General features: G+C 42.8%; 1 protein-coding gene across 2 annotated transcripts; it reads left to right on the plus strand.

The window, feature by feature from the left end:
• Positions 1 to 18661: 18661 nt before the first annotated feature.
• EGLN3 (egl-9 family hypoxia inducible factor 3) lies at positions 18662 to 46443 on the plus strand. Of its 2 annotated transcripts, none has more exons than XM_065871869.1 (5): positions 18662 to 19287; positions 40813 to 40932; positions 42520 to 42656; positions 44430 to 44503; positions 45375 to 46443. In XM_065871869.1, exons 1-5 carry the CDS (start codon positions 18931 to 18933, stop codon positions 45404 to 45406), a joined length of 720 nt encoding a protein of 239 aa, XP_065727941.1. In that variant the 5' UTR covers positions 18662 to 18930; the 3' UTR covers positions 45407 to 46443. The 2 variants fall into 2 exon arrangements, with proteins under 2 accessions (XP_065727941.1, XP_065727942.1); XM_065871870.1 differs by having other exon boundaries at positions 18931 to 19005; positions 45375 to 45406.
• The last annotated feature ends 25646 nt before the right edge of the window (positions 46444 to 72089 follow it).

Below are 72089 nucleotides of genomic sequence, written 5' to 3' on the forward strand. Positions count from 1 at the left end.
TTGCATGGAACATACTCACCCTAAATTTTAGTCATTGTTTATCTAAAATTCCAATTTAACTGGGCATTCTGTATTTTGTCTCACAGTCCTAGGCGGGGCCTTAAGAGAAAAGTGAAGCTCTGGAATCGTCATTGAGAGGATGAGCGAGCTGACCAAAGATTAGTACAAGGAGGGCTTAATTGAGATTAGAAATCAGAAACCTCCTGGTGGTGGTTGAGGTGTTTCTCTAACGGAGCTCCGACGCTCGGGTACATTGGTATTCATACAGCCTATGATTACAAAAACGAGATATAAAGTATATGATAAAAGATGGAATTCAGCTAGCTTTCTCTTCCTTTTATGCCCACTATTTGTGCTTTCAGTAAAACCAAGGCAGCAGAAATTTTAAAAAGAAAGATGTGCTGATTATAGATTGGCATCCAAATCACAGAATATATTAACATAAGAATATTTTATTCTATGCTTCCCAAACATGCCATAATATATTCACCCAAAGAAATAAATCCCAAGCTGCACAAGCAAATTATAAACAAATGATAGAAGATGAAGCTTCCTCTCAAAAGAGGCTAAAGAACAGATAATTTAGAAAGAACAGATTTTATTGGAACGTCAATAGTTTTCATGACACAGATACTTAAACTACTCGTTTTCAACATACCCATATAAAGAAAATTATAAAAGGATTTTTTTTTTTAAAGAAAGGATAATTTGACAGATGGAGTCTTTTTATGGGATCAGTAGAAGTGATAAAATTGAATAAATTACCAAGATTTTATCTCCGTTTCTGTAATTCTCCCTAAAGATTTAGAGATGGCAGATTGAATCAACTGGGAAATAAATTTGCATGTTTATAACATGTCTAAAATAGGAATTAAAGACAAGAACTTCTATCTTGTTTTCAAGAGTGGTTTGTCTTGAGGAAACCTGCTTGTATGAGATCACACATTTCCTAACCAAGTATCAAGGCTCATAGAAAGGACCTGCACCGCCAAGGTTACACAAACCCGGGTTCAGTGAACAATTTACCGTCTATTATTATAATCAGTGTCAAAGGACAAATAATAATAGTGGAGAACTAAAAAATATTGGGGCAACTCAAAACATGAACTAAATTCTAGGTAATTTTATATGTGAGATGATTGTCTTATGACCAGGCTAGACTAGATTTTATAATGTAAACTGAGCAAATCATTAAAAATTTAGGATGCTTTATGCTTGTGTATCTAATTGTTCTGCAGTGTGTTTAAAGCAGGACAACCCCCATCTCCAACTAAATCCATGGTGGGTAAAAAAAAGGATTTTAGGGTTTATTTTCCTATTGGGTGTTTTTCCTCTGTGTAGGATCCCAATTCCAAATTTGCCTGGTTGCTCTGTGTGGATGAGAGATGTGTTGAGAGAATGTGTCCCCAGGGAAATAAGAAATTGGAAAGAAATCAGTGCCTCTAAACTAAGCACACTGATGTCTTCCTTTGAGGAAACATTAAGATGTCATTTGGATGAAACATGGCTCTAGAACAAACATGTTGCTGACCTGGCTCTAGAGAGAAGCTGAGAACACGGTAGTAGGTGCGTTTTTCTTTTCCTTCTGCCAAGAGCAGAGCATATCTGCCAGCCCAGTTCACCTGGCTGAGGGTACATCCTACCCTCACCTGGAGACCTCCTGGTCTCTTCTTGGGCTGCCCAGCCAATGTCTTGCTGTAGCAGGGGACACTCACTTCTTTATTGATGGCGTGGAAGGAGTGAGGCCTTGGAATCATACTGGGTATAAATCCCTATGCCATCACTCACCAACCATGTGACTTTGGGGAAGTCACTTTTCTGAGCCTCAGTTTCCACAGCTGTAAAACAAGGATGGTAATTTGCAGAGCTGCCATGAAATTAAATGAAGCAAAGTATGTACAGGCCTTAGACGTTTCTGGCCTTCCTAGCGAAGGCACTGGCTCAGTATAAACGCCTCTAAGCCCTCTTCCCCCCAAGTCCCCCACTGGGTTGCTTCAGTTCTGGTGCCAGGTTCTGAGAACAGCCTAATTCACCCTCCTTTTCTTTTTTTCCTTCTCATCTCAGTGTCACCTCCTACCCTGGCCCCTCTCCAAATCCGGTGTCACGTGACATTGTCTGCCTCAAGCTTTGGGGATGTTCCTAGGCTAGGAATCTCAGGGGTGTCTTCTCTCTTTCCTTGTCCCTCTACACCTACTCCCCGACATTCTGACTTAGTGATCCCATCCATATTTGTGGCTTTACCTCATCTATAGGGAAGGCTTTCAAATCCATTTCATGCTCTGACTCCTCAGGCCAGGCTCTGCCCTCCCTGTTCCTAGATCTCAAGCATAGCACAGGGAGATCAGCTCGGTGCTTTGTGACCACCTAGAGGGGTGGGATGGGGAGGGTGGGAGGGAGGGAGTTGCAAGAGGGAAGAGATATGGGAACATATGTATAGCTGATTCACTTTGTTATAAAGCAGAAACTAACACACCATTGTAAAGCAATTATGTTCCAATAAAGATGTTAAAAAAAAAAAGAGGAAACTCTACCATCTGCACTTAGCCATTTTGCAGACGCAGCCTGTGAAGGCATGTTAACATCACCTGTTTATTGAGCACCTAGTGGGTCCATGTCTCTGCACCCGGATACAACACAGGAGGGAAAAGATGTGGTTCTTGTCCTCAGAGACTCCTGGGTCAAAGAGGGTTCCACTGCCAAGTACGTGCACAGCATAGCTATAAACAGGTACCACTGGAAATAGAAAGTGATTTCCATGTAAACAGTATGTCAGTGTGGCTTTTAATGCTATCAGTGGAGCCAAGAATAAACCATTGGCAGTACTATCACATGGGAGAAGATAATGGAAAGAAAGAAAGGAGGAAGGAAGGAAAAGAAGAAAGAGAAAGAAAAGAAAGGAAGGAAAGGAGAAAGAAAGGAAGGAAGGAGGGGAGGGAGGGAGGGAAAGAAAAGGAAAGGAAAGGAAGGATTTAAGAACAGAAAAGGAGAGAAGCCGTGAGAAAAGTGAAAAGCAGGGGTCTGTACAGTGAATGTCTCCTAGTCGAACTCCCATATAATGCTGAGTTTCCTCTACAGTGTTTGCACCCAGGTGTGTTACACTTCTGCCTGAAAAATTCCAGGGACAGGAAACTCGCCCATAAATACTCTTGGAGCCCATTCCACGGTGGACAGTGATAATTATTAGAATGTTCATCTAATAATGTAGAACCTAACATTGCCTCCCTATCACTGTTTTCATTGGTTTTGGTTCCCCTCTTGTTCCTAAAGCCAAGCCACACTTCCTTCCCTGGGCTTCACAGCCTTCACCATCTGGGCCCCGTCTAGTTCTCCCACTTCATCGTGTGCCGTTTCCTCCTTCGGCGCTATGTTTGCTGGGGCTCCTTTCATTTCTGGCTCCTTTCATTTCTAACACACCAAGCGCGTTCCTGCCTGAGAGCCTTCTGACCAGAGCTCTGTCTCCTGCTCTCTGCATGAAATTTAGGCTTCAGCTCAAGTGCCACCTCTCTAGAGGAGCCTTCCCTACCAGCATAGCTAAAATAGCCCCCTCTGGGAGGCTAAATTTGATGACATTTAAAAAAAAAAACCCCAAACCCTGATGACACAGCACCTATAAGCTAAGTCAAAAGCCAATAAAAAAGTCTGGGAAAATATTTGCATATTAGGTATTACATGGCTAATTTGTTATTACATGGCCTTTAAAACAGAAAGACTTTCTACAGTTCAGTAAGATAAACACCAGTTGGGCTATTGGTCTAATATGAAAAAAATGGGCAAAGGATATGAACAGTTCACGAAACAACCGACATATGCTGCTCAAACATTTATAGAAGTACTCAAACTCACCTATGGTAAAAAAAACGAAAAGAGAGAGAGATACTTTTTTTATCTATCAGATTGGCAAAGATAATATTGTATCAGCAAGGTTATGGCAACAGTAACCCTCATATCCTGCTGGTAAGAGTGTAAACTGGAACAATTTTTATAGAGGGTGATTTGATAATATTTAAGTTACAAATGCACAAACCCTTTCATCCAGTGATTTTTACTCCTAGAAATTTGCCCTACAGTTATGCTCCCGAGTGTGGAAATTGATATGGGTACAAAGGTACTCATGGTAGCGTTGCATGTAATAGCAAGAGGCTGGAAACAATACGTGGATCAATCAACTGGGGAATGGATAAGTAAATTACAGTGCATTCATACAGTAAAATAGTACGCAGTTATTAACAAGAATACGGCAGATGGGTGGCACTAAGGTGCATTGAGTGTATTTTGTATTGGCTTGCGGGCATTTTTTATTTGCTTTTTTTTTTTTTTTTTTTTTTTTTTTGTGATACGCGGGCCCTCTCACTGCTGTGGCCTCTCCCGTTGCGAAGCACAGGCTTCGGACGCGCAGGCTCAGCGGCCATGGCTCACGCGTCCAGCCGCTCCGCGGCATGTGGGATCTTCCCGGACTGGGGCACAAACCCGCGTCCCCTCCATCGGCAGGCGGACTCTCAACCACTGCGCCACCAGGGAAGCCCTTGTTTTGTTTATTTTAAAGAGAGCCCCTAAAATTGTATCAGCTTCAGGCCCTACGAAACCGGGATATTCCCCTGCAACACAGTGGGGAAGCAGATACATTCCTGTCAATGACAGAGGTTTGCTCCACAGTGCTGGGAGGGGGAGGAGGATATGGTGGGATATAGGGGTGGGTGGGGATGGATCAGAGTGTGAAAAAGTTCCACAGGTGTCTACTGTATATAAAATAGATAAACAACAAGGCTCTACTGGATAGCACAGGGAACAATATTCAATATCTTATAATAACATACAATGCAAAGAATCTGAAAAAGAATATATATATATATATATCTGAATCACTTTGCCGTACACCTAAAACTAACACAACGTTGTAAATCAACTATACTTCAATGAAAAAAGAAGTTTCCCAGGTGATTCTGATATGCTCCACCCCTTTGACATTTACTACTACTCTGTGTTCAACCGCAAGTCCCCAGTGTTGTACAGCCCTTCCCATGTCCTAACTTCTCCTTTTAATTTTTTAAAATTTAAAAAAAATATTTATTTTTTGGCTGAGCCATGCAGTATGCAGCGTCTTAGTTCCCTGACCAGAGCTCGAACCCGTGCCCCATTTATTTATAATAAATAAATATTATTTATTATATTGGGTCATCACTGCTTGCGGGCTTTCTCTAGTTGCGGCGAGCGGGGGCTACTCTTTGTTGCAGTGCGCGGGCTTCTCATTGCAGTGACTTCTCAGGCTTCTCGTTGCAGTGACTTCTCTTGTTGCGGAGCACGGGCTCTAGGCGCATGGGCTTCAGTAGTTGTGGCACACGGGCTCAGTAGTTGTAGCTCACGGGCTCTAGAGCACAGGTTCAGTAGTTGTGGCGCACGGGCTTAGTTGCCCGCGGCATGTGGGATCTTCGCGGACCAGGGCTCGAACCTGTGTCCCCTGCGTGGGCAGGCGGATTCTTAACCACTGTGCCACCAGAGAAACCCAGAAGCGCGGCGTCTTGACCACTGAACCGCCAGGGAAGTCCCCCTAACTTCTCCTTAAGGCTTCAGGGCCACTCGCACTGTCAGATGAAGACTGACCTATGCAGCTAACGTTCAGGTGGCCTCCATCCATCTCATCGACCTCCCTGCCTTCGTCAGCCTAGTTCCCTCGGCCCTTGAGGTGACCCTAGGATGCTGGGACCAGCCATCCTAACTCCAGAGTGGCTTCCTTTCCCGGGCTCTTCTGACCTCTGATTTGAAACACAGCTACTATTCACCTCGTGTTTAACGATAAGATGGCAATATATCACCCGAAATTCCCAGATCATCCTCGAAGTCTGTCAGTTCTGGAGGCAAGACGCCTCTAAAGAGTTCTCATCTTCTAAAAATCACATGGCTATCCACTTTCTGTTTGTCTCCTTTTTGCCAGTTGTCAGAGAAACACGTGCTGCTGCTTGGGAAGTTTGGAGAAATTTTGAGGAAGGTAGAGTAAACCAGGCTGGCAGGAAAGACTCCAGTTACATAAATCAAGCAGTGAAGTATATACATGGATATGTGTAGTTGTATATACATATATATGTGTGGTTATATATAGATAACTACAGTTTTTTTTTAAAGTGAAGGAGGCAGAGAACTCTGAAAAATAGAGGGCAGACTCAGAAATAGCTCCACTCTGTTTAGTAGGACATGATCCCTTTCACTTTCCTAAATGTCCTCCTCCCCTCCCCTCCCCCTCTCTTCCTCCCTCCCCCCCTCCTTCCATCCATCCTTCTAATGACTAAAAACAGCTAAAAACATTCTGTAAAGCTTTTTCATTATTAATATGATTATGAGGTGTATCTCAGCCTCTGTCTTCACCTGATTTGCCTTGAGCCTTATAAAATGAAGGCACTCTGGGCAGTCCCCACATGGAAGATTCTAATTCAAATCTACAATGATTTGAGGAAAGCAATTTTTTTTTTTTTTTTAAAGTGAATTGAACCTTGAATACAGTTGTATTGAGAGTGAACAAAAGAGATAGGGAAGAAGCCATCCACTCTCCATCAATCAAGGAAGTTTTGTCAGAAACTCCACCCTCCATCACCCTCCACTTCCCTTCCTGGTAGGAGCCAACACCCAGAAGAAAGCAGATGTAGCCCTGCGGCTGACTCAGAACTCTCAAGTTAGAGAAGAGAAGACGGGCCCTGCTGCACGCATCACACGGGAGAGACGCAGGTCTGCTTTGGGTGAAGCCTCAGGCTCTTGAGCAAGGAAGCCAGGAAGGTGTATCAGCAAAGCTCCCGAAGATTCTGGGCCTGTGATGAGGACCACAGAGGGGACCCGGCCCCAGAACTCTGACTTTAGCCTCCTAGGGAGCTCACCAGCTTGTCACCTGGAGAAACTGGCGAAAGACAGCAGCCTCCACAGTGCGTTCCTTATGGCCTGGACAGCTGGCAGAGGCCCTGGGGCACTTTCCTGATGTCTGGGAACAAAATGGGACACCAGTGTTCCAGAGGTTCCTGCAAAGACCTGCAACTGGGCAGAAGTACATCAAAGGCCTCTCAAGACGATCGATTGGACAGGAAGTCTCAAAAGGCATCTTTTTTTTTACTGAAAAGTGGTGGACACTCTGCTGAAGGATGAGAGTCCTTTCAAGAGAAAAATAGGCTCATGTTGTTGTATTTGCTGAAGGGTTGGCCCTTTAGGAGACGTGATGCTTACCTCTCCCTCTCAAGTCCGAGCCCCAGTGTCTCCCCACAACGATCTCCAAAGCCTCTACCTGCTCTCTCCTGTGCCCACCCTCCCCTCACATTCTCCACACAGCTGCCAAAGCCATCTTTTTATTTTGGCTGTACTGCGAGGCTTGTGGGATCTCAGTTCCCCGACCAGGGATTGAACCCTGGCCACAGCAGTGAAAGCCCAGAATCCTCAAATGAAAAGGAAAATGAAACCATGCTCCCTCCACAGCTGAAAATTCTCTAACAGCACTTGATATCATTTTATGAACATAAATGAATAAACAAAGCCCAGGGATCAGCAAAGATGTTCTGGAATGGACCACAAAGTAAGTATTTCAGGCTTTGTCCATTATGGTGTCTGCTGTGCTGTTGTCCCCCAAAAGATGGGCTGTGCTAGAGTGAAGCAAGCCAGTTATCCAGTGAAACAAAGTTAAAGGAGATGGTCACTCTCAAGGCTGTGAAAGCAGCCACAGAAACACATAAAGAACTGGCGTGGGACTTCCCTGGTGGCGCAGTGGTGGGGGGTCCACCTGCCGATTCAGGGGACACGGGTTCGTGCCCCGGTCCAGGAGGATCCCATGTGCCGTGGAGCGGCTGGGCCCATGAGCCATGGCTGCTGGGCCTGCGCGTCCGGAGCCTGTGTCCGCAACGGGAGAGGCCACAACAGTGAGAGGCCCGCATACAGCAAAAAAAAAAAAAAAAAGAACTGGCATGGCCATGTTCCATGAAAACCATATTTGGCCCCCAGGCTGCATGCACCAAGTTCTCAGGTCAGAGTCTGCATTTGTTCATCCTCTTCCTGGAATCCTCTTTCTCAGATTTTTGCATAGATGGCTCCAAGTGCTAGCTGACTCAGTAAACAGATTAAATGTATATTTGGAAAATCAGCGAAGAAAGAGCTCTAAAAATGAGAAAATATTTTGGAATGAATTTGATTTTAGATATTTCCCCCAAAGTATTCAAGTAGTTCTTATAGGGGTGAGGGAAGCAGAACTTCATTGACATTCTTTGCACTTACTTTAAGCCTTGATTGGCTTTTTATATTTTTAGTTGCCTGGGGGGGGGGGGCGGGGGCTGGGAAGGAGGGAGGCCACCCTAATCTTGTTGTGTTTAAAGCCTCTAAAGTCTCAGTGTGCCCCTGCTGCCTCCTTTTGGTCACTGTGGCCTCAGGTCAAGTGTTGCCTTCTCAGGGAAGGTTTCTCCAACCAGTGACTTGCTGGTGCCCCTTCACCACCTATTGCGTTCTGCTGTTGTGTTTTCTCACAGCACATAATCACTCTCTGCAATTATTGTGCTTTTTTTCCTTTAATTAATTAATTTTATTTTATTTATTTATTATTTTTGCCTGCGTTGGGTCTTTGCTGCTGTGCACGGGCTTTTCTCTGATTGTGGCGAGCGGGGGCTACTCCTTGCTGCAGTGTGCGGGCTTCTCACTATGATGGCTTCTCTTCTTGTGGAGCACGGGCTCTAGGAGCACGGGTTCAGTAGTTGTGGCTTGTGGGCTCTAGAGCGCAGGCTCAGTAGTTGTGGCACATGGGCTTGGGTGCTCCGCAGCATGTGGGATCTTCCCGGACTAGGGCTCGAACCCGTGTCCCCTGCACTGGCAGGCGGATTCCCAACCACTGCGCCACCAGGGAAGCCCCTATCGTGCTTTTTTATGTGCTTCCTTGTTGACTGTCTGTTTCCCTTTCGCATGTGGGCCTCAGAAGCCCAGGAATCCTGTCTGCCTTGTTTACTCTGCATCCTACACCTAGTACAGTGTCTGGCACGTGGAAGGCATGCAAGAAAATATTTGTTGACTGACTCAGTGACTGAATGAAAGAGCTCAAAGCGTTTTACGTATGAGGTCTGATCCTAGTTGAAATTCTCTGCTTGTCCATCACAGAACCTTAAAAGTGACTTGGAACCCAGCTTGGATAACCGAATCAGCTTTAGCTAATGGACTTAAATCAATTTAGGCAAAAGCCAATCTGTCAACAGAAGAATTTGGACCAAATGAGATTTGGTAGAACATTTTGCTACTATATCATGGGAAGGTTTTTCAGTTCTTTATCTTTTATCCATTTGGTCTGTTTTTCCAAAATGTTTGCTTTTTACTTTCTACTTCTTAGATTTTAATGAACTTTTGGCTTATTCTTTAAGGAAACATAATTTAAACATCCAACAATAAAAATTTTATTGAGAAAACCAGATTTCCTTGAGTTCTGTGCATGAATGCATATATAACAGTTAAATATGGAGTGTATGGTGAACATCTGACTTGTGTCAGGCATTGTTTTGGGCACTAGGATTGCTGTGGTGAACCCATTCTGCCTTCAGACTCCTGGGAGGAATAGATGTAAAACAGATTCAAACCAAAAAAAAGTCAAGTTTTGATAGGCACTAAAAAGGAAATAAACAGGGAGCTGAGATGGGCGATGCCTCCTCTTGTTCGGGTGATAAGAAAGGCCTTATGGAAGAAGTAACATGGAGGAAATGATGAGAAGCTGCCTTTATGGAGGGTAGGGAAAAGTGTATTGCAAGGTGAAAATACCACATTATCCAGCGTTACTAAGGTAGGAAAGAGAGCTTGGCTTATTTCAAGAACAACAAAAAAAAGGGGTGTGACTGGATCACGGTGGGTAAAGAAGATGAGGCACAATGAACTCGTCACTGGGGCTTCCTGAGCCACGGTAATGAGTTTGGATTTTAAGTGCAGGGGTTTCACAAAGCAGAGTGATGCCAGCTTATTTAAGTCTAAGGAAGATTGCTCTGGCTTCCATGTAGAGAACAGATTGATGTGGGGCAAGTGTAAAAGTGGGGAGCCCCGAGAGAAGGCTGTTGCAGTAATCCACTCGGGAGATGATGGCAGTCTGGAATGGTTGTGGCAGTGAGACTGGGAAGGAGGAGAAGTTGGAGGTACAACTTGGCAGTCGAATTGAAAGGCGTTGTTGGTGAGTCCAACGTAGGAACTGAGAGTAGGCATATCAGTCAGTGTCCAGCTGGGAGAACAGAAATCATTCCAGGTATTTCAAGTGGAGGGAATTTAACCTAAGGAATCAGTTACAAAAGTGTGGGATAGGTTGGAGGAACCAAAAGGAGAGGATGCAGTGACCTAGAGATAAATATCTTCAAGAAGTCTTGGACCACTCCTAAGGCTGGAGATAAAATAGAGAAGTGCTGATGTTTTCAGAGCCCAGGAGTACCTGGCATCTGACACCGCGGGAAGCTGCCAATGCTGTTGGCACTGGCCACTGCCCCAACCATGGATGCTGTTGCTGGAGCTGCTGAAGGCCACTGCCACAGCCACTGTCAGAAGCTTGTTTTAAAGGGGGGTGTCTCTCCCTCCCTCATTTTATCCAGTTTGCCACCAGTGCTTCGTACTGGCAGCATTTAACTCGGCCTGCTGGCAAGGGAGTCTGGGAGATGCAGTTCACAGGATCCCAGCCACCTCCAACAGAGCAGCACACAGAATGGCAGGGCCTGTACTTAACATGAGCAAGCCAACGGCCAGCGCATGGAAGAACTAAAGGTTTGTTTTAAGTAGGAAAAACAATCTATATTTTATAAAAAATATAGATTATATTTCTTTTTTTTTTTTTTTTTTTAACAAAAGCAATATGTGCCCATTAGAAAATACAGGAGGGACTTCTCTGGTGGCGCAGTGGATAAGAATCCACCTGCCACCGCAGGGGACGTGGGTTCAAGCCCTGGTCAAGGAAGATCCCACATGCCGCGGAGAAACTAAGCCCGTGTGCCGCAACTACTGAGCCTGCACTGTAAAGCCCGTTAGCCACAACTACTGAGCCCACGTGCCACAGCTACTGAAGCCCACGTGCCTAGAGCCTGTGCTCCGCAACAAGAGAAGCCACTGCGATGAGAAGCCCACACACCGCAATGAAGAGTAACCCCCGCTGTCTGCAACTAAAGACCGCACACAGCAACGAAGACCCAGTGCAGCCATTAAATAAATAAATAAATAAATAAATAAGGAAAACAGTACAACGTAAAAACTTCCATATGCCCACCTACCCAAAAACAATCATTAATAACATCTTGATCTCAATCTCTCTCAAAAAGGGACTCTAACTCTACATTCAGTTTTGTAACCCATTGCACTAAATTTTTGCAATCAAACATTTGCTGGACATTTACTTCGTTACAACTAGCTCCCAGGGTTGAATATTTATGTTCCATAAACATTTTCCGATTATAAATGTAAAAAAGGAATTATTGCCTGGAAACAAATTTGCAGTTTAAGAAAACGGTTCATGAAGAATACAGTCGTAAACTCTAATTTGATTATCAGGAGAGTATTTGCTTAGGTAGAAAGAGAAAATAATTCTTTTAAAAAGAAGGTAGAATGTCAGGTCTTTCTTTATACTGTTCATTTCCTTTTTTGGGGAAGAAGAAAACAGTAGAATTTCAGAGCTGGAAGTGGAGAGGAGCTTTAGCTACAGAATACACTAGAACTCTTCTGCTGGGCATCTGCCTGGTCTCCATAGAGTCAGACTTCTTGAGGAAGCTGGTCCTCTGAAGTGTGCAGAAGGGGTGACGCGGAGACAAGGTGGCTGTAAGAGTGGGTGCTAGGGCTTCCCTGGTGGCGCACTGGTTGGGAGTCCGCCTGCCGATGCGGGGGACGGGGGTTCGTGCCCCGGTTCGGGAGGGTCCCACGTGCCGCGGAGCGGCTGGGCCCGTGGGCCATGGCCACTGGGCCTGCGCGTCCGGAGCCTGTGCTCCGCAACGGGAGAGGCCACGGCAGTGAGAGGCCCACGTACCGCAAAAAAAAAAAAAAAAAAAAAAAAAAAAAAAAAGAGTGGGTGCTAATTATTATGGCTACAGGGTGACCGTTTCTCTGGTGTTATCTGTTAGAATCCTTTTGACAACTAGTAGCAGAAAACCGTGACTTAAATTGGCTTTAAAAATGAGGAAATGCATTATCTCACATAACTGGAAGTCCAGAGGTAGGACAGGCTACCGGAATAGTAAGATGAGCCGCTCAGTGATGTCACCAAGGTCCCAAGTTCTTGCCACACTCTGTTCTGCCTTCCTCCTGAGACTGGCTCCCTTCATGGTGACTAGATGGCTGCCAGAGGCCACGGAGCTGCCTGCCCTTCTCCATGTTTAGCAAGAAAATTAGACCCTTCCTTTCAAAACAAATTCTTTTCAAGCAGACCAGTGGTTCCCAGTACTGCTGCACATTGAAGTCACCAGGAGTGCTGTATCATTTATTTATTTATTGTGATTATTTCATTTGTACTTTATTATTTCATTCGTACTTTATTATTTATTAATTGATGATGATGATATATTATTTATTTGCTATTTTATTTTTTTAACTGCAATACCTAGGCCTTTTCTCTAGAAATATTAGTCTGGGGTAGGGCCCAGCTGGAGGTCATTTTTAGAAGCTCCCAGCTGATTTTCATGTACAGCCAGGGCAGAGAACCACTGGTTTAGGGTGGTTTAGGTCACCTGCCCACCCCTAGACTAACAGTCACCAGGGTAATGCCATGAACTGATTGGCTTAGAAAAGTGGACCTCCAAGTGTGACACCCCCCCACCGCCCCCGGCCCCAGGCTCGACCAGCAGAAACAGCTCCCAGGACCCTGTCAGAGATGTAGATTCTCGGGCCTCACCCAGGACTATGGACTCAGAAACTCCAGGGGTGGGACCCAGAAGTTTGTGTTTTAACAAGCTTGCCATGTGATTCTGATGGATACTAATGTTTGAGACCCACGGCCTGAGATCAATCAGGCTCCTCTCTGGAGCTTGGGAGGAGATGAATACGAGAACAAAATCGAGGTCCGTTAGAACGGTGAACCCCAGGACCCTGAGCCTTTTAACATTCCCTCCTCCCACCGACAGGCCAGAACAGGGCGGGGGATCCGCCACCTGAACCCCCAGACGCCTAGCTGTACAGAGAGGCCTCCCAACTGTGCCACCAAGCCTCAGCCACAGCAACAGGCTTAGCAGTGGGCCAAGTTAAGATGGGAAGAAAGCACGTGCTGTAGGTATCCATTCCTTCCTACCCTGGGGAACCTGGAAGCTTCTGTAGGTGCTAAAGGGCTGAAAAGACAGGCCTGGTATATACTTTCCTGAAAACCCTTTGAACTAATTTCAACTACTGTACAATTTCAACAGGATCCTGGGGGGGAAAAAAGGCCATTCAGTAAAAACAAAAGAAATCTGAACACGATAAGGACTTTAGTTAACAATAATGTCACAATATTGGTTCATAAATTGTGACAAATGTAACCGTACTAATATCTGATGTCAGTAGGGGAAACTGGGTATGCGGCATGTGGGGACTATGTATAAATCTTCACAACTTTCCTGTAAATCTAAAACTATTCTAAAATAAGGTTATTTTAAATACAGCATATTAAGATGTGAAATTCTAATGAATGAAAACACCTTTGGAAAGAGCTTTATAAAATTAAGCAAAAAAAGTTCTTTAAAATATTCCATATTAATCTAAATTTGACACTGCTGTATTTCTATGATTGGTGCCATGTTTTTAGCCAGAGAGAACGCTTTTTAGACGTTTTCAGCTTAAACAAGAGTTGAATTGGAAAATACTAATGGATATTCCTGATATGTCATACTTCCTAGAACCTGCACACAGCAGAATTACCAAAGAGCAATTGAGAGAGGCTTAAACTTGGTCATCTGCTTAGAAATAATTAAGAAGCAATCAAATCACATTCTTTGCCATCCCCTTAGACTTGGAAAGGAGTAGGATGGCTGGACCCCACAGGGAGAATGGGACACGATCCCATGCATCTCTCTCTCAGCCCAATTCATAGCAGTGAGCTCAAGCGTAAGTTCCCTCAGGCACTCTCCTCTTGTTTCACCAGCTCCATTTAAATGAAATGGACATCTTGTGTCCTGAGGGGTGAGTCTTGCAGTCAGTCCAATCCGGTGGATTGAGGTGTGGCTCATTCCTGACGAATACTCTCAACAGACTGTACATCACTGAATTTATGTGGGATTCCTGGAAACACTGCGCCATAATTGGAACGGAGCAAGGAGCAAATCCTAATTTGTAGCTTGGAAGGTTCCTACCAATGTAGTCAACTAAATAACTCGTGGTAAATTTTGCTTATGGTCCTTCTACACTAAGTATCAATAAGGAAACCAAGAGTTAACATTGTCATTGCAGGTGAACGTGCTATAATTAAGGGTTATAATAAAAAAGAGCACTTAAGGGCAAAAACGTTGCTAGGTCAAGCAAGTGGCTGAAAATGATCCCCACCCCACCCCCAATCTTATCTCATTTGGAATCTCTTAGCATTGTCCTACTCTCTCACTGTGTGAACTTGGACAAGTTCCTTAGCCTCTCTACTCCTCATTTGTGTCATCTTCACAACAGTGAAAATAATAATTCCTTGGTGGTGTTAGAAGAATTCATAGAAATAGTGTTTGTAATACTTTTAGCACAGTGCCTGGAATATATGGTGTTAAAAAAAGTGTTTGATAAATCAAAAAATAAGATCATCCTTGCCCACGTTAAAGCCGTTCAATATAATGATAAACCTCTTGATAATATGGCATGGCAAAAACACAGAAAAGAATACTCAGATGCCAGCTTGGAGGGAGGGAAACTCTGGCACAGAAAGATGTTGAAGGGGTGAAAGAAATGTAGATGGTTTTCATCGGAAATAAAAAAGGATGTGATGTGATGGAACTCTCCCAAATTACCAGTAAAAATGTAAAATGGTGCAGCTGCTGTGTAAAACAGTGTGGCAGTTCCTCAAAAACTTAAATGTAAAATTACTATATGACCCAGCAATTCCACTCCTAGGTATATACCCAAGAGAATTGAAAGCAGGCACTCAGGTACTTAAACATACATGCTCATAACAGCATTCTTCACAATAACCAAAAGGTGGAAACAACCCAAATGTCCATCGGCTTATGATGGATAGATAAATGTCATATATCCATGCAATGGAATATTAGCCATAAAAAGGAATGATACATGGTACAACATGAATGGACCTGGAAAACATTATACTAAGTGAAATAAGCCAGACATACAAGGTTACGTATCCTATGACTCCACTTATAGGGAATATCCAGAAAAGGTGAATCCATAGATACTGAAAGCAGATTGGTGGTTGCCAGGGGCTGGGGAGTGACTGCTTACCGGATACAGGGCTTTCTTTGGGAATGGTGAAAATGTTTCGGAACTGGGGAGAGGCGGTGGTTACACAATATTGTGAATGGACTAAATGCCCCTGAATTGCATACTATTTTTGGTGAATTTTACCTCATCCAAAACAAAAACACAAAAACCCCCATACATACATAAACAGGACAAGAGCTGAATGCTCTCTTGTTGTGGTTGAGAACACAAAAGCATTCCAGGCTTGCCCTTCCACTGACCAGAGATTCCTTTCTTAGGGAAGTTACCTAATGGCCAGCCCCTCTGGGCCCTGGTTTCCTCATCAGTAGGAAAATGAAGTTGGACCACCAGGATCCCTTCCGATTCAAATTCCAAGGCAAAGAAATTCAGCTTCCTTCTTTTACCCTCTCTCATCCACATGCTTGAAAAATAAAAATGACTGCGTCTGTACTGCAGATATACATTGGAAGACAATTTATTGAAATGAAATTACAGGGAAATTAATTTTAGTTATTGACAGGAAAGGTATTTTAATATTTATGGTGATAATGATGCAAATTAACGGGCAAATAACTAGAACAAATGCACTTGAGCCATTATCTTGGTGTTTGCCACTCTGATGTTCAGACTCCTCTGAGCCCGAGCGTGGCTCCAGTCTGTCTGCACCCCTCGGTGTAATCACACACTGTGCTTTTTGCCAGTCACTGTATCTAAGGCTGCTCTGCCAAATGCAGTGCTGGCAGCCCCGAGTTGATTAGGAGGCCCTTGATTGATTACTAGGTGCCCTTGCCAAGTAGGCAAGAACCAGTCCCTGGTTCTTCTAAGGGATGGTTCTTACTTAGAATACCTTTCTAAGCTGCCCATGCTTTACAACCAGAGTAATCTAGAACAATTTAAAGATTGCAGTCACTAAAACTTGCTCATAGACTATTGCTCTGGTTACACCTAAACTAGTTGTAACTTTATTCTAAAATTATGGAAATATTATTTGAATAGCGAGCCAAATTTACCAGTCCCGGGATTTAAAGTCCTGGGTCCACATGTTCATTCTGGGACGTGGGGATGTGATTTTGTGTATTTTATTGACCACTACCTCCTCCACCTTCTACTGCGGATTTCTGGTCCTCTGTAAATCCCCTAATTATTCCTAGGAGTGTCAGGCGTATTTCCAAAGAACCTTCAGAAAATTTTCAGCCAGCTATCAAGTCTGTCATTTCCCCCCTTTTAAATTCAAGGATATCTACTTCTGAGGTCTACGGCAAACCCCGAAGCTGCAAAAAACACAAGCCACTGCCTACCAGGGCCCACATTCAGGCGGCCTGGGATGGCTCTTCTCCTGCCCCTGAAGGAGATCACTGGATGGGGCAAGGTATTGTGGCTATGCAGGGTTCCAGCACAAGTCGGGGAAGGGCCTTCCTCTCTTTTGGTATTGCAGCTCCATTTTACTCCTTGCAGCAAACGAACAGTCCCCAGGTTTCGAACCCAGTCCCCAGTCCCTGAACATCCACCATGGCTGGATAGGGAGGCAAAGCCAGGAGACAAGTATCCTACAGAATGCCTGACTGCCCCCTTCACTGGCCCCTGAGGTTGCCAGTGACTTCTCTCTGGGGAGGCTCCCCCCACCTCCTTTCATGCAAATAGACCCTTGGGCAGGCTTCCTACAAGCCCAGACATGCCCCAATCCCACGTGGAGGTTGCCATGGCTCAGGGTCAGACACCAGGTTCCTGGTACCTATTTATTAGGCACTTACTATGTGCTACGTGCTGGGGGTCCCAGGATGATGGGCTTCTGTCATCCAGGAGCTGCTGTGGGAATTTAGATGGCAGCTCCTCGATGCTGACCAATCGAGCCGTTACCCCAGTTGGTGCACCTCCTGCCGCAAGGTCATACCAAGGGTGCCCACTATCGCCATCTCGGCAGAGGTCCTCTCCCCTGTATAACTAGGAGTTTCACCAAGTTTCCCATGGACCACTTCTTCAGGTTCTTACTTGATGACCATGCGCCTCTGTCTGCTTCTTTCCATCAGTAGCAGCAGCGTGCCTTTCCTGTTCCGCTCTTTGTTCTTGACCCAGACTTCACTCCATTTCTCCTTTCATATTTCTCCTCTCAGATGAAGAAAAGAGAGGGCTATGGGCAGGAGAATAAACATGTAAACGCTGTAGGGGATTGTGTACAAAATGATACCTGAAAAACCCGTACATTCTCCTTCTTCTTCTTCACAAATGTTAATTGTACTTTTATCTTTCACTCAGTTTATTTAAACTAAAACACAGAAACAGCTCACCCATTTTTTTGTTGCTCAACTTTATATAAGACCTAATGCATTGTAACTTACAACTTAATGTGAGAACTGTACATTCTTTTGTTCAACCTACATGAAGAGCCCAAGTGCAAACTGATGTAAAATTAAAAATGTAGAAATGGCTTTGCACGCAATTTACGAATCTTTTTCTCCGGAGTCTGTTCTCTGGTGTTCGGTAGGAAAGGGAATTAAAAAAGAATTCATTAAGCAATCAGCTTACCTTTGGATAAGTAAAAAGTCTTGTGGGACATACCTGTGTTAGCTGTTACATGAGAATGTGGTGAATTTTGAAGGCAGACCTTCAGAACATCATATTTTAGTAGGAAACTTGAAAGATAAGTGGATGAAAACATGCAGCAAAGAAAAAGCCAGTATTTTTAGGATTCAGTGAGATACGACCCAGTATCTCTTCATTGTACGCACCCCCCTTCATTGAGCTCATGGGGCCTTGAACATAGTAGGGGTCAGGGAGATGCTTGTTAATTTTATTTAAAATTGGATTCCTCCCAGTCTCTCAGTGTCTTTGCACCTCCCGACCTGGGTCAAACAGCAGAGGAAAGGGGAATAAGGTACCAGGTAAAGCGAAAACGAGATCATTGCTAAAATATTTGTTTGTTCCTGGGTTTATTATTTTATTCAAAAGCCTGGGAGGTGACCAGCCTAGAATGTGGCAGTAAACTGTGCTGTTAATCCATTTGCATTTTCGGAGTTGGGATCCAGGTTTTCAAGTTTGTTATGGGATTTTATGCAAAACAATATGCAAATCGATGGCATTCTAAAAATGCCGTCCGTTCTCCAGCCTCTCTCCTGGTCACAAACAAGGGAGGCTGGCGCCGGGCTCGCCGGGCTCCTTGGGCAAGGGGTAAACCCTGCGGGGTGACGGGCCTGGGGGGAAGGGCTGTCCCGGAGGCGGTCCTGGGGCGGAGCCTGGGCGGGGCCCGTGACGCGCGGAGCCGGCCTGCTCAGGGGCTGGACCTCAGCCTCTCCCCGCCTGGGGCCGCCGCCGCGCCAGTGGTGGCTCCGCGTTTCCAAAAGGGGCCCTCCGACTCCTCGCTGGGCCAGTCCGGCGCTGAGTCGTGGAGCCCCGCACAACTCCCGCTGCTCCCTGAACGGGATCCCTGCTCCCCAGAGTTGCGAGCAACTTTCCCCTCTCCCTGGTGCCGCGGTGGCTCGGGGACCGTGGCCGCCGCAGGTAGCTGAACTCCGGGCCACTCTCCCTGCGCCTCGGCTGAGCGCGCTCGCAGGTCGCTCTCTCTCCGGGTGCACGCTGGGGGTCCCCGAGCTCGGCTCTTTGGGCGAGATGCCCCTAGGACATATCATGAGGCTGGATCTGGAGAAGATCGCCCTGGAGTACATCGTGCCCTGTCTGCACGAGGTCGGCTTCTGCTACCTGGACAACTTCCTGGGCGAGGTGGTGGGTGACTGTGTCCTGGAGCGAGTCAAGCAGCTGCACTGCAACGGGGCCCTGCGGGACGGCCAGCTGGCCGGGCCCCGCGCCGGCGTCTCCAAGCGGCACCTGCGGGGCGACCAGATCACGTGGATCGGGGGCAACGAGGAAGGCTGCGAGGCCATCAGCTTCCTCTTGTCCCTCATCGACAGGCTGGTCCTGTATTGCGGCAGCCGGCTGGGCAAATACTACGTCAAGGAAAGGTCCAAGGTAGGACGCGCGCGGGTGCCCGGCCGCTGCTGCAGCCCGCGGGGACTGGGGACGCTCGTAGTCCGTGGTCTGTCGCCTTGGCAGGGCTGCAAGCCAACTTTAGTTTTTAACCAAGAAGCAAGAAGTCCGCCTGGTTCCCCCTACACCTCCCACTCCCCCGCCCCACGTTGGGACAGGTTATTAGAAACATTATGTATGGTCCGAGACACGAGAACTCATGATCTTAAATGTCTACTTTCAAGTCACCTAATATTGCCCGTCAGCCCTTCATTGTGTTCAGAGGGGATTCCAGCGAAAGCACTTTTAGTGAATTCTAGAGACAGTGTGGTTTCACAGTGTGGCATTTGGCTTGTGGAGTTTGGCAGGTGTGGGAAGAGTTTGACCTGTGAAGGAGTAAGGCTCATCACCATCACTTTCTAGTGCTGCCCTTGGCTTTCTGCGCCCAGGACATTATTTGATCATAATGAGTTGAAAATTCTCTCCTGGTGCTGAGCCCCAGCCCCCTTTCCTAACTATCAATTGCTGGGGAAATCCACTGAGAACAACCAGTTAAGTGATCAGAAGAGGGTAGTCAAGTACCTCTGGAAAGAAACCATGTTTTTGTTCAGATGGCCAGCAGTCACTCCCTGGGTGGTAATTTTTCTTGGAAACATTTACAGGTAGATTGGCAGAAATATGGGAACGCGGAGTACCACGATGTTTGTGCGTGTACGTACGTTGGGGTAGTCGAGCTACTCAGTATTTTCTACAAATGATAATCCAGCACGTTTTTCAGGGCAGTTCTGAGAGTGATTTTGTACCTCTTTTATTGTGGACTGGTCAAGGGGCACTCAGAACTGTAGACAAGTTTTACTTTAACACAGTGAGGCAAAACATACTAGCGTGAGAAGGAAGGTGAACATTCACCTATGTACTACTCTGTCACACTGTATGTAGTATTCCTCAATTTGTGATAAAACATACCATCGTTGTCTCATTTGTCCCATAAACTAAGAGGAATACTTTTAATAAAGGGCAAGTGGTAAAGACTGGAAGTGTATAGAAATGAAAGGGTTGGATTGGGCGAGTGGAATAGAGAAGAGATTGCTGTATACCTTTCAAGCCAGGAGGACATGGTTAGAATATCTGAAAGCACTGTTTTTAATAGAGTGCAAATAAAGTAAATCTTAGAAGGAAATGCTGCTTCCTAAATTTTACTGTGATTAGGGGAAAATTCAGTTAGCCGGACTCTGTAGAAGATTGATGGTAAAGTGTTTCTTTACTCTTGTTGCATCATTTGGTCTTGATTAGTTTTGTTTTTGCACTTGTTTTGTAAATGACCGTGCCTTTGGGGTGGTGTCAGGAGGGGACTAGCTATCCTCAGTGTTGAAGAGGTGTGCATAGCTTCAACCTAGAACAGCAGGTGGCTTCTTACCAGTTTTTTAGAGTTTCTTTTAAATTTTGGTGGTAAGAAATTCACCCCTAGCATTCTAGGAACAGAATTTGCTCTGAGGGAGGGAGATCAGAATTCATTGACAGAGGTCACTAACATATTTGAAAGTTAAGTTTTTTTGGTTTTTGTTCTTATTTTAGCTTTGACTTAATGGACAATGGTAGGGTTTTAAGCTAGAATTTAACTCCACAAATTGAATGAAAAACACTGTGTACATCTGGGTAAGGAAAACTAAAAGATCTCTAGATATGATTTTTCAGTTATGGATTATCATCTGGGTAGAACAAATAACTTTTCAGTTAACCCTTTCAGAAGGTGACAGTTAACCCTTTCAGAAGGTGACTGTGAATTGAAAAGAGAAAATTCATCTTTTGTCCACTGAAGGGACATCTGCCTGTACCTTGATTTCCAGCTTTCCTTTAGCGGTTTGGCTCAAAGTTCTTTATTTCTGCCCTTTAGAAAAACCACCTCTAAATTGGGATATTCCTTGGCCAGCTAAAACCAAATGTAAACCAGGCTTGAGCAAACAATTATTATATGTACTCAAAAAAAAAAAAAGTTTGGTTTGTTTGTATAAAGAAGTTTCCTTAGTAATGTCTTGTAGCCCTGGGTCTCTTACTTGAAGTTCATTATTAAAGCATTGTAGAAACACATTCCATTTCTTATATGATTTATATTAGTTCCACCTTAATTTAACCTTATTTACTTCTCTTCCCTCAACTGAATGCCTTACTCTGTGCTGTTTCCCAGAGTAGTGATACAGACCCAGTTTCCTGCTCCATCCTCGAAGCAGGTATTCAGTAAAAACTAAATTATTAAAAGGTAGAATTTGTACATTTATTTTAAACATTTATTTGTAACTTTTTATTATGGAAACTTTCAAACATATATAAATGTAGAGGCTAGTATAATGAGCTCCTATCACCCATTTTCAACAATTGCCAATATATACATTTACATATTTTCGACCAGTTTTTTTTTAGGTACTTTACATTTCTTGGTGTTATGCTTGTTAATCCTAATGAAATACTTTTTTTCCCTGAACTTTTAAAGGTCATTGAAGAAGGTCATAATGCTCTTTATCTCAATGAAACAATTGCAGAGGCATTGGAAATAGAATAGGAATATAGTGGACCTAAAATTGAAATTGTGGAAGGGTATGGAAAGAAAGATTAAAGTGTTCCCCTCCCTGCCACAAAAGGTGTTAACTGATCAGAATTTATCTACCTCCGCTTTGTTGGAGAAAAATCCAAGGGTGCTGAGGACTCTGGGGCAGATGTTTCTATGATATACAGCAGTATGGTGCCCCCTAACTTCAAGCACAGTCATTGCTTTCAGGCTATGAAAAGATTTCTTATCTGTTACTCCCTATTGGAGAACTTAGATCATATCCAAGATAAATATTGGCCCTAATTTGCTCCTTTTGCTTTGGCTGCCTACATCTTGGACATGGCTGTTTTCCAGAGAATGTATAATTTATAGAACCCAGAGTGCCTCTGCTTGCAGCAGAAGTTAGTAACTCTAATAATAATAACTACCTTTTAATGAGCCGTTGGCTCCGCCTGGTACTGTGCTATGCACTTTTCAGACACTGTCTGACAGTCTTCAGAACCATAATCTTCGGCAAATTGAGTGATTAAATCATTTGTCCAAGGACACGAAGTCAGCAGTAAATGCAGTTTGTCACAGGGGTTAGGGTCTTGGACTTGGGGTGACTAACCTTGTGGCCACAGGTTAAGTTGCACAGTTTTCACCAAAGGTGAAATGAGAGAGAATACCTTAAAGCTTTGGCTGGGGAAGGAGCATGAAATAAGACAGTGTACATAAAATTCTTAGCAGAATTTTGAGCCTTCGTAAATGTTCTAAGGGGAGATTTGGGAGTCTAACCCAGGTCTGTCTGAGCCCAGAGTTTGTGTTGTTGACTCTTAGGCTCCTACTTACCCTCCTTTCCTTCCCTGGGCAAATGTTCACTCAGCATGGGGTACCATGCAGGGGTGGGGATACAAAGGTGGACAGGCATCGGCCCTGCCCCCTAGAGCTTACATTCACGTGTACTTTTGAACTGTAGGATCCTCTAACGCACACTTGATTATTCTCAAGCTTAAAAAAGAAAAAAGACAAAACCCAAACATTGAAGTGGGTCAGTTAAGTACATTTGAAGAAGAGAATGGAATGCTGTGCTAATGTTTTCCTACTGTTATTTGCAGGAAAAGCATTTGTTAACCAGCTTGGTTGTTAGGATCCCCAACTGGAGTAGCTGTGGATGATTGGGTTATGGGGGTTGTATTATGAATCAACAGGTCAGTCCTGCCCTGGAAACTGTACAGAGAAATGATGAAACAGCAGTACGTTGTAGATAACAGAAAATACGTTACAAACGGTGGATTTGTTCCTTTGCTGCTAGAACAAGAACAGTTTTGGCCCTTCCTTCTCCTGTGATATCAGGAATATTCATGACTCGATGGGGCTTAGCATGGTTGTGAACTACTTTAGACAAACCTGGGGTAATGAATTTCAAAGATCAGGATCTCTCTCAGGACCCAAGTGCAGGAAATGCAAGTGGGGTTCACAGAAGCCTGAAGCCATGAACCAGGAACTAGAAAGTCCTTAACGTCCAGGAGAGCCGGTGTGTTAGTTCTTTTCTCTGGTGCTCTATGGCCCCCATCTTTGCTTCTCTGCTTGTACTCTTTATTTCTAGCCCTCTCTACCTTCTGTCCAGCTTTTGAGCGCACAGCTCAAGATGGCTACCCCACAGTGGCCATCTCAGCCTCAGTTTGAGTTCAACAGAGACTTGACTAACATTCTAGAATCCCTGTTTTCATTCCCCCCTGAGAGAGGACCTGTCAACCTTGGGTAGGGATGGTTTGGGAGGGCATGTGGAATCATACATCACAAATACAGTTGCCAGGGCCCATGAGAGGTGCAGTTCTTAGAGCATGGGGTTCGGGGACTAGGCATCATACATGGTGTCTCTGCAATTAAAGTCTTAAAAATTTATCTGTGAATAAGGTATTTTAGGGCTTCCCTGGTGGCGCAGTGGTTAAGAATCCGCCTGCCAATGCAGGCGACACGGGTTCGAGCTCTGGTCTGGGAAGATCCCACATGACGCGTAGCAACTAAGCCCACGCGCCGCATCTACTGAAGCCCGCGCGCTCTAGAGCCTGTGCTCTGCAACAAGAGAAGCCACCGTAATGAGAAGCCTGCGCACCGCGACAAAGCATAGCCCCCGCTCGCTGCAACTAGAGAAAGCCCGCGCACAGCAATGAAGACCCAGCGCAGCCAAAAATAAATTAATTAATTAAAAAAAAATAAGGTGTTTTAGGGGGAGGAGGCACTGAGTTTGAAGCACTGGAACATCTTTCTATAAGGATGTGAGAATTCTTAATAAAAGGTTTTGTATTTTAGCTCTTGGAGGAAGGAAATAATTTACAGAATACAGCCTCAGTGACAGTGAAGCAAGTTTCTCCATAGGGTGAGTTTTCATAGTGTTCTTTGTCTATTTTGTTGAATGACACTTGGGAACAAAGAAAAGAAGGTGCATATGTGTGTTTCCTTTATAATTTCTTTTGTTCAATTTTGGGCCACTGGCCACTCCACCACGACCTTGTCTGCTTGCAGTGAAGCGGGAAATCGGGGGTATCAATTTAATTTGTTCATTCACAAATCATTAAATGCCTTGCACTGCGGTAGATCTGTACATGGATGGGAGAAAGGAGGTGGAAAGGGATGATAAAAGCACCTAAAGAAGTAAGCTGAAAGTTGAGTGGCGTGAAATGGTTGTCACCAACTCTGTTTTCTCTTTTTCTGGTTAAACAGACCAGTTTTACACTGATAAGTCATTTTTGTTTCTCTTCTTTGGGCTTTGTCCAATTTCTCTGTTCACTTAACATGAAGTGACTAAAATAAGTGACCAAAACTATTAGGACTTTAATAATAAAGGTTTTGGGAGCTAGGGAGGTATCAGAAATTACATTTGTCCAGTTCCTCAATCATTCAGCAATCAGGTGGTTTTTGTATTTGGAGAAATGAGGTCTTGCATAGGGCCTTGAGGAGAGATTGGAGTAGGTCTTGGGCTTGAGCAAAGTGCTTTAATAGAGAAGGGGCTACCTTGGTTGGGGTTGCTTCATAAGTCAGGTGGACTGGGAGACACAGTCGGTAGGTTAAGTCAGCTGCATCAGTGTCTTATTTGGGAATTTTTTTTTTTAAGGAAAAGAGAAAAGTTGCTCTACTTTATTAACTACTTTAAGCTAAAGAAAACTAGGGCTAGGATGTATGTAGCTTCTTAAAATCAATCATGGTCTTTAATTTACCAGGAATATCTTACAACAGTTGCTTATCTCATTTGTCCATCTGGCTCTTTTTTTGAAGAAATTAGAATATGTTCACCGTTTTCAGAACTATTTATGTGGAAAATAGGTGTTAAAATTCAGATGGCCAGTGGTTTATAATTTTTAAATATAATTCTGACTTAAAATTGATTAGCACCCATCCTTAGGTGGGAATTAAGTAGCCAATCTGTGCATTCGACTTGTGGGTATCATGAATTATTTCCCTTTCCGACCTTACTCAGCTCAAGCAAAATCTGTAAATTCTTCCCTGATTCCCAACTCTGGCTAGAAAATTTTCAGATTTTATAAATAACAAGCAGTCTTGGAGTTGCATGTTACAACTCTGTACTGAAAATGCACCGTGTCTGGGAGACTTCTCTGATGAGCTTAAAACTGGGGGTGGAGTTTAACCCATGATAGGCAGGGCGCATCTGAGAAGCATCCTAGCACTTGAGGATAAAGTTCAGAGGGCATCTCGCCTTTGGACCATGTTTGCTCAGTTTGGCAAGACCTCTGATTTTGACTCACCTTTGTGGCCTCCAGTAAATTAAATGACAGTTTGACCCATGTCTACTGAACACCAAGGAGCAGCTTGCAGGTTAGCACTACGGAGAAGGTTATTAACTCTTCGTTAATTATTATAGCTACAGACTTGATAATTCCTTTGTAGCAGCACTTTGTAGCTGTTAACTAATATTGCTCTAAGAAATGAGTGTCATTTTTCTCCAGTGTTAGTCAAATGCCCATGTTCTGACAGTAATGATAGTTCAGATGTATTCTGCTGGGCAACTGCCAGGGGTGCCCAGTGGGTAGCTGAATCCAGAGACACTGGAATAGTAAATTTGACAGACAAATCATTTTATGATGCCAGCCCAAGGAATTTGGCTTTGGCAGATTGCCAGGAGCCGTTGCTTTGGCTCAGATTCAGAACTATGTGTCTGTTTGCCAGGCAAGATTAGTTAGCTTGGTTCTTTATACATAGAAATTTGTACCCTGTTTCCCTCGATTATTTCAATCTTAAACCAATATGGCTCTTACCTTAATTTTGTATCTTCTTTTGATATTGATTTATAGGTGAGTCCCTATTCTTGTTTTTGGTGAGCTGGTAGTGACTGAGTGTCATATTTTTTACCCCCTGCCTCTGCCCAGTCCCAGCCTTACAGACCCATGGGTTTGCAGCTGTGTAATACAGGCTTTCACATCTTGTGTTGGTTTCATTTGGTTCCTACTTACTGAGTGTCCTCCATGTTCAGTACAATGTTAATACCTCCTTAAATCAAACCAATTTTATTTTTATACATTTTTTTTTTTTTTTTTGCGGTACGCGGGCCTCTCACTGTTGTGGCCTCTCCCGTTGGGGAGCACAGGCTCCAGACGTGCAGGCTCAGCGGCCATGGCTCACGGGCCCAGCCGCTCCGCGGCATGTGGGATCTTCCCGGACCGGGGCACGAACCCGTGTCCCCTGCATCGGCAGGCGGACTCTCAACCACTGCACCACCAGGGAAGCCCTTTATTGTTATACAATTTTTAAAGGTTACCTTCCATTTACAGTTACTACGAAATATTGGCTATATTCCCCGTGTTGTACAATATGTCCTTGAACCTGTCTTACACCCAGTAGTTTGTACCTCCTACTCCCCAACTCCCATTTTGGCCCTGCCTCCCTCCCCGCTGGTGACCACTAGTTTGTTCTCTGTATCTGTGAGTCTGCTTTTGTTTTGTTATATTTGTCCATTTGTTGTATTTTTTAGATTTCACATACAAGTGATTCATATGGTATTTGTCTTTTTCCATCTGACTTATCTCACTTAGCATAATGCCCTCCAAGTCCATGCATGTTACTGCAAATGGCAAAATTTCGTTCATTGTTATGGCCGAGTAGTATTCCATTGTATATATACCACATCTTCTTTATCCATTCATCTGTGGATGGACAGTTGGGTTGCTTCCGTATATTGGCTGTTGTAAAGAATGCTGCTATGAACGTTGAGGTTCATGTATCTTTTCAAAGTAGTGTTTTCATTTTCTTTGGACATATACCCAGGAGTGGAATTGCTGGGTCATATGGTAGTTCTATTTTTAGTCAAACCAATTTTTCATTCTTTAGGAGATGCAGTGATCACTGTTTCTCAAGTTCTGGAGTAAATGTACCTATCTCATATTAACTTTTATTTTTGTTTCCAAAATGAAGCCAAAATAATATCACCATATAAAAATAATTCCAAAATACAGAGATTCAAAGAATATGATAGTAGTCTTGATTATTTGCCAGTGGGAAGAAGACAAATGGAAAAACACAATTCCAGGTGGCAATGACATCTAGTTTTGGTTCTCTTAGGGCAACTTGAAGTTGTTTTGAAGTATTCAGGATAATACTCTTCTTTCTGAACATTGCTTGGAAGTAAAGAGACGCTGTTTTAAACAGTCTGAACATTTGGGGGGAGCTTGCTCTGTGTTCTCCAGACAGATAGATCACAGATCCTGCCTGTGCCCCTCCCTCCACATCCCCTCCCAGTTCTCTAAGTCAAACCTGAGGGACTATTACTTAGAAATCTCAATACCCCACACAAAGTTGGCAGTGAGTCTTTTTTTTTTTTTTTTGGATGGCTTCTTTCCTATTTATATTGTTTTGCAGTTTAATTTGATTGTTTGGAGTAGGTAAACAAAACCGTTTTAAACGTTGAAGGTTTATTCAGGAACGTGCAATATTATTGCTCAAAATCTGGCTATTTTGTGCTGTTTTGGCTTTTTGAGGGTTTTTTTTAGGCTCCCTGTGGAACCTTAAGTTTTGTCTTTTTTTAAAAAACTAAATTTTGTTTCTCTTTCACAGTAGAAATCCTTGAGGAGGGAAGTATTTTAAAGATACCTACTTTAATCAGAGATCACCTGCCCTGGGCTTCCCTGGTGGCGCAGCGGTTGAGAGTCCGCCTGCCGATGCAGGGGACACGGGTTCGTGCCCCGGTCCGGGAAGATCCCACTTGCCACGGAGCGGCTGGGCCCGAGAGCCATGACCGCTGAGCCTGCGCGTCTGGAGCCTGTGCTCCGCAACGGGAGAGGCCACAGCAGTAAGACGCCCGCGTACCGCAAAAAAAAAAAAAAAAAAAAAGAAATCACCTGCCCTTGGTGATCTTGTTCTCCTTGTGATCCATTTTAATGAGCTTTGCCGGTGTTAAGCCGTGTAAAACCCAACGCTAATCAAGCAGTCTCCATGCTTAGAAAAACAAAAACAAAAACACACCCAACCGTGCTCTCTCCGCATTGTCCACCGTATATGCCGTGCATTTAGCGTGCCATTTAAGACCCTCCACGTCTGACCCCATCTGACCTTTCTACATTTAATCTCCCACTGACAGCCTTCCTTCCCTCCAGATCCCTGAAGTGCTAGAAACGGATTTGCCGGGCAAACCAAGCTTCCCCGTTGTCTTCTCCTCAAAAATCCATCCTCCTGCCTTCTCCGTGAAGTTCCCTTCTGCTTCCTAGGACTCTGTGGGTGGCTCAACCCGGGCCACCCCAGTAGATTTATTTCTTTGCCGCTTACCCTGCCTGCCCCTCATGTACCTATAAATTCTTTGAAGGCAGAGACTATTAAGCTTGATATATATTTTTAGTGCCTCCAGTAGTCCTTTACTGTTGACTTAATTTCATCTTTAAAAGGAACTTCGATTTTAAGGATGTCAGGGTGTCAAAAAAATAGCTATAAATATATATATATATTTTAGAAATTTCATGTAATGTCTGAAACATTTATATTAACGTATTTCCATACAAATAACCTAAAGAAAGTTTAGTATTTGTTGGTTTTTTTTGTTTGTTTGGTTTTTTATACTGCAGGTTCTTATTAGTCATCAATTTTATACACATCAGTGTACACATGTCAATCCCAGTCTCCCAATTCAGCACACCACCATCCCCACCCCACCACGGTTTCCCCCGCTTGGTGTCCATACATTTGTTCTCTACATCTGTGTCTCAACTTCCGCCCTGCAAATCGGTTCATCTGTACCATTTTTCTAGGTTCCACATACATGCGTTAATATACGATATTTGTTTTTCTCTTTCTGACTTACTTCACTCTGTATGATAGTGTCTAGATCCATCCACGTCTCAACAAATGACTCAATTTCATTCCTTTTTATGGCTGAGTATATATGTACCACATTCCATTGTATATATGTACCACAACTTCTTTATCCATTCGTGCTATAAATATTTTGTTAGACCAAAAAAGAAAAGAGAGAAAGATTTTACAACTTCTTCCCTAATTTGATGCTAAAGGGTTTAACTATTTTATTACATTAACAGGCTGTGAGGGACCATCTCAAAGGAGGGACTTTGGCTTTGTAAGGTTTTTTTTTTTCTTAGTTCTGATACTCTATGCTTGGCCCTAGAAAGTACCAAGTCACATCAGATCCTGGTAGCTCATACTTAGAGGTCTGCCTCAGAGAAGCCCGGGACCACGAGGCTAGGACCCTAGCTTCTGGTCCTTGCTGAGACCCTGGCAGGCCGCATCTCAGGACCTTAATCTCCACTTCTTTAGGAACAAGGTCGATTTTTATTTCTGTATTTGAACTTAATTTGGTCAGTACCTTATTAGGCACTGGGGTGGACATTTTACATTTTATTGTGTCTCACTGTGATCTTTGGCAAGTCAGTTCTCTGAGCCTCACTGTCATCTATAACATGGGTCCAATAATATAAATCTACCTCCATATGATAAGGAATTCAATGAAAATTGAGACTATAATTTTATTGGAGAGGGCAAATAGGTGCTTTCAGTGCCTCTGATTGGATTCCTGAAGAAGAGATCTGACTCCATCCACAGTCACACACCCCAGCGCTGACAGGACAGTAATCCTCAACCATGCTACAGAGTTGCACTTGGAATGTTTCCTGCCAGTTTCAGGAATCACGATGCAGAGGCTGTGCCAGAAACTGCCCTATAGGAATTCCTCTCGCTTCCTGCTCTACCCACCACCGCCTGTTCTCCAAGTTAACTAGTGCAGGTGACTGATTCTAATTCCCCTTGACCTTTTATTGTTTAGGGTGAGGCTTTGCACAAAGACTCTTGCTTTGCCACAGCAGCACCAGCAGCATCTGGGAACATGCTGTAAAGGCGTGTTCTTGAGCTTCTCCCCAAACCTAGTGAATCAGAAGCTCACAAGTACTCCAGGCAATTCTCATACAGGCTGAAGTTTGAGAACCACAGAATAAAATGAATATGAGGAGGCTAAATGGGGATGGTGCTCTATCTTCCTAGAGTTTCTCTATCAGTGAGAAAATCGGCGTTCGATCAGTTGATCAGATCTGAGCTTATTGATCGCTAAAACTAAAACATGCAAGTGTTTTTGTTTCATGTGGGAAATTTTTGAGAAAAACACATTAACGTGTTAAGTACACACACAACACACACAATTTTTCTATTATTTTTTCCAATAAAAGTTAATTTTCCAGGGGCTTCCCTGCTGGCGCAGTGGTTGAGAGTCCGCCTGCCGATGCAGGGGACACGGGTTTGCGCCCCAGTCTAGGAAGATCCCACATGCCGCGGAGCGGCTGGGCCTGTGAGCCATGGCCGCTGAGCCTGCGCGTCCGGAGCCTGTGCTCCGCAACGGGAGAGGCCACAACAGTGAGAGGCCCGCGTACCGCAAAAAAAAAAGTTAATTTTCCAGAACCAGAATTGGAGTATAATTTGGAACTGATTCTCTCCGGTTGCGTTGAATGGAGGGGAACAATCTTTGTTAATATCTGTGCAGTATTGCTCCCCTGTATCCTACAGCCTGGCAAGGAGTGCAAGCTCAAGGCACCAGGGAGAACAAGAAATCATCGCAGTGATTTGGGGTGAGAACAAACTGGAAAAGAGCAGATGCTTCTGTCAGTATTGAGTATCTATTATGCGCTCACTGAACCACCACACAGAGGCCTAGGGTTGTTTCTGACCCTCTAGGGTAAGATGGCTGAGGTGTGGGACTCTTTGGGGAAGGAAAGCCGAAAAACAAATCCAGCTTGACTGTAATCAAAGGTTTTACTAGGTAGAGATTGGAGAGTAGCTGGCACTTGCCTTTTCCTACTTCTGCATGGAGGGCTTTGATTGCCCAGTTAATATCGTTTGAGCCTCTATTTGATAAGCCATGATAATCATCTGAGAATCCTTTGTTGTGTTATCTTGAAGGAAGACAATTTCATTCGTGGTCACTCTGGAAATAATTGCACCTGTTTTCAGTGAACAACTTTTTCCTGATATTTTAGAAGCAGTGTTTAGCAGTGGGAAGACCATGCTTAGTTCTATAACGTCCCGTTAAGTCACTTTTTGTCTCTCCCAGTTTCCACGTTTGTAAAATGGGGCTTCTCTTCGAGCCCCATCTTGAAGGGACATAGGTACAATTATATTCACCATCGCTGCCCGCTAGACTCAGAGCCAGGCAACTCCTTTATTTCTAGCCCGCCTGCTGCTCCCCAAAGTATTTTATACATTTCTCTCAGAAGAGCCTTTTACTTTTCATGTGTCTGAGTGGTCCTCTAGATATCACCCCTCCTGTAAGCCATAGTGGGTCTGTATCCAACGTATTCTAATTCACTTGATATTAGAAAGTTCTGTACTCAGTGAATTCTAATTAATGTGGTAGTAGTGGAGTTAAGAGTCTCCTGTATAAGCTTTGCACCTGAGTAAGGAAAATTTGTCTCATCCCTGGGATTCCTTGGAGTTTACCAGGTGCCTTCCCAAGGGAAATACACTTTTGTATTTCCTTTAAAGTTTTTTCTTAATTGGTCATGTGCTTTCTGACTTTGAAAAAGTCTGAAAACCTTGGCTGGTGTTCACCTGAGCTAAAAGGAAAGGTCCTGGAGAGGCTGACTTCCTTCCACAGACCCCGAGGTAAGGGGAAGAGCAGCCTGGGGAGAAGACTGATCGCTGACCAACTGCATCCCAGTCAGATATGGGGCTACAGAGCTTAGAGTTGGCTTGAGTTTGTCCTGCAGTGGGAATAACCAATCCAAGGCAACTTGGACAACTTGTGTTTCACTGCAGGACTGAGTCAGTTTCCTTTGCTCTCGTCTTTTGTTGAAATACAACCCCACCTGCACCCTACCCCGAAGCCCCTTGACTGCCCTGGAGCTTTTAGTTCACAGACTCAACACCAAGGACACTCTATTTTTCTTTCTTTTTGCATCTTGTGATTTTCTATCATTATGGCAAGGGTGATAGGTGAGGGTGAGAAGAAGTCAAATACTTCAAGAAGAACCGAAGATCTTAGTTCTCTCAAAAAAGAGGTGAACCGGTTAATGTTAGACAAAGGATAAGCTGCACTGGTAAAGCGTGAGCTCACTGTCTGCAGCAAGACTAACTGGCTTTGAAAAGCCCGGTTACCTAAACTCCTCGTGCCTCGGTTTCCTCATTTGTAAAATGGAGATAATAATGGTTCCTGCCTCATGGAGCTGTTATGAATATTGAATGAGGTAATATTTGGGAGGCACGTAGAACAGTGTCAGGCACGTACACATGTTTGTTCAGTAAATAAATGTGCCTCCCGAGTTTCATGAGTTCTAGTTCTGACTTGCTGTGTGTCATTCCTTTCATTCAGCAGATATATTTTTCTAAGTTCTGAAATCCAAATGTGAACATAAGATCTGGTTTCCTAGAAAGTTCTTTAACTTTTTCTTTTTCCAACATAGTTACCTTGTCCCACGTTAAGACTCCTCAGAGCCACTGGGAATTGCAAGTAAAGTGTTTCCTGGTTTCTCTTAAGAACGTTGCTTCAAGGCATTTTTCTTGACATGTTTTGATTGGTAACTATATATTTTTGTATATTACTCAATAAAATCTTGTCTTACCAACTGTATTTAAGTTATCATGGCTTCCCTCAAGTATTTTAGGATTCATTCCAGATGAGAATTTAAAGCCGACCATATTTAATTCTCTGACAATCCTGTGGTCACAGACATTCTTTTTTTCTATTCGGCTCAAGCCTTTAGAGAGCTACATGTAAAGTTTTATTTACTGATAAGTCTGTTTCTCACATCAAAGGAAGTTAAACGTCCCTACCCCCATATTGCCTTAAGGATTACTCTTGAATTTGTTTTTCTATAGGAATAAGGTAACTTCTAGGTCAATATGATAACTTCCAGGTTAATGTCTTCTACCGAAGACTTGTGAGCAGGGTGACTCAGGGCAGGTGACCGCTGCTCACCTTCCCCTTAACCCGGAAATTAAATGAGAGAATATGTGTAAATTGCCACCCTGAAATGCTCCCTGGCTTCATGGGTCTTCCGGAAATGGCAGTTGTTAACGATCTGGGGAAAGGCAGCCGGAATGGATACGGTTAAATGCCTGTGTTAATGTCCTCAACCCAGGGCCTGGCTGACTTTTGCGGATTTCATAATTGCAAGGAAGCCCTTACTGAGTACATTTCTCTGGTGACTGGGGTAGTGATGGGGGAGGGCTTTCCCGTGCCGGTTCCCTCCGCAGGCTGCCGGGCTGTGTGCTCGGGTGTGGGCTGGCTGCCACCCTCACGCAGCGCACGTAGCCCTGTCACTCAGCCGTCACCCCGCTGGCCGGGAGCCAGGCCTCTGCGGGAAGGGCCGCCTTCCCAAACCCAAACAGCCTGTATTGCTGTGTCGATGTTCCGGGGCCTGTTTACTGTGCTTAATTGCAGGACGCTGCTTGAATCCCCTCCAAGGAGAGGAATTAAGCAGAATTCGAACAGGAGTGACAATAGTCTCTTAAATAAATTCCTGGCCTCTGAGAGTTTCAGTGGCTTCTGGGGAAGGGTGATTCATTCAAGTTCGGGGTGATTTACTCAGGCTCATGCACGAAGTACAGGATCTCCTGAAATAGAATCTTGATCTCGTTCAGTTAGACCTTACAAGCCCGTGAATCCTTTGTGACCTTATGCGTGTGTGTGTGTGTGTGTGTGTGTGTGTGCGCATCTATGCATATTTCTGAGAGTGGGTGTGGGAGCCCAGCTCTTTAATGTAAGAATCTCAAGGAGCTAAGAGAACTGAGTAGAAGGTTTCAGAGTCTTGATAGTTGTTGATAGTTGGTTGAATGATCCCAAAGTTAGGATCAAGTTCATAGTAAAGAGGGGCATTGATAAAAAAGGTCTCCCCGAGGACAGGTTTTCAGGTGAATATGGTAAATTCCCTGCCCTTCTAGGCAGGATGCTCTTGCCTGGTCAGGAGGAACAGCAGGCCTACTTCACCAGAGCAACTGAGAGTGGCTTATATCAATAACTTCTGATTTTTCATTTTCAGAATTACTGAAGCTCCTGCATTTCAGCAAAGTTCAGGTATGGGGGCATAATGTTTATTGCTCTAAATTGGAGGTGAGGTTATATGTAGCAGAGTTCTGGGTACGTGGGTTCAGGGAGAGGAATTTTTAGTGTGGATTTAGGGCACACGAGGAAGGCAGAAGTTCCCACGATAGAAACAGAATAGTAGAAGACATTTTAGTGAAAAACTTGGGGTTCGTTTTCAAGATTACTTACCTGATGGATATTAACTGTCTGATGTTCTGAATCTTCTGAATTGTGTGGTCAGTTGCTGATACTTTGGGAAGGGGAACACGGTAGCTGGACACAGCTCTTGCTATTGCCCACCAAAAGCATATTTCCCATTTCTCCCTCATTTTGTTACATCAGTCTTTAACTAGGGCACTAGGAGGAAGGAACTAGCTAGGCTTGCTCTTAACTAACAAGACAGATAACAAGCAAGATGCCAAGATAACTAGTGACAGTTTGCACACTTGTTTCCTTAAAGTGCCTACATTATCTCCAGCTAATTTCTTTTTGCCAATCTAGATGACGTGAGAATGAATATAAAGACTGTAAAGCACTTTTTCTGCTTATGAGCTGTCATAAGCAGAGAGCTTGCTTATGACAAGCTCTCATCACACTGAGAGCTTGCTTTTTTCTAAGAGGCTGGCCGCAAGGTGAACTCTTGTTTAGTGACATTTTCTTGAAACTGTTGAAGAAAGCTTTGCATAGTTGCAACTATGTTGTAAAGATGCGTTGTAAATATTGTAGGAATTTAAGTGATTTAGGTAATATATATATATATTTTTAAATTTTTATTGAAATATAGTTGATTTACAATATTATGTTAGTTTCAGGTGTACAGCAAAGTGATTCCCTTATACACACACACACACACACACACACATTCTTTTTTAGATTCTTTTCCATTATAGGTTCTTACAAGATATTGAGTAGAGTTCCCTGTGCTATGCAGTGCGTGCTTGTTGGTTATCTATTTTATATATAGTCGTGTGTATATTTTAATCCCAAACTCCTAATTTATCCCCCACCCCTTCCCCTTTGGTAACCATAAGTTTGTTTTCTATGTCTATGAGTCTATCTCTGTTTGGTAAATAAGTTCATTTGTATCATTTTTTAAGATTCCACATGTAAGTGATATCATATGATTTTTGTCCGATTTAGGTAATATAAACTGGACCCATTTCTGACCAGAAAACTTCAGCTTTTACATTTGCTTAGCTGTTTTTCCAAGCTAAACAAAGTGCATGGCCTTGTATATTTCTTCTCAAGTCTTTACACATCTAATACTCTATGTGGTTAGTGTCTTATGGTAAAGAGAGGAGGGATCCTGGGCCCCCATTGCCATATCCAGAGTGGACATGGGGGAAGGACTTGAGGGGAGAGAGGTTTGGCAGAGGCCTGTGCAATGTGGATGGCACTGAAGGATGAAGGATACATCTGAGCCTGGTAAAGAGAAATGGGGAAGGTGCCTCCTTGTAGCTCAGGAAGTAACACAGAGTAGCTTGATCTCTTAGGAGAGCCTCAGACATTGATCTCAAAATCCAGCCTGATATGTTTTTTTGTGGCCCTGATTTAACAATCGGGATAAAAAATATACAGGAGAGTTTACATACAAATCCGGTTCAGTTCCCTGCTACTGTCCTAAAATCTGAAGATTTTGTAACACCGGCCCCTCATTGCCAAGGTTAGAAAATTCCCTAGTTGTAGTTAGCATAGTACACACTCTAGAGTTTTGACACATATATACCTGGTTGGCTTCAATTTTTTATGTTACTTGCAAGTGCCACAGGCTATATGAGTTTGCCAGCCCTGGGTTCGAAGCTACAAAGCACTTAGGTAGGATCGGATCCCTGAAGGGGAGACATTCTGAAGCCCCAGTGGAGGGGAAGACAAAAACATGCACATCATCAGTTTTAAAAATAGCTGACATTAAGCAGCATTTAGTGTGTGCCAGGCCTTGCACTGTTTTACATGGATTATCACCGTCAATCCTCATAAACCCATTTTTCAGATGAGAAAACTGAGGTGTGAAGAGGTTAAGTACAGGTTATTCTGTGTTTAGGTTACATTTTATTAAAATATGCTTTGCTAGGGACCGTTCGTAATTCAAAACAAATCCTTACCAAGATTGGCTGGTATTTCTGCTTCACAGTTAGAGGGGCCTAGCATTTGGCCGTGGACCAAAATACCAGTTTAAAGGTCACTCAACCTGGCAGCTTTGAAGTTATGCTATTCTTGACAAATTTTTAGAAATGGGTTCATACTTATTGCAAATTTGGTAAGTAAAATAAGGCTTGATTACTATTTTAATTTGCTGAGTTAAACTTTATGTAAAACGTCACTCTTTTTTAAGATCAAGTCATACTAGTGACTGAAGCTGAAGTCATGAGTGATGTAAAATACGTTTCTATGAAACATCTATGTTGTTGATTGTTTTTAGAGAAGTGGTGAATCTGAGTGGAGGCTGGGATGGGACAGATGTGTCCCCTTCCCACCCATGAAGGGACAGTGGAGGTCAATGATGCCAGTTTTTTGAAATGGTGTATATATGCGATCAAACTGGTTTCAATTAAGAACATTCTAAAAAAAAAAAAAAAAAAAAAAAGGAACATTCTGTTTAGGCACTGGGACTGGGATGGAAATCCTGGACTTCCCTTTTTCAACTTTACCTTTGGGATTGATGAGATATGGCTTTTTATGAAGCCAACTCAGTAATACCCCTTAACAGAAACTGTTTTCTTTTCCACCTGTGGCATTTGGGGAGCAGATTTTGTTACTTGGGTTTGGCTGTCAAAGTTCTATATGTCTGGGGCTTCCTTGGTGGCGCAGTGGTTGAGAGTCTGCCTGCCGATGCAGGGGACACGGGTCCGGGAAGATCCCACAGGCCACGGAGCAGCTGGGCCCGTGAGCCATGGCCGCTGAGCCTGCGCGTCCAGAGCCTGTGCTCTGCAACGGGAGAGGCCACAACAGTGAGAGGCCCGCATACTGCCAAAAAAAAAAAAAAGTTCTATAGGTCTGTGTACATTTTCAAAGAATCCTTACACATTTACTGCCTGAACGTGGCCGCCTAGGTATCCAGAGCACGTATCTCTGGTCTAGAGCCAGTTTGGGAGCCTGGGAGGGGTTCACCCCTCTCTACTCATTTCCTTTTGCTACACAGCTATGGAGAAGCCTCTGGGCATGGTGCAGGGGGTGGGGGGTGTCCACAATGGGGCCATAGGAAGCGATGGTGAATACATAAGGGGACATATGGATTTATCTGCCCATCCAAGAATAGAAGTATAGGACTAAATTGTATGTGCTATTGCAGGTCACACTAACATGTTATTAAACTTGTATAAATTTCAAATATTAATCTAGTCCGCAAGGTCTGGCAAATAAAAAGTCGGCGATAAGTGAGACTTCCTCCTGCTGGGTGTCGGTGTTACTGCACAGCGTGTTTGTTACGTTATCATTGAAGTACGCTGGTGATGTTCTTATTGTCCTGGAGCGTTCTCCTCCTCTGTACACTCTAAATCCCTTCCTGGCTTGATGAGGTTTGGATAGCAGCTCTGTAGAACTAACTGATCAGTTTCCGGGGTTTGTTTCTGCCCCGTGCATGATTTGGCATAGAAACGCATGATGTTATTGAAGTGAGCCTTGCTTCTCAGCGCATCCTCGGCCTCCTGGTTTTAGACTGTGTCAAAACCCAGCAGATACTGGGAATGTGCCCAAGCCAAGACCCATCTCCTGTGGCGCTTGTCCAGAAAACACTGATAAAATTGGCCTGTGTAGTTTCAACAGGCCCACTGAGGCTCACAATGATTTGCTTGCATTGTTTTGAACTTGATGCTATGGTTTCAGGAACCAGGAGAGAAGGTGAAGATTCACTCTGGCCAGAAAAATTCTCTATATTTCTCTCCCTTAAGCAATCTGATACTTTGCTGACACTTAGGAGTTTTGTCCTAATGATAAGTCCCCTGGAATGTGCTAGCTCCTTCTCTACGGGTGGGTTTTATAGATGCAGCAGTACATACAAAAGGATGTACTTTTTTGAGTTTGTATCTCTTTTTATCAGTATTTAATCTAAGTTGAGTCCTGAGGCAGTTAAGCACTTCCTAATGCCCTGAAGAACTCTGTTGCTGCTTCTGGGGTTGATGCTTAGATAGAGTCTGAGATCTTCTTGGACCATCAGAGGCTGGGTAACCCAAGCCATTTTTTACAGGAAAGAAACCAAGCCTGGGATCATGTGATTAGTTGCAGAGTAAATTAGATGGCAGACATCCAGACCACTGACCTTTTCCTTAGAGTAAAGCTGTTTAAGAATATAAGATTATGTAGCATTTTGTTTGAATTGTATTTTATTTATTTTTTATACAGCAGGTTCTTATTAGTTATCTATTTTATGCATTTTAGTGTATACATGTCAATCCCAGTCTCCCAATTCATCCCACCACCACCACCTCCCCCCGCCACTTTCCCCCCTTGGTGCCCATACGTTTGTTCTCTACATCTGTGTCTCTGTTTCTGCCCGATTATGTAGCATTGATGGAGTACTTTTTCTTCTTTTCAGAGCTTCACAGTGGGGAGAGGCTGAGTTGGTAGGGAATTCAGCCTATAATTGTTTGTGGCTTAAGTGACTTTCATTATTGGCTCAGTGGTGGCTCTTATAATCCTAATAGCTGCTTCCAGGGATGGGTAATTCCCCAGTCATTACAGGCGACTTCATTTATCTCTTCTTCCCCAGCTAGACTCATCATTTCTGTCTGCTACCAATCACCTTTCCCCAAGCCATCCTCTTTGCTTGGTGGTACCAACATCTGTTAAATCTCGATTGGAGTAGCCTCAGAATTCCACCTCTGAAAGATGTTCAAGCTCACAGCCTAACTTCAGCTCTAAGATGACATTGCATTGACATTTTAGACATTCAAAGACAGGATGTGGGCATTGCTAGCCGCATAGGGATATAACGCTTGAGAGATATGGTGATTTAAGCCTTAAGATCTGTGTAAAGCCAAGTTACTATTCAGCCTTATTTTTGTTCTAGTATGCAAGAAGCCTTTCAAGTACATGCCTAGCTCATGTCTTCGTGTTACCACTGGGAGTGACTTGGCACCCATGGTTTTGAAGCTGGTTCATTGAGCCACTAGTGTTATTAGTTTGGGCTCTACCTGACTGGTTATTTTACCAGTGAAACAGTCTTGCCATTTATGAAGGAAAATGTGAACTGGATTGCTACATGTATGTTTGAAGATATGCTTTAAGATGACAAAAATCTCTATTGATCTAGTCAGAAAGTAAACTTACTGTTTAGAGGAAAGAGCTGTTTGCTATTCATTCATTTATCAAATTTTAAAACAAAACACAAAAAGGGAATTCCCTGGCGGTCCAGTGGTTAGGACTCTGCACTGTCGCTGCTGAGGACCTGGGTTCAATCCCTGGTTGGGGAATTAAGATCCCACAAGCCCCACGGTACTCCCCTCCCCTCCAAGAAAAAAATCAAATTTAATCAGATACCTTCTGTGCGTCAGGAACTGTTCTAGACACTAAGAATACATCAGCAAACAAAACAGAAAAAATATCCTTTTTCTCATCTTGTGTTGACAATATCTTCCCTGCATGTATCTCATCCCTACAAAGATATTTTAGAAATAAGGCAGTGTCCTGTGAAAAGAACTGGCTTTTTACACTTTGTCTAATTTTTTCTACTCTTTGCTATAAATTTTCCAGGGAACAATTAGAGATTTGTTAACCTCTTCGTAGTAATTCCCTAATAGTAATTGTTAGTAGGATTTTTAGTTTGGCTTCCTGCTTTATTTCTCCACCTGACTGATACAGGTAGCACTTGGGCAAAAGGAAGAGAATTTCAGGTTATCATTTAATTTGATAATTGTCAGGAGGAAGAAGACAAGCATTGAAAAATGCATTAAGATGTGTCTGTGGCTTTTTCTATGAACTGGATCTGACTGTCATCTATGCTGACAAGTCGGGGCACAGCTTCCATTGACCCTCCCCTCTTCTTTCTATCCTAAGCATTTTATTGAACAAGCCTAACCTTTTTCTCCTTCGTCATTGGTTCCTGTCTCCTTGTAAATGCAAGTATCTTTAGCCATTGATTCGGTGATTCAGGGGCACTTGTCAATAATGCATAATCCCTAAACTCCAAACCTAGTGATTATGATTTTGTGGCTCTAGGGTGGGAACCCAGAACCTGCTTTTTCAAAAAGAAAGATTGAAGAAAAGCGGGGCATCCTAATGACAACCATAGATACTGTCCAAAATGCTCTAGAATTGTGGGAATATTGTTGAACTACTTTCCACTGGGCTGAGCCATAAGGTATAACTTGGCCGTTAATCATATACGCTGAAGAGTCCAAATTCATGTACTGTACGTGAAGTTAAGAAGCCAACAGTCACCTAAGTCATGTGGCACCCAAGGAGACTGTGTTACTCAGCTGTTCACTGGTGGGAGAAGATTGGTTCAGCTTTGTTAACCAGCTTCCCTGGGATTTCTCCATAGGCGATGGTGGCTTGCTACCCAGGAAATGGAACAGGTTATGTTCGACATGTGGACAACCCCAGCGGTGACGGCCGCTGCATCACCTGCATCTACTATCTGAACAAGAACTGGGATGCCAAGGTACTTGGGTAATGGGAGTAGAGCGAGGGGTTAGGAACTACAGGAAAAGAATTCAGATGACTTAGAGGAAAGTTTGCAGTTCATAATCCCCACTGATGAATCCTTTCTATTTCCTATTTTTTCTTTTTTCCTCTTACGGTGTTAGTACCAAAGCGGATGAGATGAAAATAATAGATAAGAAGTTAATTTGATGGGAGTGGGTGGGTAGGGCCATTATTAGGTTATAGGTTATAATTTGATGGTTGGTGAAGAGAAAATAATTTATAATTTTAGGAATGGGGATCAATTTCTTTAGTCTAATCCAGAGCTGATAGGATTCTTGATTCTCAATGTAGAATAAGATACATACTTTTCCCTGCCAGGAGCAACACTGAGAGAATTTCACAAAAATAGAACTGTAGGATATTAAACTATCCCCAAGTGAGGTTTCCCACACAGTCCTCCCTCTTGGAGTAAAATGTCTCCCTGGTGGCCTCTTGCCATGGTTTACTATGGTTTGTGAATGCCAAAGGTTTTACGGCTTATTTTTATATTTTTGAACATATATATAGATAGAGATATGAAGTCTGGTTCCACACTGACAAACATTTGTCTGGAATATGTATGCTTTCTGAAAGCTAGGGATGATTTAGGAGTGTGAGAAGCTGGAGAACTTTTCAGGCTTATTTGGCTTTTGAACCTTCTGCATCTCCTTTCGCTATTCATTAGGCCAGATACTTGCTGTCATAAAGCAAGGATATTTTATCTGGGGTCAGAAAAACTAAACCTGGGAAACCAGTGAATTAGTGACAAGGTTTGTGTCAGCTCCCTATTGGTAACGTGACTGAAATATATCCCTTAGTTGTCCTTTAAAATCTTGAAAGGTAGTGTTATAGGCAAGAGGGTAAAGTTGTCAGATCAGTGATGATAAATCACAAAGTATGAAATCATTCAAAAGATAGTTGAGTGCCTGCTAGTGCCGGGCATTATGCTGTGAGGAAACGTCGACCTGTGAGGTCTGAATTCTACCTTGACATGGTTATTCTAGTAGGACAGCTTGGGTGTACATGTAAAAAAAGGTAATTCAAGGAAGAGAGTGATATATGTCATGAAAGATAAGGTCGTCTGAGAGTTCAGAAAAAAGAGCATGTAACTTTCAACTGATGAAATCGGATAGGAGATAGGGGAGCTCAAAAGAAAGCTGTAAATTCTAATTGAAGGGGAGGTTATTGTGTGGTCCCTATCCTAGGGAGCTGTTAATATTAGACTGAACTATATGAAATTGCTGGGGGGAGGGGGTTATAGGTCAGAAACAGTCGAATATTGGCAATTCTGTATGATTTGACCTCGTAGTACTCCATGTTGTATCCATGGACTCCGTGATTATGAGGGTGGGAAGGCTTCATTTGGTGGGAAGTGAATAAGGAGGTATGTCTAGCCAAATCTGAAATAACATTTAATACAAAGGATGAGGCTGAAGTAAAAATTTGGGAGTAACGTACGCTTGGAGTGGTGGTTGGAAGATGGCTTTGTTTCTAGATGAGGCTGAAATATCATTGATAATGAACTATGTGTGAGGAAATAATCTCCCTTCTTTGTGAACCTCAGCTACATGGTGGGGTCCTGCGGATATTTCCAGAAGGGAAATCGTTCATAGCGGATGTGGAGCCCATTTTTGACAGACTCTTGTTCTTCTGGTCAGACCGCAGGAACCCACATGAAGTCCAGCCTTCCTATGCAACCAGGTAACAGCCAGGGCCACGATTCCTCTTGAGAAGCTTCGTGTACAAACGCCCAGAGAATTCTCTAAACTTGTGTTCTATGCAGATGAGGGACCAACCACCCCGCAAAGCTGATAGCAAACCTGTTTGAAGTCAATAAAAATTAAAGGAGAAATTTGGGGTTCTTTAGTACACAAACCTAACATCAGTTTGAACTATTAACAAATTGTTTTCCATTAGGTGAGCATCTTGGATTCCAAATTTCCCAGAGCATTTTTCTCTTCTCTCCTTTCTTCCCCCTACCCCCCTTTAAAAAAAAACCTAATGTTGAACCACCCCTAGCAAATGTTGGCTGCCACATAACAGGAATTCTGTCTGGTTAGCTCTGGATGAGTTTGCAAGTTGCCAGTTGCAAGCAGAGAAAGAACCTCGAGAAGAGAAAGAGGAATTTGTAACACAACATTGTAAATCAACTCTACTCCAATACAAATTTAAAAGAAAAAAAAGAAAAGAAAGAGGAATTTGTTCTGATTTCTTTTCCTTTTTACCCTTCCCTGAGCTTAAAATTAGATTGGGCTTACTGTACCCATCATGTCCCAACAATTGGATTTTTCAGACTTCTTTCTTTCGATCGTGCATGGGGAGATTTTCAGAGTAACTGAACAATTTAGTATTGTTTAATATTCATCTGAAAACCCTTGATATAATCTTAATTTCAGATTCTGCCTCTCATTTGCCTTTGTTTTATGGCCAAAGCTGTAAACCAGGTGGTATTGGAGCTCTGTGGGGTGCAGCCTGAATTGAGAATAGCAGTTGGGCGCAGGGAGGAGAGAGGTTGGGTAGAAAGATAATGACTAAACCTTAACAAGACTGATTACATCAAAATCACAGGTGTTAAGAGCTTAAGGTTTATGTGTCCCCTTCCAGAAATCACAGATCTGAGCCCCACATAGAGTTGCGTATGAAATATCAAATTGGGATGGGCCCTGAGTGAGCAGGTAACTGATTCTACCAGCAAAGCCTGCTTGTGGCTTGTTTAATGTTGTACAATAATTGGACCCTGTCATTTGTACAGAATTCCCTCATTCTTCCCAAGTTCCTTTATGACCAGGGTCACAGGGGAAACATTAGCACATGTTGATGGGAAGCCTTTGGAAAAAGTCAAGTGCTATAGAAATTCCATTAACTAATAATAATAATAAAATGAAACTTTTTGAAAACTCATGCATGAAATTACTCCTATTATAGTCTGTCCCATAGATGGGACGCAGTAGAAAGCTTGAGGCCATTAGTATTGCATCTTTGCCTCAATGTCCAAAACTAAAGAAAAAAGCCAGGAGTTTTAAGTGTCCTGTCATTTGATAAGTTATTCTTCAAAGCTTCACTCCTTTGTGCTCTCCCCATCAACTTAGGTCTCTCAGTCTTTAGCAGAATGACTCCCTTCTAGCCCTTTCTGTGTAGATCATCTTAACCTGTTACATTATTTGTCAAATTGCCTTTCCTGCCTGCTAGAGCCTGAGCTCCTTGAGAAAGAGGCTGATGTATTCACATGACCATTTGAATTCCCATCGCCCAGGATAATGCCTGGAGCATACATGGAATTCCTTAAATGTTTTATTATATTTAAATAGACTTGAAACCAGAGAAGTTTATTTTAAATTAAACTTGGGATGGACCTCTGATAATAGGAAAAATTTTAAATGTTGGCTTTACAAATGACTGTTATGTGAAATTTATAGTATTTATTTTTGGTAGTATTTTTAAACCTCTTTTCTAATATCTACTTATCTTTCACAGATATGCCATGACTGTTTGGTACTTTGATGCCGAAGAAAGGGCAGAAGCCAAAAAGAAATTCAGGAATTTAACTAGTATGTGTTTGATAATTTTCTGTGACTTTTGACCAAGTCAATCCTTGACTTTTATTCGAGATTTTTATGTATATTCTAATATACTCTGTTCAGTCTCAGCCGTATGTATATGCAGGACTGCATATATATATATATGATGAGAGCCTGGTGGACTTAATTCTGAAACCCTGGCCTTAGCTCTTCTGGAAAAATCAGAAAAAATGCAAAGGACATCCCCTGTGACTGTCCACTGATTGTGTGACAGTTTATAATAGATGGGAAATAGTTAACTTTTGAACATTAATGTTTGTCCGTCAAACATAACGTTAAATTTTGCCCATGATTTTGGCATGTTGCAGAGGAAATACAGTGGATCCCAACAACGATGGTTAATTTCTTATATTGGTACGGGACTGTGACTCTCATTAAAAAAACTGGGCTCATGTAATATAAACTGAATATGATGTTAAGGTCATTCCTGCCCCCTCCAACCAGTATTGTAAGGCAGCGTTTCCGAAAATACATTATATTGAAAGCCAAGTTAGTTTGTGGGAAGGTAAAATTCCTGGTCCCCAAATGTGGGAAATGTTACATACTGTATCTCTTTCTTGAAGAGTCACAGTGCTTATGGGCATATTAATCAAGAAAAATTAATCTAAGAAATCTTAAAGATGTATGTAACATTGCCTAACCCATGATCCATTTGGACTGTCTACCTAGCAAATCCCAAAGAAAACACACTTTGCTAAGCCCTGTCAGGAGGCACGCTGCTCAACTTTGTTCTGTAAGATGGGAAGCGTTTGCTGGAGGCTTTTGGGGTGACGTTTGTGACATGAAAGTCATCAGATCTGGTTCCTTACCCTCTTCATTTTCTTTTCTCTTCCCAACCCAGGGAAAACTGAACCTGCCCTCACTGAGGACTGACCCTGATCTGAAATCCGCTGGCCTCATTCATTTTAGTAACAGTTCCTGAATTCACTTTTAAGAGTTGAGATCCAAAGAAGGCCACTTCTTTAGTGACTCGGTGATGAGAACCCCCCTATTGCTTGCATCATTCACATCCCTGTCTTGCATACGGTACTTTGTGTTTTCTTGCCAAGACTCCATCTACCTTCAGACACTCTCTTTGCCAGATGAACTCATTTGCTAACTCCAGAAATACCTGCAGACGACCTAGCTGGCCAGCGGTTTAATTCTCAGATTTGGTAATCCTGGGTATCAAAGCAAGAACCTGGAAGCACAGGCGAGGGACTGAATCTTACTTGCACTTTATGTACACCTCCTGATTTGAAAGGAGGAGGTTTGCAAAGAAGTTAGACGGTGACAGATGCCACAGAGAGGCATCACTGAAGCCTTAACAGCAGGAAACAGGAATTTGTGTCATCTGAACAATTTCCAGATGTTTTTAATCCAGGGCTGTTGGGGTTTCTGGAGGATTATCACAACCTAATGACGTTATTACCTCTAGAAAGGGCTGCTGTCATAGTCATCAATTTCTAAATATCCTGTGGGTGGACACTCCTTTTTCCTGGTCCTGCAAACTGGACTTGCTGCCTCTGCCCCATTTTGCTGAAAATATGACTTTCTGATCAAAGATGACAACACCATTTATTTTCTATTTTCACTTCTGACTTAGAGAACCTAATTCATTCATTGTTCTGGTTGCTTTGTTGAAATGAAATCTGAATTTAAATCAAAGGGGAAAAAATCTTCCTGGTAGTTTAGAGCCAACAACCTCTGATAATGGTGTCAAAAGACCTGGGTCTACTGATACACAATAAACGTGTGCATCTTGAATGATTTAAGATTGGAGATGGAGTTGGAAATGTGGGCATTCCTGTTTTTCAGTTTTCCTTTCTAATGTGCTCACCCTTCTTCTTTAACAAAATAAGAAAATCACAAAAACTAGGGCACTGTGTTTTAAAAAGGAAATGGAAATAAAACAAAAAATCCTGAAAAGCTGCTTGAGTTCTTCCACATTTTCTGACCCTAGTAGCCTCTTTTCAACAGATTTGACTCTTCAGATCCACTGTGGTTGGCAGTGTGGCCAGAATCATGGAATTTGCTAGAACTGTGGGAAGCTCTGCTCCTACAGTAAGTACAGATTCCGCTGCCTCAAGAACTCTCCATTGAGCTCCTGTTTTATGCAAGTTACTTTTCTTAGTTTTCAACTCCATTTTCATATTTTTTAAATCCTGTAATTTCTTGTTTGAAAATCCCATGAACATTAAGGGGCCAGAAATATTTTCTTTGGTCACTGACAGATACATAGACTTTCCAGGAAAGAAGCATATTTTTGTGTGTGTGTGTCTGGTTTGGAAAATTTCCAGATAAGACTTGTCTTCATTCTCACGACTGCTCTGTTTTTTTTCTGTAGTACTCATCACCTCCTAACTTACTGTGTAATTTACTTATTTATTATGTTCATTGTCTGGTATCCTTCCTCTAGAGTGTAAGCACATGAAGACAGGGATTTTTGTATGTTTTTAATCAATGGAATGTATTCCCAGCACCTAAAATAGTGCCTGGCACATAGTAAGGGCTCAGTAAATACTTGTTGAATAAACTCACTCTCCTGCTGTAGCATTTTTTTGTTTTTTAATTAATTTATTTTATTTATTTTGTTTTGGCTGCGTTAGGTCTCTGTTGCTGCGCGCGGGCTTTTCTCTAGTGGGGGCAGGCGGGGGCTGCTCTTTGTTGCAGTGCGAGGGCTTCTCATTGCAGTGGCTTCTCTTGTTGCGGAGCACGGGCTCTAGGCACCCGGGCTTCAGTAGTTGTGGCACATGGGCTCAGTACTTGTGGTTCACGGGCTCTAGAGCACAGGCTCAGTAGTTGTGGCACACGGGCTTAGTTGCTTTGCGGCATGTGGGATCTTCCTGGACCAGGGCTCGAACCCGTGTCCCCTGCATTGGCAGGCGGACTCCCAACCGCTGCGCCACCAGGGAAGCCCCTGTCGTCGCGTTTTAATGGTTTGATTCATTTCCTCCATCTTGGGCAGGAAGGGCTCACTAGAAGTTTTGCACATACGTCTTTCTCTTATTGTTGACCTGTAAATTTAGGCTAAGAAAGCTAGAAAGCTTTGGTCACAGTCTCCTCTCCTATCTGTTTGCCTCTTTGAAGAGGTCATTGGCCACAATGAACCTGAAGATTGAACCAAGAGGATTCTGCCCTCTGTGTCCAGGGACCGTGGGAGTAACATAAGAGTAGCTTCATATAGGACAGACTACATTCCTCCTTCAGAACAATTTCAAAACACTTCAGCAACAGAGAATGGAAGAAGGTTATTTATTAGGGATTTTATATTCCCTAAAATGGTAGCTAAGTTTTTTTCATGATTACTAATGTCATGAGAATGATGACGATATTCTGAAGGATATCATGTTGGTCCAATAGTATGTCTTGTATCTTTCATTTTAGTCAATACTTTGACTTGCCAGAAGATCAGACCTCGTAGGCCTTGCTTATTCCTTCCAGACAAAGGTCCTATAACCTAATAAACTATATATCAAATCAATTTTTAATGCACTGATTCTTTTCATGGCTGAATTTGAGTCCTGAAAAATACAACTAATAGCGACTGCTTTTTGCTTCTCTCTGTGACAGCACACTTAGGGGACGACTTAGCCCTGATGAAGAAACATTATTTAGCAAATAATCGGATCAATTTCTTTTATATTCCTGGCCATGACATGTTAAGAGCCTACCTCAGTGTTACGTCACCTACATAGTGCAGAATCCTTGGCAGGAGATTAAATTTTGAACCAAAGATCCAATTTCATGGAAATAAAAAGTGTTACCTAAGTGCATTAAATAGGTCTTCAGTAGAGTAGTTAATACCAATTAAATGCTGGGCTGTCTGGATCATGAATTATCCATTCAGATATGATTTGGATTTTCTTCTTTAAATAATTCAGGTTTTTTAGAGGCTGGGTCATCCTGATTTCTTTTGGCCCTACGGTCTTGAAATTTCCTGTGATTTAGGAAGCAGTGATGGGACATGCCATGCTGGGTCAGCAGTTTATATAAAATAGGGGTTTGGACATGTCAGGTACCTTTATATTTGATCAACTATGAGGACAAGCCCAAGGAATGTACTTGGTAAAGTTATTTTAAATAAAAGTAATACAAAATTGACTTAGCTTCAGTCTTGACTCTTTTGAATGGCATGAAAAGAATACTGGTTAGTCAGGTGATTAGAGACTATTGTCAAAACAGAATGGAAATAAATAGTTCTTTTCAAGATGAAGCTGGTTATAGTTGAACTCTTGGCTAATATATGCTGGTTTATGTGTAAGATCCAGTCTGGCTTCAGATCGACTCTACTCCCATCCAAAAGTGACTTTTTAATATGTTGCTATCTTTCCTTGTTGATAGGTTAGATCCTTTGAGATCCTGGACTTACTGTGGCTTATCTTCTCTTTACATTTGCAAGGCCAAGGTCAGAGGTTCGTGTCCTGATGTAGTGCAGTCAGTAAGATGACTCTGCGTACTCAGAGAATAGCTCTATGCCAGGCTTGTGCTACGTGCCCTCACATGTTTATTCTTTGCAGCTCTGAGACAGCTCTTCCTCTTTTCAGATGAGGAAACGGACTCAGAGCAATTAGTTGGCTTGTCAGACGTTACATGGTGAAGGAGTAGCACACTCAGTATTTGCTGTCTTTGCTGTCTCCTTCCTGCAGAAGAGATGCCAGACAAAAGCAGGTATGAGTAGAGTTGGAAGAGGGGAATCTTTAAGTGCTTGCCGCCTGATGTCTTTACATGAGGTTTGGGTTATCAACAAGGATCGCATGCCCAGTATCCTAAAGGAACGTCAGTTATTCAGTAGAAACCACATGAGCAGAAAACATCAGTGTCATAGTTGAATACTCCCTTGTCTTTGCAATGGGATCTTTGCTGCATGCCTCCCAGGATCGTGGAGGAAGTATGGGCAACATTGGCCTCCCAGCTAACCCTGGGCATGAGCTGTATGGAGCGTGTCATTCCCCATAGAGCAGAGTTAAGCATTGTGGACCATCTGGAAGAAAAACAGATTGGGACTTCCTGGGTGTGGTTCGGAGGCCTCCCAGCCGGCCACAGTGCGTGGGGACATTTGGACAGCGTCCAAGCTGCTGCCCTCATGTCCCAGTGTTGATGCCCTCTGAGGGGAGGAAAGAAAATTTTTTCTTTTTAATACACCTAACTTTCCAGTTTGAGCTTAAGGCCGAGATGTCCGTGTGGTTCTATTACTGACAATTCTCCATCTGATACATGGAAGCCAAGAGAGGAGGCTAGGCAAGGCTCTGTCATCTTAGGGAATTCTTGTCATCACCTCTAAGTGACATTGAGTGGAGATTTAGAAACATTTTTAATTCTCCAAAGCACTTGGACAGTCTCTTATCTAATCATTTTAAGGTGGCTTGTAGAAGGATGTCATTTTAATTTCTTTAAACACACAGCTCTTTTGCTTATTTAAATACTCTGAAAGACTATGAATGTTGAAGAAGCACCAGATTTCTTTCTTTTTTTGTTGTTGTTATTTTTTGCGGTATGCGGGCCCCTCACTGCTGTGGCCTCTCCCTTTGCGGAGCACAGGCTCCGTAAGTGCAGGCTCAGCGGCCATGGCTCACGGGCCCAGCCGCTCCGTGGCATGTGGGATCTTCCCGGACCGGGGCACGAACCCGAGTCCCCTGCATCGGCAGGCGGACTCCCAACCACTGCGCCACCAGGGAAGCCCAGATTTCTTTCTTGAATTCTTGTTTGTTTGACCTTTGATAGACTTAGTACTTAGAAAAGTCAGCTTTTTGGGAAGAAGTTGCTGCTCGTGCTCCGAAGTGCTGAGATTTTTCAGAAATTTTATAAGACCGTTCTGCGATTCTTTTTTTAAGGTTAGAGAAACATCTCAGATAGGGAACGGCTGTTGTGTTTTATTGTCACAATTTTGCATACAGATTTAAGATCAGTTGTGGAACAAAATTCATTGTTTACATTGGGTCATTAAAAATTCATTCAACAGGTAGTCTTTGTCTTGTGCCTGTTTCTTGAAGGAAAAACGGCATATCCTTTATGACGGACGCAGGCGGATCCGTCATAAGGTAGAAGATTTGGGACTTCATTTATCATTTGTAATGGCAGTTAGATGGGAATGGGTTCTGGGTGTGGTAGGCCTGTTTTGAAGAGAGCTTTGGGAGCAGCCCAAATTCATGGCAGATCTCAAGATAAGCTATTGAGGGTGGGGTGGGGGTTTGGTTGGGGGTGGGTTCCTAGCGGCCAAGGGCTGGCTGCTTGCTGCCAGCTTCCTTCATCCTCAACCCAGTTTAAGCATTTGCTAACTCTCTGGATTTTGAAAAATTCACCGGGACAGGGTTACCTGCCAGAAAAATGCTGAGAAGTAGGAATCCCCCTAGAGTGTTTTCCAAAGACCTGTTATTTTTCTGAAAAGGTAACAAATGGACATGCGGGTGGGGACGGAAAGCAAACAGTTTGAAAAAGGTATAGAGGGGAAAAAAATGTCTCTCTCCACCAGAATCAGCCCCTCGGCCAGTTTCTTCTGTATCGCTGGAGGGTGACGCCTGTCCTGGAAGGTCAGCACCTCCTGAAGAGCCCTCCTCCTGCAGGATTGGCACGTTTGCTTGGTCATTTCCTCCTATTTTTATGCTTATTCATCCTGTGGCCTATGTTCTCCTTGACATGCAGATTTTTTTTTCCATCCTCCTGTGGGAAGAGATAACATTCTCAGGACTTAATTCTCATCTGATAAATTTTATTTTTAACCAACCTCTACATCCTTTCTTCTTTGCTTCTTATTTTCATGGGCCCCCTGCACTTCTTGGCCTTTTCTGGCTTTCTCAGAAGGTGGGAGCAAAATGTCTGGGTACAATGTATTGCACCAAAGTTTTTTGGCTTAGCTACCAATGTCAGGGAAACTTTTCCTCGGCACAGGGTTCTGTTTTCAACTGGACAATCCACTTTTACCTCCTGCTTCCTCTCTGGGCTGTCTGTCTGTAGATTTCCTTTTGTCAGTAAATTAATATGATCTTGATGAAGGAAACATGCTTTAAAAACAAGACAGGGCTTCCCTGGTGGTGCAGTGGTAAGAATCTGCCTGCCAATGCAGGGGACACGGGTTTGAGTCCCGGTCTGGGAGGATCCCACATGCCGTGGAGCAGCTAAGCCCGTGCGCCACAACTACTGAGCCTGCTCTCTAGAGCCCGCGAGCCACAACTACTGAGCTCACGTGTCACAACTGCTGAAGCCCACGTGCCACAACTACTGAAGCCCGGGAGCCTAGAGCCCGCGTACCACAACTGCTGGGGCCTGTGAGCCTAGAGCCCGTGCTCCGCAACAGGAGAGGCCACCGCGATGAGAAGCCCGTGCACCACAACGAAGAGTAGCCCCCGCTCGCCGCAACTAGAGAAAGCCTGCACGGAGCAACGGAGACCCAACGCAGCCAAAAATAAATAATAAATAAATTTATAAAAAAGTAAAAAAAAACAAGACAGCTGTGACTTGCAGTGATTAGCGTGGAGTCTCCCATCGGCAGTGGCCTTGCAGCCACCTAAGGCTTCCACAGTGTGATAAAGCCATGACTTGACAGGGTGATTCTTGGATTGAGATGAATGAAAGCAGCTAGTGTCCACCCAATTGAAGGGAAAGGTTTTATTTGGCTTGGTTTGTTTTTTTGTCCTGAGCCCTCTGACTGAGGCTTTCCCAGACAAGTGTGTTAGCAGTAACTGTGACCTTAGCTACGTAAGCATATATACATTCTTTTTCTTCTTTTTGACTTTTGACCCCCCCTCCCCAGATATGACTAAATATGGTTATGGCTAAAAGTTTTCCAACTAACACTAGGGGGAAGTGGAAGTTTTGAACCTGGGGAGGGCAGTGGAGTTTGCGTTCCCCAGAGAGGGTTGTGCATGGGAATGCCGTTCCGGACTTGAACTTCATGGCCTCCTACTGCATTTTGTTCTCCATGGAACAGTTGTCTCTCAAGTATCTCTTGGCTCTGTTGTGCATTATGTATACGGTCACTGTGCTTTTCCTATAACACTGTAATAGGCGCTTGGAAACAAAAGCTAAAAAAGCACCAAAAGGTCTGTGATGTAGCTTCACAGGATGAAAGACAATTATCAAAGGACTGAAGAATGCTACTAATAAAATGTGACCGCTTAATCATGGAATACCAGCCAGGGTCCCAGGAAGATATGGATGACACCTACAAATTAGGGTCATTGGAGGAGAGTTAAATAAAAGGACTTTTCACCAAGGTGCGGAGCAGGTAGGGAAACCATAAGAGACAGCGCGGTACCCAACGTTCCAAAGCAGGTGGTAACCACCCCAGGCACCAAGGCTTGCAGGAAGGAAAGGGAAGGAAACAGTAACCAGAAACAGAGAGGCTCCCTGACAGGAGCTGGGACCTTTGCTGAAGGAACCCAGCCGGCCATGGGACCCTGCAAGAAGGGAGCCGGCGTAGTAAACATCCCACCCTCTTGCTTTTCCCTCGTCAGAACTGCTGGAGTGCACTCTTGGCTAAGCACATCTAGAAGTCACCAGTCAACTGCCCACTGACAGAGACACAGGGCAGGTCAGGCTTTTGTGGCTCAGGACAGGGCCATAGCAGTAGGGAGTGTAGAGAGGCAAAACGAAGAGATCAACACAATAGTATCCAGAGTTCTACATGATCCAGCCCCACCTCCCCCTCACAGCCTATCTCTCACTACACTAGCATTTTTCTGTTTTGCAAACAAGTCAAGTTTGTCTCTGCCTCAGGGCCTTTGCACTTGTTCCTTCTGCCTAGAGGGGTCTGCTCCCACGGTTTTGTGTGGATGATGATGGGTCATTTAGATCCCGGTTCCCTAAAGAGGATCTCCACTCTTAGTGTTCGTCTACCTCACCTTCCAGTCATTCTATCTCATGGTCTAGTTTTATTTTTACATTTAAGAGAGTAACGGAACAGTTGTATGTTAAAATGTCAATCTTTACTGGAAGTTGTATTCTTTGCAACTGTTTAAGCTTAAGATGAAAACCAGATATCAGCTTTCAAATATGCAGGGGGTACTTATTTTTATGAATTTCGCTGGGGGTGTGTAAAAATGTTTGGACATCACTGAGAAAGCCTGAGTGTTCCCCAAGGGCCATTTGAAGGAGTGAGTTGCCCTCCTCCTCTACCAGGAGGCTGTGTGCTTGTGCTTTTTACCATGGCCACCAGCACTTTATTTACAGGGACCTACAAAATCTCCCCCAAGAGCTTCAGAGAGAGATTTTCTCCCTTCTCTGATGGCCACAACCTTACTCATGCTAACTTATGTGCATATGCAGAGCAACCGAAATTTGAAGTGACTTTTTTAGCTCCACCTGCGGATTTGGTTTGCATGCCAGACCAGGGGCAATTCTCTTGTCTTTCCTAAGGGCCCCACTCCACTCCTCTCTGGCTCCATCGAACAGGGAGTGAGGCTTGCCGAGCCAAGCCTGGATGGGAGCAATTTGAAGACTGTGCCACCCTGATAATTTACAGTGAGCGTTTAAGACATGATTTCATTTAGGGAAGGGCATGAAGCCATTCTCAATGGCCTCCCTTCAACTCCCGTGACTCGCCTGACTTCGGCTGGCAACCGGCACACACCTGCTGGCGTCTGAAGGGGCAGACCTCCCTTCTGACGAGTGGGGCCTCGGCCACACAACTGTCAAGAATTTTCAGGGCCACCCCTGCTTTTGAGGGCAGCCTCATGAGTTTGGTCTGGAGGCCGGGATTTTGTTCCAAGGTCTGCTGCTAAATGAGGGCCCCCATGCTCATCCTCCAGGAAGTGCTCTGGTGGGGTCTGGATTCCAGAGGGAATGTCGTGAGCGTCCAAGAACAGCCCACAAACAGGGCAAGGCTCACTGGACTAGCGCGGGAGCCATGAGAGCAGTCAGGAGTGAGGAAACTCTCTCTCTCTTCCACTCTTTCTCAGCTGAAGAGTTTCCTGACACCCTAGTTATACAACTTTCCTGCTATGTGACTCTCCACTTACGGAACTTTCCAGCTGCTTTCAGTTTTCCAATTCCCAAGGAAAGAGTATGATTTGCAAAGCTCATCTTTTAGGGCCAGACCAGAAATCTGGACTGACTGCCCTGGGGGCAGGTGTTCACTAGGGTTATGGATGGAGGGGATGTTCTGCTTCGGGCTGTTTCTCTCAGAAGGGCCCTGAGCAGGGCAGGCCCCTCCAGGTCACACAGAGCCAATGTGGGCTCTTTCGGGTTTTGTGAAAAACAAGTCAATTAATTCCAGCTGACATTTAAAAGGTGAAAGCTATGTTTTACTAAAAATATACCAAAATGGTGGTAGGCTGTTGATTGGCGTCTTCACATGTGCAGTCACTTGTGAAGCAGATTCGCCGTTTGCCATCCAGGCTCTGAGAGCCAGGGCTGCAGGAGCCAGGGTTCAGTCAGGCCACGGAGGAGAGGCCGGGCTCGGGGAGCGTGGAGGAGGGGGGCGGGTGTAGCGTCTGCTGGGTGGCAGCAGCTGGAGGCACTTCTCATTTTACAACGTCCCCCAAGGAGGGGGGCTCTGCCTCCAGTTTCACTTGACTCCTTGGTAAGAGTCAAGCGGTGGGTGAGTTACGGCTGCCCCTGCCTGAGCGCTTCGAGCTGGACAAGTTAGCTCGTATCTCTAAAGCCGCAGAGGAGCCTGGTCTTGGGGGGTGACCTAGACAAATGAAAGTCAAAGTATTCTGAAGTTTCATCCTCACGGAGAATAACCACAGCACGGCCATTTCTTTTCCTATTAGATAACGTCTAGCTGAGTCTTTAAAAAAAAAACTCTGTTTACTGTGGGTCCCAGTACTGTTTGCCCTGAACCTCAGCCAGGTGCTTCTCCTGCCCTCATTAGTGTGCGTGCAGGTGAGGGAGCCATAAACAGGTATTTGGAGGCTGCGTTAGCCACGCCCGCCATCTCTTGAAGGAGCAGCGTTCGTGACCTTTAACCACCCATAAGGGCTGAGTTCCTTCACAGCTGCTGATCGTTTTCTAAACAAACAGCCAAGCTCGGGCTTGGAGGCACCCTTAAAGAGCAGCTCATCCTCCCTCAGAAGCTTGGCTTTCTCCCCGCTCATCGCCAGTTCTGACTTTCTTTCCTGCAAAACCACTGTCACCACGCTTGAGCCAGACTCAGTATCCACTGCCCACAGGGTAGGGTGTGTGGTTATACACTCGCCCAAGGTCTGGACCCACGACTAGTTCTTGCTGTAGTGTTTCCAAGCTCGGAAAATGTACCGCTCTGAGATCGGGGAAGGAGTCTCTAGCTACAAAGGTGAGCCACTCCGGTTTGACATTCTTGGGTCAATGGTGTTGCTTTTGGGGTGAAAAAAGCAGCACAGATGGGCAGGGAATGCTGTCAGACCCTTTGGGAATGAGGGTTCAGGGCACTGTGCCAGGTAAAGAGCCCCCGCAGCTGTGGGACTGGTTGAAGGAAAAGGAGGTGCAACGGACAGCAAGTAAGTTAGACGGTTACCAATTTACTGCCTCTCAGCTCCATCCCACCCTTCCTTGCCTTGATAATGGAGCCAGACTCTCTGCCATCCGGAACAGTGCTAAATTTGTCAGTAGAGGGTGCTGGAGGGACATTGTAGGAGGAAAGGAGTGCCTTCCAGTTTGCAGTGTGCCCCATGGTTGCCAGCCTTAAGTGTAGGACACTGAGTGGTGCTCACCTTCTAACAAGTTGTAATGCTGGTCCCCAGCCCGTGTGCTCTGCCTGTGACACCTGACCGCCAGCCTCATTTTGGACCAGCTTTGGCCCCGGGCATCTAGAGCTTCTCCACCTTGCAGTGGGCTGCAGCCTTGTCTCCGGAAGGAGATCTGAATCTCAGCCTAGGAGAGTTTGTTCTTTCCTTGGCTGTTCTCCCTCAGTCCTAGGGTATTCTTGCTTTATTAGTGTGTACTCCCTGTAAATAGTTCTTTATATTAACCATCCCCATATGGTTGCAAATGTTCAAATTCCTGTGTAGTTTCTGTCTCTGTCTGGACCCTGACTGTCAGAGAATTGATAGCGGGGGCTTCCCTGGTGGCGCAGGGGTTGAGAGTCCGCCTGCCGATGCAGGGGACACGGGTTCGTGCCCCGGTCCGTGAGGTTTCCGCATGCCGCGGAGCGGCTGGGCCCGTGAGCCATGGCCGCTGAGCCTGCGCGTCCAGAGCCTGTGCTCCGCAACGGGAGAGGCCACAGCAGTGAGAGGCCCGCGTACGGCAAAAAAAAGGATTGATAGTGGAAGTGGTCCCGGTAGATAGATGTCCCCCTCCGCACTCCAACCACACACACGAATAGTATTTGGGGATTTGTCTGAGCTTAAGTGCAGTGCTCAGCTCCTTGCCAGTGGGAAATGGGATGCTGGTACTGTAGCGGCACCACAGTTAATCAAGCTATCACCTGTGATTCGTTATGATAAAATCTCAATGGAAGCAAATGCCTTGGAATCCCAAGCAGCTGCTGGACTGACTGTTAATGGCAGTCATGATAACAGCGATGTGGGGTGGATTGTCCTGAGGGTACTAGAGTATTTACGGAGAGAAAATGACAAGGTCAGGTCCTTTAACTCTCAGCTCAAGTCATGGTCTGACTATAGAATGTCACAGAGCTTCTCTTAAGCCCTTACAAGGATTATTTCTTAGAGCCACAGTGCTGATAATCGCTGAAATGTTATACAAAATTTAATTGTGTGGGTTGTTGAATTATGATTGCTAAATTCACAGTGATGCCAAGTTTCTTATGTTAAAGTTTAGGGCATTGACTAGGAAAGAATGGGATTCTGAAACTTGGAAGAGAAACATCTTGTTAGATTCTGATAAAACTAACAATCTTTAAACCCCAAGTCACCCCAGGATTCCTTTGCCAGTGGAACTATCTTGCCCTCTTGGTATCTGAAGAGACTAGCCTTCCTTTGCTCGAAAACCCCATGCTAGCCTCATCTGGGGCAGATGCTTTGAAAGGGGATGCTTGTCCTCCTCAAGACGCACCAAAACCAGCCCTTGTTGCCATTAGCCCTGTAACTAGGGTCAATTCTCTGCATGCTCCAGGGATAGGGATGCACTAACACCTGGGAAGAAACAACTTACGCACTACACACACTGTAAGGCTTTGCTAATCTATCAGGAGAAACCTGCAGAATATATAGGAGTGGATTTTAAGGGTGTTAGACCTACTGTGGTTATGGATTTTCCTCTTCTTATATTTTTACAAGGCTTTTTGCTTTATGTACTTTGAAATTCTGGGGATAATGGACAGCTGTTTGTCACGCTTATGATTTCTGTGGATTGTAATTTTTTAAAAATAAAAACATCCCTCACTGTTGTCTCTTAGCAATTGTTTCCTTGTACGCTATTTTGTCAGATTAATACTATGCTACACATTTTCTTTTAGTTAGCATTTTCTGATATGTTTTTTTCATCCCTTTATGTTCAATCTTTTGCTGTCATTTTATTTTAGGAGTATCTCTTGTAAATAACTCAGAGCCATAGCTTTGCTTCCCCTCACGCAAGGCATCTGTTACTGTCATGTGTTGGATTGACACGTTGTTTTACCATGCTTCTTGTTTTTTGTTTGTTTTGTTCCTTTCCTGTTTTTGATCAATTTCTTGTTTGCTTTTGTTCTTGTTTTTTACTCTGGTGGTTTAGAAACTAAAGTGTTTTTCTACTAGCTAACCTTAAATTTTTGATGTGTATATAAATATTTTTCTACGTTCTAGAGGTAACCCGAATCTATAGCTTCCTCTTGCCCAAAATAATGTTTGCATGCTTTCACTTCCTCCTTCCTCTATTCCATCTATCTCTCATATTAAGATAATCTCATAATATTTCTAGGGTTATTACTTTTCCCTGTAATAAAGAGTTTCTGGAGAATTTCTTTTTCATTTTTGTTTAATTGATTTTTTTGAATTTTATTTTATTTTTTTATACAGCAGGTTCTTATTAGTTATCCATTTTATACATATTAGTGTATATATGTCAATCCCAGTCTCCCAATTCATCCCAGCACCATCCTACCCCAACGACCCCTGCCGCTTTCCCCCCTTGGTGTCCATACATTTGTTCTCTACATCTGTGTCTCAATTTCTGCCCTGCAAACTGGTTCATCTGTACTATTTTTCTAGGTTCCACATATATGCATTAATATACAATATTTTTCTCTTTCTGACTTACTTCAGTGACACTCTCTAGCTCCATCCACGCCTCTACAAATGACCCAATTTCATTCCTTTTTATGGCTGAGTAATATTCCATTGTATATATATATACCATATCTTCTTTATCCATTCGTCTGTCGATGGGCATTTAGGTTGCTTCCATGACCTGGGTATTGTAAATAGTGCTGCAATGAACACTGAGGTGCATGTGTCCTTTGGAATTATGGTTTTCTCTGGGTATATGCCCAGTAATGGGGTTGCTGGGTCATATGGTAATTCTATTTTTAGTTTTTTAAGGAACCTCCATACTGTTCTCCATAGTGGCTGTATCAATTTACATTCCCACCAACAGTGCAAGAGGGTTCCCTTTCCTGCATACTCTCTCCAGCATTTGTTGTTTGTAGATTTTCTGATGATGCCCATTCTAACTGGTGTGAGCTGATACCTCATTGTAGTTTTGATTTGCATTTCTCTAATAATTAGTGATGTTGAGCAGCTTTTCATGTGCTTCTTGGCCATCTGTATGTCTTCTTTGGAGAAATGTCTAAGGTCTTCTGCCCATTTTAGGATTGGGTTGTTTGTTTTTTTGATATTGAGCTACATGAGCTGTTTATATATTTTGGAGATTAATCCTTTGTCCGTTGATTCATTTGCAAATATTTTCTCATTCTGAGTGTTGTCTTTTCATCGTTTGTAGTTTCCTTTGCTTTGCAAAAGCTTTTACGTTTCATTAGGTCCCATTTGTTTACTTTTGTTTTTATTTCCATTACTCTAGGAGGTGGATCAAAAAAGATCTTGCTGTGATTTATGTCAAAGAGTGTTCTTCCTATGTGTTCCTCAAGAGTTTTATTATAGTCTCCGGTCTTACATTTAGGTGTCTAATCCATTTTCAGTTTATTTTTGTGTATGATGTTAGGGAGTGTTCTAATTTCATTATTTTTCATGTAGCTGTCCAGTTTTCCCAGCACCACTTATTGAAGAGGCTGTCTCTTCTCCATCGTGTATTCTTACCTGCTTTGTCATAGATTAGTTGACAATATGTGTGTGGGTTTATCTCTGAGCTTTCTATCCTGTTCCATTGATCTATATCTCTGTTTTTGTGCCAGTACCATAATGTCTTGATTACTGTGGCTTTGTAGTACAGTCTGAAGTCAGGGAGTCTGATTCCTCCAGCTTCGTTTTTTTCCCTCAAGACTGCTTTGGCTATTTGGGGTCTTTAGTTTCTCCATACAAATTGTAAGACTTTTTGTTCTAGTTCTGTAAAAAATGGCATTGGTAATTTAATAGGGATTTCATTGAATGTGTAGATTGCTTTGGGTAGTATAGTCATTTTCACAATGTTGATTCTTCCAATCCAAGAACATGGTATATCTCTCTATCTGTTTGTATCATCTTTAATTTCTTTCATCAGTGTCTTACGGTTTTCTGCATACAGGTCTTTTCTCTCCCTAGGTAGGTTAATTCCTAGGTTTTATTCTTTTTGTTGCAGTGGTAAATGGGAGTGTTTCCTTAATTTCATTTTCAGATTTTTCATCATTAGTGTATAGGAATGCCAGAGATTTCTGTGCATTAATTTTGTATCCTGCAACTTTACCAAATTCATTGATTAGCTCTAGTAGTTTTCTGGTGGCATCTTTAGGACTCTCTATGTATAGTATCATGTCATCTGCAAAGAGTGACAGTTTTGCTTCTTCTTTTCCAATTTGTATTCCTTTTATTTTTTTTTCCTCTCTGATTGCCGTGCCTAGGACTTCCAAAACTATGTTGAATAATCGTGGTGAGAGTGGACATCCTTGTCTTGTTCCTGATCTTAGAGGAAATGCTTTCAGTTTTTCACAATTCAGAATGATATTTGCTATGGGTTTGTCGTATATGACCTTTATTATGTTGAGGTACGTTCCCTCTTTGCCCACTTTCTGGAGAGTTTTTATCATAAATGGGTGTTGAATTTTGTCAAAAGCTTTTTCTGCATCTATTGAGATGATCATATGGATTTTCTTCAGTTTGTTAATATGGTGTATCATACTGATTGATTTGCATATATTGAAGAATCCTTGCATCCCTGGGATAAATCCCACTTGATCATGGTGTATGATCCTTTTAACGTGTTGTTGGATTCTGTTTGCTAGTATTTTGTTGAGGATTTTTGCATCTCTATTCATCAGTGATATTGGTCTGTAATTTTCTTTTTCTGTAGTATTTTTGTCTGGTTTTGGTATCAGGGTGATGGTGGCCTCATAGAATGAGTTTGGGAGTGTTCCTTCCTCTGCAATTCTTGGAGGTGTTTGAGAAGGATGGGTGTCAGCACTTCTCTACATGTTTGATAGAATTCCCCTGTGAAGCCATCTGGTCCTAGACTTTTATTTGTTGGAAGATTTTTAATCACAGTTTCAGTTTCATTACTTGTGACTGGTCTGTTCATATTTTCTATTTCTTCCTGGTTCAGTCTTGGAAGGTTATACCTTTCTAAGAATTTGTCCATTTCTTCCAGGTTGTCCATTTTATCGGCATAGAGTTGCTTGTAGTAGTCTCTTAGGATGCTTTGTATTTCTGCGCTGTCCGTTGTAACCTCTCCTTTTTCATTTCTAATTTTATTAAGTTCTCTCCCTCTTTTTCTTGATGAGTCTGGGTAATGGTTTATCAGTTTTGTTTATCTTCTCAAAAAACCAGCTTTTAGTTTTATTGATCTTTGCTATTGTTTCCTTTGTTTCTATTTCATTTATTTCTGCTCTGATCTTTATGATTTCTTTCCTTCTGCCAGCTTTGGGTTTTGTTTGTTCTTCTTTTCCTAGTTCCTTTAGGTGTAACTTTAGATTGTTTATTTGAGATTTTTCTTGTTTCTTGAGGTAGGCTTGTATTGTTTTAAACTTCCTTCTTATAACTGCTTTTGCTGCATCCCATAGGTTCTGGATCTTCGTGTTTTCACTGTCATTTGTCTCTAGGTATTTTTTGATTTCCTCTTTGATTTCTACAGTGATCTCTTGGTTATTTAGTAACATACTGTTTAGCCTCCATGTGTTTGTGTTTTTTGCGTTTTTTTTCCCTGTAATTGATTTCTAATCTCATAACATTGTGATCAGAAAAGATGCTTGATGGTTTCAATTTTCTTAAATTTACTGAAGCTTGATTTGTGACCCAAGATGTGATCTATCCTGGAGAATGTTCCGTGCACACTTGAGAAGAAAGTGTAATCTGCCCCTTTTGGATGGAATATCCTATAAATATCAATTAAATCTATCTGGTGTATTGTGTCATTTAAAGCTTGTGTTTCCTTAGTAATTTTCTGTTTGGATGATCTGTCCATTGGTGTAAGTGAGGTGTTAAAGTCCCCCACTATTATTGTGTTACTGTTGATTTCCTCTCTTATAGCTGTTAGCAGTTGCCTTATGTATTGAGGTGCTCCTATGTGGGGAGCATATATATTTATATCTTCTTCTTGGATTGATCCCTTGATCATTATATAGTGTCCTTCCTTGTCTCTTGTAACATTCTTTATTTTAAAGTCTATTTTATCTGATATGAGTATTGCTACTCCAGCTTTCTTTTGATTTCCATTTGCATGGAATATCTTTTTCCATCCCCTCACTTTCAGTCTGTATGTGTCCCTAGGTCTGAAGTGGGTCTCTTGTAGACAGCATATATATGGGTCTTGTTTTTGTATCCATTCAGCAACCCTGTGTCTCTTGGTTGGACCATTTAATTCGTTCACGTTTAAGGTAATTATCATATGTATGTTCCTATTACGATTTTCTTAATTGTTTTGGGTTTGTTTGTGTAGGTCCTTTTCTTCTCTTGTGTTCCCCACTTAGAAAAGTTCCTTTAGCATTTGTTGTAAAGCCAGTTTGGTGGTGCTGAATTCTCTTAGGTTTTGTTTGTCTGTAAAGCTTTTGATTTCTCCATCAAATCTGAATGAGATCCTTGCTGGGTAGAGTAATCTTGGTTGTAGGTTCTTCCCGTTCATCGCTTTAAATATGTCATGCCACTCCCTTCTGGCTTGTAGAGTTTGTGTTGAGAAATCAGCTGTTAACCTTATGGGAGTTACCTTGTATGTTATTCATCATTTTACCCTTGTTGTTTTCATTAATTTTTCTTTGTCTTTAATTTTTGTCAGTTTGATTACTGTGTGTCTCGGCATGTTTCTCCTTGGGCTTATCCTGCCTGGGACTCTCTGTGCTTCCTGGACTTTGGTGGCTATTTCCTTTCCCATGTTAGGGAAGTTTTCGACTATGATCTCTTCAAATATCTTCTCAGGTCCTTTCTCTCTCTCTTTTCCTTCTGGGACCCCTATAATGCGAATGTTGTTACATTTAATGTTGTCCCAGAGGTCTCTTTGGCTGTCTACATTTCTTTTCATTCTTTTTTCTTTGTTCTGCAGCAGTGAATTCCACCATTCTGTCCTCCCGGTCACTTACTCGTTCTTCTGCCTCAGTTATTCTGCTGTTGATTCTTTCTGGTGTATTTTTCATTTCAGTTATTGTATTGCGTCTCTGTTTGTTCTTTCATTCTTCTAGGTCTTTGTTAAACATTTCTTGCATCTTCTCAATCTTTGCCTCCATTCTTTTTCTGAGGTCCTGGATCATCTTCACTATCATTATTCTGAATTCTTTTTCTGGAAGGTTGCATATCTCCACTTCATTTGGTTGTTTTTCTGGGGTTTTATCTTGTTCCTTCATCTGGTACATAGCCCTCTGCCTTTTCATCTTGTCTGTCTTTCTGTGAATGTGGTTTTTGTTCCACAGGCTGCAGGATTGTAGTTCTTCTTGCTTCTGCTGTCTGCACTCTGGTGGATGAGGCTGTCTAAGAGGGTTGAGCAAGTTTCCTGATGTGAGGGACTGGTGGTGGGTAGAGCTGGGTGTTGCTCTGGTGGGCAAAGCTCAGTAAGACTTTAATCCACTTGTCTGCTGATGGGTGGGGCTGGGTTCCCTCCCTGTTGGTTGTTTGGCCTGAGATGACCCAACACTGGAGCCTACCCAGGCTCTTTGGTGGGGCCAATGGCCGACTCTGGGAGGGCTCACGCCAAGGAGTACATCCCAGAAGTTCTGCTTCCAGTGTCCTTGTCCTCACAGTGAGACACAGCCACCGCCCGCCTCTGCAGGATACCCTCCAACACTAACAGGTCGGTCTGGTTCAGTCTCCCCTGAGGTCACTGCTCCTTTTCCTGGGTCCCGATGCACACACTACTTGGTGTGTGCCCTCCAAGAGTGGAGTCTCTGTTTCCCCCAATCCTGTTGAAGTTCCACAGTCAAATCCCGCTAGCCTTCAAAGTCTGATTCTCTAGGAATTCCTCCTCCCATTGCCGGACTTCCAGGTTGGGAAGCCTGACGTGGGGCTCAGAACCTTCACTCCAGTGGGTGGACTTCTGTGGTATAATTGTTCTCCAGTTTGTGAGTCACCCACCCAGCGGTTATGGGATTTGATTTTACTGTGATTGCGCCCCTCCTACCATCTCATTGTGGCTGCTCCTTTGTCTTTGGAGGTGGGGTATCCTTTTTGGTGAATTCCACTGTCTTCCTGTCGATGACTCTTCAGCAGTTAGTTGTGATTCCGGTGCTCTTGCAAGAGGAAGTGGGAGCACATCCTTCTAGTCTGCCATCTTGAACCAATCTGTTTAATTGCTTTCTTGATTGCCATTGTTTTTTGTACTCCATGTCTTCCTTTTGGATTCTTTTTTTTTTTTTTCTTTAGCAAGAGATATCCTTTAGTGTTTCAGAAGGTGTCTGTGGCTGCTAAACTTTGGGTCCTTGCGTGTCTGGATTTTTTCCTCTCTCGTTTGAATTCTACTTTGGCCACTTAGTGTATCAATTACAGAGATTTAGGTTAAAGTCTTTCACTATGAATGTAGATTTTTCTATTCTTGTAGTTGTATCAATTTTGGTTTATATATTGAAGACCATCAATTTTGGTTTATATATTGAAGACCTCATTCAATGTAAACGTTTTAGGGATTTTTAAATCACTTCTTTGTGAATTGAACTTTTTGAAAAATCATTGAGACAACTTTTTTTCTGGTAATGCTTTTTGTTTAAAATTGGTTTTATCTGATATTTATGGAGCCACCTGAGCTTTCTTTTTTTAATCTCCTTTATTTTCAATCTTTTAGTATCTTTAGGTTTAAATGTAGCTTTACACCGCATATACTAGTTGGATTTTCTCCATTTACCCAGTATAACAATATTTGTCTTTTAGATAAATAAATCTTAGTTAAAATTTCCCCAACCTTTATTTTTAAAAAGTTCAAGTCTACAGAAAACTCACAAGAATAATAAACATCAATTCGATTCACCAATTATTAACACTTTGCTACACTCTGTGAATATGTGTATATACAAATGCATATGTATATCATTCATTTTTACATGTATGTATTTATATATATATATATACACACACGTACTTCTAACTGGATGAGAGTTGAGCCTTTATCTCTTAAGAACAGGGACATTCTCCTACCACAGTATAATTATCCTCTCTAAACTTTAACATTAATGCAATATTATCATTTAATGTACAGTCCACATTCAGATACGCCCAGGTGTCTCACTGAAGTATTTAACAATTTTTCTTCCATCCAGGACCCAGTTAAGGGTCATGAACCACACTTAGTTTTCTCTGTAGGTAGAACAGGTCCCCAGCCTTTTGGGTTTTTTCTTCTCTTTCCTTTTTCCTTTTCTTCTCTCTTTTCTCCTTTTTAAAGGATCCACCTCAGTTATTTTGCAGGACATTCTTCTGCATATTTGCATCTGTCTGACTCTTCCTCTCCTCACAATCAGGCCCAGGTAAACATTTTTTTTTGTTAGGGGTGCCCCATGCCGTGTTCTCCTCAGTGTGGTGTGTGAGAGGTGCATGACACAGTTCCATTATTACAATACTAAGTTTGAACACTTGGTTAAAGTGGGTGTCTGTCAAATTTCTCCACAGTCTGCTCCCTAACAATCTCTTACCCCATATTTTATCATCCACTGGTGATTTCTACTAATGTAAAATAATGATTTTCTATTTCTCTTATTCCTCCTACACCTGTTAGTTGGTACCTGCTCTAAGGAAAACTTTCCCTTCGCTCCTCTCGCCCCATCCTTTTTAAAGGAAAGGGATTTTAGAACCAGTGTGGATTTATGAATTATTTTTATTCAGCATTACAATCTATTCCTGTCACCATTTGTTTTGAAGTTTAAATTCTCCCATATTTGGCCATTGTGAGCTCCTTTAAGTTTCTGAGTCACGGGATCCTGTGTGTTTTTGATAGTTCCCATAAGTTTTGAGCACTTTTTAACTCTCTGCTACCAGATCTTCCAGACTTCCTTTTTACTTTCCCTGTCTCCGTCCTGCAGTCAGGCATTTCTCCAAGACGTCCTGCTGTTCCTTTGTAGTGGGGAATAGTATTCAAAACTAAGATCTGGATGCTAGGTGAGCTCCTTGGTACAGAGATGTGATTGCTTCCAGGCCCTTTCCGTGGAAAGAGCTTGAAAAATCTCAAGTTTATACTGACAATGTCTCCATTCTCATCCTAGCACCACAGGGTTTCTTCTGTCCTGCCCACACTGGCTGTTTGTACTTCTCTCCTCCCACAATGAGAACCTGCGTTCCCAACAGTATATTTACTCAGTCATGCAGTAAACTAAAAATATTTCATAATTGATTCATCAACAACAAACTTACGTTTAAGGTTTCTTTTTGTTCTAAGACTGAACTATATTACATTGGGTGTGTACTGTCAGAGTACTGTGGTCAGAAATTATTTTTTTTTCCTTCTGGGTAATTAAGTATCAGTGTGATATGGTTTTGTTTCTATCTGCCTTCAATGTTAGAGTTTTCCTCATTTCTTGTTTCAATTTATTTTTTGAATATATAAAAGATTAACATGGTTCAAGAGTCAAAATTCTATAAAAAGGTCTGCTTAAAAGTCTCATTCCCTTCTCTGTCCCTCCCACCCTGTGGATACCAACCTCCACACCCTTGTAGGCCACTGATTTTATTTCTCATTTGTCCTTTCTGTTTAATTTTGTAATAATAAATGTGTGTATTCTTATTTTTTTCTCACACAAAATGTGACATAAGTTTCTCATCTTTTTCACTTAAGAATATATCCTGAAAATCACCCTATGTCAACTCATAGGGATTTTCTTTATTCTTACATTTCAAATCGATTAAAATATGAATTTAATTGGTTTATTTGGGCTTAAATCTGACATCTTATTTTGTGCTTTGTTCTTACCCTATCTTGTTGCACTCTTTTCTTTCATGCATCTCTTAAATTATTTTATAATTACATTTTTCCTCTACGAGATTAGACATTATACATTCTTTTTTTTAATCCCTTTTAGATCTTATCCTAAAAGTTACAACACGTATCGAGGTTTAAAGTTAATTGGTAACTACTGTCCTCTGGAAAATGCAATGACCTTTCTATATGTAAAACCCACACAACCTAGTTTATGCATACAGTGTTTATTTAGATGAATTCACAAATCCTTCTCACATCTCTGATCTTCACTTTGGGTCATATTTGCTACCTAAAGAGCATCTGTTAGATTTTCCTTTATTTAGGTGATAAATTCTGTTTTTGTTTTCTCAAAGTGTCTTTATTTCACCTTCATTCTAGAAATATTTCACCTTCATTCTAGAAATACTTCAACTGGAAATGGAATTCTAGCTTAACAGCAATCTTCAACATACAAAGAGGAAAGACCATTCTATTGTTTTCTCTCTTCTTACCGTTAGTTTGACACTCCTTTTAAGAAAATCTGTTGCTTTTTCTTGGACTTCATTTAAGGGTTATCTTCCTTGTCTTTGGTTATCAGCAGTTTTACTATGATGTGTGTAAGTGTGGACTTATTTTTACTTATTCCGATTGGAGTTCATTGAACTTCTTGAATCTGGATTGGTTTGGTAAATTCTCAGCCACCATCTCTTCAAATATGTTTATCCCACTCTCTTCTTCCTTGGGGATCCCAACTGAATACCCTTGATCTCACATCTGTGCTTCCTATTTCCTACCAGCTTTTCTGCATTTTCTGTTTGTCTCTTCAGGCTACATTCTGGATAACTTCTTTTGATTTTTATCCCTATTCATGAACGTGCTTGATTTGCTATTAACTTATCCACTGAGTTAACTTTAGTTATCACATTTTTAAATTCTAGAAGTTCTATTTGGTTCTCTTTCTCACTTGCAAGATCACTTGGTAAAAGTCTCCTGTTCCCTGCAGATGGAGCGTATCTGATATATTTCACTAAGCATAATAAGCAGAATGCTTTTATCATCAGTCTGAATCCTTTGTAGACCTGTTTGTGTCCGTGTGTGCCCATGCACACATGCCTGATTCTGCTTTTCTCCTTCATGGTAACATCTTCAGTGTGCATCTTCATCATTGATTCTTGACTGTTGTACTTGGAACTATCTCTAGGAAGAAGTGGAGAACTAGAACATAGCTACAGGTCCTCCAGGGAGCTTCTGCTTGAGTTTGCTTCTACTTGGCACCAGAAAGCAATTCTAATCCAGGACCACCCTAATCTTAGTTTAAGACTTTATGTCTGGGTCCATTTAGGATGCAAGATCTCACAGAAAACCTCCATTCCTTTGGTTCATCCTCACTTTTGGGCCCCAGGCTTACTGAGCGGAGAGTCTCCCACCAGACATCCCACCTGGTATGAGTCTGAGCTTTGATTTGTGTCCCATTTGCAGCCAAAATTCATTCACATGCAAGTTCAAGTCTAGTGGGAGCAGCAGATCCCCTCAGGACAAAAGTGGCTTCTGCACTCATTTATCTCTGGAGTTCCTTTTGTTCTGGTTATTTCTAACTATGATGTTAGCTTCTCTTACTTTTAAGAAATATGTCTGCTTTTCTTTTATTTTTTAACACTTTACCCATAGATTTTAGTGTTTGTTTGTTGTTTTTGTTTGTTTGTTGTTTTGTGGGGGGTGGTTTTGGCTGTGCTGCATGGCTTGTGGGATCCTAGTTCCCCAGCCAGGGATCGAACCCAGGACCCTGGGCAATGAAAGCACCAAGTCCTAACCACTGGACCACCAGGTAATTCCCTTAGTGGTTTTGTGTGTGTGTGTGTGTGTGTGTGTGTGTGTGTGTGTGTGTTTTGTTTTCAAGAGGGCTTGTCCAAATATCCTAGCCCATTATTACAGAGAATCTGAAGTCTTATGATTTCTTCTGACAAAATATTTCTGCCTACTTTAACTTTTAGAAGGTGGGTGTTTGTCAGTTTTTGGTCTGCGAATAACTGTTTCTTGTTTTCCAGCCATTCTGTGCCAGGCACCATATCAGGTGTTTTATAATTAGTTCTTACAGCAAACCCAGGAATTGGTAGAGTTGGTGGTGGCTATTGTTTTGCCACCAAGGTCATAAAGCTATCAGGTGGCCAAGCCATAACCTGAAGCTGAGATCTGACACTACAGCCTGGGCTCTTAAACACGTTATCCTAGAGGCCCCCATTTATAGCAATTTAGCAAGTTACTGTAATCAAAGTCATTAGAGACTAATCACTTAGAACTCAATTTTGACTCAATATGCACAGAAGTAATTTTAACTCAATATGCACAGATGGTGTAATACTTGTGGCATTGCTAGTCAGAGCCATGATTCACACCAGTCCTTAGCTTGTGTCAATGTACATACATGGCTCTGCATGTCTTACCTAAACATCATCCACATAGATGCTGGTAAATCCTTGGCCAACGTAATACCATTTCCATTTTTTTTTCCTTCTCCCACTCTGCCCTAGTTTTTAGCACAGGAGGAGACAACAGGATCATTTACTAAAGCCTGCCACCATGTTGCAATCTTGTGTTAAATAACCTATTTTTTTAAATATAAAAAGCTATTAAGGGTATGACAATGTTCATTGCAGCACTGTTTACAGTAGCCAGGTCATGGAAGCAATCTACGTGCCCATCAACAGACAAATGGATAAAGAAGATGTGGTACATATATACAATGGGACTATTAGCCATAAAACGGAACGAAACTGGGTCATTTGTAGAGAGGTGGATGGAGCTAGAGACTGTCATACAGAGTGAAGTGAGTCAGAAACAGAAAAACAAATATCATATATTAATGCATATATATGGAACCTAGAAAAATGGTACAGATGAACCGATTTGCAGGGCAGAAATAGAAACACAGATGTAGAGAACAAACGTATGGACACCAAGGGGGGAAACTGGTGGGGGAAGTGGTGGTGTTGGGATGAATTGGGAAATTGGGATTGACATGTATACACTAATACATATAAAATAGATAGCTAATAAGAACCTGCTGTATAAAAAATAAAATTCAAAAGAAAAGCTTTTAAGGTATGAAATAAATAAAAGGTATGACTTTTCCTCTTTATGGCTTTGGCTGTTCCCGTGGGTTTTTATATGAAATTACACGGTATAGTGGTTAAGGATGTATGCTTTAGAACCAGGCTGCCTGGGTTCAAATTCTATTTCTGCCACTAACTATCTGTATAACCTTAGGCAAGCTTTTTGACATCTGTGTGCCTCAGTTTGCTCACCTGGAAAATGGAGATCAGGGCATCTACCTCTTAATGGTATTATGAAGATTAAGCGTAAAGTGGTTAGTGTTTGACACACAAGTTACAATGAAATGCTTATGCTTAGTGAGTTTTTCATTATTGCTGAATAACCTCTAACTTTAGGTTGGTTTTTTTTTTGAAAATTTGTTTAAATTTTCAAGTTTTTAGAGTGTGTGTGTGTACATATATATTATATATATATGTACACACACACACTTTGTGTGTATATATACTGTTTTTTAACTTATTTTCAGTTTTTATTGCATATTATAATCTTAAAAGTATTTTAGTAATCTAATGCCTAAACAAATTTTGTCCCAGACACATTTGAAAATGTCTATTTTCTAAAGAATACAATGTTATTTGTGTACCTGTAGATGTCTATTAAACCGTATTTGTTAATGTTAATTTTCTATACGTTTTAGTCTGATGCTGAAAACCCAGCCTCTATGCACTGGTGCCGAGCCAAATCTCATCTCAGAGACAGTGTTTTGGGTGAAGCAGAAAAGAATAGTTTTATTGCTTTACCAGGCAAAAGGGGACACAGAGGGCTCCTGCCCTCGATAACTGTGTGTCCCCACCTGGGAGGATTTGGTGGAGTTTTTACAGCAATAGTTCAAGGGCAAGGTTGCTGATAAGATTAGGGTGTGCACTCCTTTACTGTGGTCTCAGGTAATCTAATGAGCTACTCTGGTTCCTTTAATCTGGCCTCTGGTGGTCTTCTCTGGAATGAAGAATGCTAACTCCATTTGTTGGGGGTTTTAGTTCTGTAAAGAGCTCAAAGACATTGTTGTGTGCATCCCTTGAGGCAGAACCAGGACCCTGCCCCAAGGCTGCAGCTCTTGTTTCTTGGCTGTTCCTCCCTTGTCTCTGCATCCCCTCCCTTCCCTGATTAGCAACTGTTTGAATCTCCCCTTTGGGACTCAGGGAAGGTCACGGAGGCTGGAGTCTGTTTCCTACAAACAAGGAATGGGGAACATGGAAAGGCTTCCATGTCCAGGAGCCCCACAGGGTCCTGCTTGGTTTCAAGTCTACCTGATCTGAAAATCAGAAATTCTCCACAGTATCTCCAGATACATGTATTTTGGATTTAGGCTCCTCTGTGACCCCCCCCCCACCCCCCGGTTTTTTTAAGTACTGCTCTGATGTTAGGTAGTTAGTGAATTCTTCTCATTTCTGCACAGTGAAATATTTTTCTATTCAACTGTCCCTTTTCCTCTCCTTTCCCTTATTGCTGTTTTCTCAGAATCCCTGAGAGTCAGATTTTGGCTTAAGATTAGGAAGCTCCTTCTGGAAGTTGGAGGAGCCCGTGATGGTGGGAGCCAGCTGTGCTGCCGTCACTGGATTTACACCAGCAGAAACAGGGACTGTCCTGTCAAGATGCTGGAGTGAGAGGACTATGGAAACTGATGCTATTAAACTTACTCATGGTTATTTTTAAACCACAATATTCCTTTGGCTTCCAATAATACAACTTTCCTCTTCCTCCTGGCAGCCTGAGGAGAAAGCCCCAAGAACCAACCGGATATACACTTCTACATGAAAAGACCTGAAGAGGTAAGAACACTTTCCAGAGCTTCTTGGTTGGGGGCAGCTCTTCAGAGGTCACGTTACTAAACCTCACAGAGGTAGTGTTATTCAAGCTCATAAGACACAGTGCCTGCTTGTACTCAGGCTTCCATGAGAATTTTCTCTCTCCACATGAAAATGTCTAGGCAGCAAGGAGATAAAAGTGCTAGAGGATGTGACCATTTTCTTGCAACTCTTTGTTTCTACCCACATAGAGCAAAGCAGCTTTCCTGTGGGGATTTAACTTCAAAAGCAAAGCGTTCTTGTCTTTGCTCCTCTGCCTACATTGTTAGTAGTGATGGAATGGCCCAGTTTTCTAAGGCTGCAAAATCAAGGGAGCACAACCTCTGCATTTAACCGCCTGTGCGAACCTCCTGCCTTGAATGCCT

Source organism: Phocoena phocoena, chromosome 2, assembly GCF_963924675.1.
Source record: "Phocoena phocoena chromosome 2, mPhoPho1.1, whole genome shotgun sequence".
NCBI classification, from domain to species: Eukaryota; Metazoa; Chordata; class Mammalia; order Artiodactyla; family Phocoenidae; genus Phocoena; species Phocoena phocoena.

What these genes read in the sequence shown, in the direction of transcription:
- EGLN3 (XM_065871869.1), top strand. Translation starts at nt 18,931, where the DNA reads ATGCCCCTAGGACATATCATGAGGCTGGATCTGGAGAAGATCGCCCTG. An exon ending in ACGTCAAGGAAAGGTCCAAG is followed by an intron (nt 19,288 to 40,812) that starts GTAGGACGCGCG and finishes ATTTCTCCATAG; the next exon opens with GCGATGGTGGCTTGCTACCC. An exon ending in CAGCCTTCCTATGCAACCAG is followed by an intron (nt 42,657 to 44,429) that starts GTAACAGCCAGG and finishes TATCTTTCACAG; the next exon opens with ATATGCCATGACTGTTTGGT.